Below are 72089 nucleotides of genomic sequence, written 5' to 3'. Positions count from 1 at the left end.
ACTGGGATCTGTCTTCTAAGCATAAGCAAAGTTACCTGTCAAAGACTTGCTCCGAAGTCATCCTGCTCCTACCACTCTTGGCAATCAGCTCTCTCATTACAGCAGTTCTCAGCTACCTGCAGAGGGAATGCTTCTTGCAGTTATTTCTTATATATACTTGGATCAAAAGACAGTGATTTAGCAACACCATTCTAGCAAAGGTGTCTACTATATCAGTGCAAAGCTAAACTATAGCAAATATGGCTAAGTCAAAACTTCTGTAAAAAGTCCAGGTTTTCAAATCTCTTCAGTGCTCCTGGGCAGAGGTCTTAGAACTGGTAGGGTTCAGGTAGAACAAGGGTTAGGAAAATAAAAGAGGCGATGATAGGGAAGACAGCAAGCTTCTTTCTTCTGACAGATACTTAGGGACAAAAGAAGGTTGAAAGTAAAATATTCCATACTGTACATGTCAAATACAGATCAGAGCACTGAGAGCCAGTAGTGCTTCATGTAAAATGAACGTCTCACAAAACATGCATACATTGCTGCTAGAACGCTGCTTACACTAGGATTAAGTATTTATTTCATTAGACAACATTATAAAAAAAATTACTGATTAATTTCCATTTGGCAACTTGTGCATTCATACTAAGCTCCCATCATAATCATTGGTTGCTGAGGTGTACTGAAATCCACACCTGCTTGCTGTGTCTACAGAGAGGCTCAGAATCCATATTTAGGAACATAAAATATATGTGGCCTGGTTTTTGTAGTGCTGAGCACCTCCAAATCCCTCTGAAATCAACTGAAGTTGTTCTACACCAATTAAAAGCAGGCCAATGCACCAAAATCCCAAAGATCATTTTATTTTACTGTGCATTAAATTATCACATAAAGACTGGTGGGTTTTTTACCTAGTCTAAAGTGGGGTTCCAAGTTTGGTGACTACAACACAAGGATGCTCCATGGAATTAAATAAAGTTACAAATTTCCTTGCAATTCAGCTTTTTATGGGTTATCAGCATGTGAAAAAAATCATAGAATTATAGGGTATTCAGAGTTGGAAGGGCCCCACATCGAGTCCTGGCTCCATACAGGGCCACCCAAAAATCAGACCAATGTCTGAGAGCATTGTCCAAATGCTCCTTGAGCTCCAGCAGCTGGGTGCTGTGACCACTGCCCTGGGGAGCCTGTCCCAGTGCCCGACCACCCTCTGGGTGCAGAACCTTTCCCTAACCCCCAGCCTGACCCTCCCCTGTCCCAGCTCCATGCCGTTCCCTCGGGTCCTGTCGCTGTCCCCAGAGAGCAGAGCTCAGCGCCTGCCCCTCCGCTCCCCTCGTGAGGGAGCTGCAGGCCGCCATGAGGCCTCCCCTCAGCCTGCTCTGCTCTGGGCTGAACAAACCAAGGGACCTCAGCTGCTCTTCATACGTCTTACCCTCTAGACCCCTCACTATCTTTGTAGCCCTCCTTTGGACACTCCCTAATAGTTTTATGTCCTTCTTATACTGTGGCATTTCAAACTGCACACAGTGCCTAAGGTGAGACCGCAGAGCAGGACAATCCCTTCCCTCGACTAGCTGGCAGTGCTGGGCCTGAGGCACCCCAGGGTAGGGTCGGCCCTCCTGGCTGCCAGGGCACACTGGTGACTCCAGTTCAGCTTGCTGTCAACCAGAACCCCCAGATCCCTTTCCACAGGGCTGCTCCCCAGCCTCTCATCCCCCATTCTGCACGTACAGCCAAGGTTGTCCCACCCCAGATACAGAATCTGGCAGTAGCTCTTGTTAAATTTCACATGGTTGGTGATTGTCCAGCCCTCTAATTTGTCAAGATCTCTCTGCAAGGCCTCTCTACCCTCAAGGGAGTCAACAGCTCCTCCTAATTTACTATCATCTGCAAACTCACTCAGTATGCATTCAAGTCCTGCCTCCAGATCACTTATAAAAACATTGAAGGAAACTAGACTTAAAACAAGTAAAGACAAAAGAAGCAGCTCATGTGCCGATGAACTTGGAAGCCCATATGGACACACAGGAACCCATAACTTCCTCAAATAGCATCCACTTCTGCTTGTAAAGCAGATTCTCAAACTGGTAAATAATAGAAATATCCTCAACAATTGAATTAAAGAGGAGGGAATTCCAAACCAAAGATTGACAGGAGTTCTTGTATCATTACTAAGAGGTAATACAACTAATCTCTTTTCATTAGCAACTTAAAATGCATAAATTGTTTATAAACCTCTACTATAATACAACGCCACTTTTAGAGTACTGAATTAACGTAAGTAAATGTAACAGAGATTCCAAGTAAACCAACAACTGAAATAAAAAGTGGAATTTCAAAATTTAATCAAGCAGTCAAGATGTACTTCTCAGTTGAAAACAGACAATGCATATTGCTTTGCTACAGTACGTCTGAGCTCATGGGAGTGGTAAGACCTTTGACTGACAGGTCAAGCAAAAGTCATTTTTTAAAAAGGGCACTTGCATTCCAGTTTTCCTTGTAATCCGTGAAAATTAAACTGACAGTGCAACCCCACTGACTCCTTTTGTGATCTCCCATGTACACCATCACTTTTTTCTGACTGATTCACTTACCTTCTTGCCCCTCCAACTTCATGAAATTATTAAGCTGCACAATACTTTTTTTCATATTCCCTTTTACCACCTGGCTCGTTGGCAATCTGAAGTAAGGTCAGAAATGTAACAGTCCCAAGGGAAATAAATCAGCATAATGCAGTGTGTAGAACATGGATACCATCTCCTGCCATTTTTGCTGTTTTGAATAAACCAGCTGTGATAGCTATGCTTTTTATGTCAGACTGAGAGAAGAATGCACAACATACAACTGCAGAGCATGCTTACGGGTTGAGCACCTTGTGGGATTTACTTTCTTGATCTTTCCCCCCATGTTTAACCCAAGACTTATGTTTTGTAAACTAAAAGTAACGTGCTAGTCTCCCTGCTTCAGATGATTAGGTCCTAAGGGAAAGTTGGAAAGTGTACCCACCATGCTGTTCAGATGCAACAGCAGTAACTTAAGGTCATGCAAATGTATTGCAATGTTGGAGACTGAACATGGTTATCCTGAATCTCACTCCAGTATTTTAACCATATAACAAACCCTCCTATGTTAAGACTTCAGCATACCTGTGGATGCAAGAAACCAGTGGGAATTTACTTTTATCAAGTGCCCATCTCCAGAGGATACCCTAGTATCGTAAAGAAACACTTGATCACACACCAGCTCACAAACACACCTTTGAAAAACATTTTTTGCAACTTTATTTTTAAGGTGTCAAAGCCTTATACACAATTGTGTCCCACATGAAGAGAAATGTTAAGCATCTGCAAAGAATGACAAGCGTAGAACAGTATTTCTGGGCGTAACTTCCCAGATATATGAATTACTTTTAGGGGATAGACATGGATATCACGTAAAAAATTTATCTCAGCAGCAGACCTGGCAAAACCCAAGATGCTTTGAAAACAAAGCTGTATGTTTAAGAGACATCTTCAAAGCTGCTATCATCAGCACATTTTCATTTTTTTTTATTATCTGTGGCACAGACAATATTCAGTCCCCCACAGGACCATCACGCAGGAGAAACCTGGTACATGGAAACTGTATTATCATTCCGCCAAGCCTGCACAGTTCACCCTTTCAGTAGAACATATGTTAGCTTGCTTCATCATTGCATTAAGGCAATCAAATGATCCCAAATCAGAGGCTGGTAGATGTTAACATAGCCTGAAGTATGGGTAAAGCAACAAAATAGCTATTAGCACTTGGAGGAAGGCATCTTTGAGTTGCTTCTATATTCCTGATTTTTAAAATCACTATATGTTTCATACAGCTGTGTCCATCCTTGTACATGTGGATGGCCTAGAAGTCAGGTTAAACAAAATTTAAAAAAAAAAAAAAAAAAGGCTTGGCTTTCAGGCTGTAAAGGCCAGTGCCTCTTAATTTATTTAAAGAATTCTATCAATTGTTTAAAGGGGGTGGGATAGGGTATGGGGTGCTAACATCAGGCAATCCCCTAATATGGAAAATACAGCATTTTTATAATCATCATCTTATAACTAGTTTGACCCATGTTATTTGTGATGGATGAACTGACTAGGTTCAGAAGTAATGTCATCTTACAGATTCTCCAGTACCACTGAATTCAAATGAAATCTAGGGACTGCCCTCATCTCACACAAACTAAAAATCATTTGCTATTAATATTTCATTTTCAAGAACATTACTTTATTCACACTAAAGACACAGCTACTTAAGAAGGCATTACTAGCCCTTGAATGCCATTTTTAAAGTTTGGCATAAAACAATTAACAGACTGAAAATGTCAAAAAGCCAAGACCAAGATTGTTATATATTTTAAAAATATTTTTAAGTAACCATATCAGTTACATTCCATTTCAGTGTATGTAGTACTTAGTTCTAATGACTTGAAGTTTTGTTATTTGCAGTTTTAGGGCTTATGACTGAAGTGCAAACATTAGGACTTAATTTTTTTTTTCTTCAGATTAACAATTATACTCAGGTACAATGGTTTTCAAATCCTACCGGAGCTACAATATTAAGAAATACTTGCATAGACATGAGAAACCAAAGAATCCTCTGAAATATTCTTTAAAAATGTAGATCATGGCATGGCTACAGAAGACATTAACCATAGAACAATAAAATTTTAATGAACTGTTGGTTTATGACTGATAACTCATTGGAAAAAAACAGATGGAAAAAAACAAGCTATATTCAAAACATGACAATTTCCAAATATTTTATTGAAATCAGCATACAAAAGATTTTTAAGGCTATTTCTCATTTGGTTATTTCTAAATATTCATGAAAAAGTAGTGGTTCATTTCCAGAATTCACCACCATACAGTTAGGTACATTAAGAGCCTTTTGTTTTCCTAATCATTGCTTCCATCATATCCCACTGCTCTTTGGTAACCTAAAAAAGAAAAGAACATTTTATTGGAATTCCATATAATAATTGCATATCCAAGTACATGAACATAAAATAGCAGGGAAGAAATTTAGTACCTTTTTCAACTCATTGAATTCTCCTGCCATAGAAACATATTCTCCACCATCCATTCTAATAACCTAGAGAAAACATAAACAGTATATTTAATAAGTGGTTTTCCTGTAGCATTTCCTTGTTCTGAACTGTGAAAGTCATTTTTATTGATTCAGAACAAAAACTAAAATCCATGCTCAAAATAACGTAATTCAATATTTTTTATGTTCTTCTTTAAAAGTACTAACCACCATACAATACAATTAAAAGGTTAATGATTGCAAAGCTTCAAAGTAACAGTTTTGTTTAATTTCTGAAATACTATACTGTAACCAACATTTTAAAAAACATCAGCAAAACTCATACCATCAGCATGTTGATTTTATAAACAAGATCAACTGTAACTTACTGCTCCATTAACCCAGCTTGCATAGTCACTGCAGAAATAGGCAGCAAGATTTGCTATTTCTTCTACAGTTCCCAGACGGCCACAGGGAATCCTCTCAATCATTTTCTTCTCAAATGCGCCTGTTGGGTCAAGGCGGCTAAAAGCACCCTGAGATTTAAGAGAAACATATGAAAGAAATGTTTTAACTACATTAGAAATTAAAACTAGACAGAAATCTGACTCTATGGAAAATTTAATAAGGAACTTAAAATTTGTGAGCAAAATGTCTACACCATCTACACCAGCAGGATAAAAAAGAATACAGGAAACAAAACAGAATTTATCACTGTTTTACTAATATGCGTCTACTGAGGGTGGCAAGGTGGAATTAAACATTTGGTTGGTATAGTCACCCACCATCTATCCACAAAAAAAAGGAGGGGGGTTGTTTTCAAAAACACCCTTGATATAGACTTGAGGAAATAAACAAGACTCAAAATTGCTGCATAGACAGGGGAGAGGAAGGAGGGGAAATGAGCAGCAGCAAAAGCAACAGAAATTTTATGTGGCACAGAGTATAAAAAAAAAAGATTCAGTTAAATTGTTGCAATAGCTAGAACTAAACTAATTCACTCTACATTTTAATATTTGAATAGCTTAGAACTGAATGGGAAATAGAGTGTTTTGTTCTTCCTGGCTCCTTCACAAGGAAACAAATTCCTCAGGCAAAAATCAGAAACACATTAGTAATGTTTTTCTTAAGTTACTGAAGTTATGAGAGTTAAAGCACACTGTAATTTCTGTAATCATGGCTCTACTCATGCCATTTACATTTTCTATAGACATGTTTTTAAATGCCAATTTATAAGCTGAATAGCATTCCTCTTGTATGCTTCTTCCTTTTCCTAACATGACGTCCAGAAGCATTTTCTGAAGACACAGGTGTAGCCCTTAAGGGGGAAAGCCTTGATTTTGCAATATGCTGGTTTAAGTAATCGAAATCTGCATTTTTGTTTTCAGAGGAATTTGAACTTGGAACCAGTATGACAAACGTAATACTTTACTATGAAAATATAGTGTCTCAAGTGGGAGATATGCTATTAATTTAGATTAAAAAAATAACAGGAGGTAGCATTACTGACATTTAAAGTAGTTATCTTGCCAAAAATTTTGAAATCTGAAAATTAAAGTGATCTTGCCACATGATATAGCACATGCTAAAAATTTATATAGATTCAAAAGGGAACAGGACAAACTAATGGAAGAAAAAAATCCATCAAGATGACTACCATATGAAAAGATACCAGCTGTATCAAACTCTCTGGGCCACAGACTATCAGAGGCTGGAAGCAAAGAATAAATATCATCACATGGCGGTTTGTTTGTTTGTTTGTTTTTTAATACTCTTGACTAAAAATCCACTTGGTACAAAACCTGGAGAACTTTCAGTCTGAGCTGTAATGTTGTTTTAACATTCTTACAACTCTGCTGATACTGTTACTTATCTATCTTTACAGTCAAAAAGGTAAAATTAAGTTGTACAGTGTAGCATCTAAGACTGACAAAACAAAAATGAAAGAAAAGAAACAACCCTTTGCCCCACCCCCCAAAACAACAGCAAAACCAACTGTGGAACATTTTATAGATAGCCATAATACCATTATTAGCTGTTAGAACTCATAACTGTAATATTTGGACTCTATGTGAAAGGGATTCTTCTCTCTTCTCTTGCAGCACTGCTTCCTTTTTTCTTCCTGTTCCAGCTGGTCTGGATTACCTCCTTCAAACCCTTCAATCCTCCTTTTCACTCTTACCAAAGCTTCACATTTTCTTGCTGACTTATTTTTCTCTTTCTAGTTTTGTGCTTTTCAACAAAACTAGTGAGATTCTGTTCTCATACACCTAAAAGAGACTCTGAAATTTCAGAATTGAGATGCTTTGTTTAAGAATTAGGAGTTCAGACAGAAAAAGGCAGTTGTACTCTGCCAAGTATAAGAACTCACTTGACAAATTATGCATGTACATTCTTCAAATCCATATTTAAAAAAGAACATTAAAATATGTTGGTATTTCCCTCCTTCGAAACACTAAGAAAAAGTTTGTTTTATATTAGCATAGTAGAAGGGGCAAGAACAAGTTTCGTAAGTTCAAGAAATTCACGTTACAAATGTATTATTAATAAGTAATGTGTTCAATATTCCAGCAGTCTTGGACTTCTAAGGAAATTATACCCTAACGTAACGGTTATAGAAGGGGTTAGACTATCTTAAAGGTAAGTCTCTACTACAAAGCATATTCAAGGCTGTGTTTCACTTCATGCTATGTACCTTTGTTTTTATTGGACCTGGTTGAATCACATTGAATCTCATGCCATATTTACCCCACTCAGCCGCAAGAGACCTAAAAATTCATTAACAAAACGCATCAATATTTTGAACAATTACTTTAATAATGCTACTCAGTGCATATATATATGTGTGTGTATATATATATATATATATATATTCAAAACCAAATCAAACGTGTAAATACTAAAATTTGAGTCCTGAAACAGGTATTTCCACTTAAGGATTTTTTTCTTGGTTTTGTTGTTCTTAATAAAAACATTTGTAAGTTAAAAAAAAAATAAATCACATTCACAAACAGAGGAATACTGATTTAACATATGCATCATAGATAAAGCAACAGTAAGGAGGGATTCTATCTCTCCCTCCAAGTATAGGTGACTTTGGCACCTAAATGCCTTGACAAACAGCCGTTAGACTACTGTCTTTCTCTGGTAGTTATGACCATCCAGTAAATATAAACATCTCCAGCATTTTCAATGTAGCTCTCACATGTTTTGAAATACCATGAAACAGACCTTAAATACTAAAATGGGACCAGTAGAATAAATTTGTTTTATGCATTTTCTCTGCATAAGCAGTACTTCAGATAGATCATCTACTATGGTGAATGAAGAAACTGTGTCATAACGTCTTGGAAAAATATATGCTTAAGTTCCATTCAGCTCTACGGAACAGAAATTAAAACCATCGCTTATTTCTTCATATTTTTCTTGATACGGAATTCCACTTACTAAACAGCCGCCAAACTATTAAATGCCTTCTGCTGAAATGCAGAGGAGGAACTATTTTCTATCAAAGACTGTCCTATAGCTAACAATGGCAGAAGTCTTTTTGTTTGCTGAGTAACTTGGATGTGACACATTGTTCTGAATTTTAATTGCAGACCTTGATTTAAGATGGTGATAGGAAAAAATTATTTATGAAACTAGCAAAAGTAGACTCCACCCAAACAAAGGGCAAAAGAAAGGTGAAGGTACTATAGACCTTGAACTTTTCCTCAAACAACTGCTTTTAAGTGGTGGTTTGCCTATGAGAGCCAGCAGAGAAAAAAAAAATGCAGAAGAATCTCATTATTGAAACTCTGTAATTGAAATTTTAGAATTTGTTATTGCCAAAAGATGTAGCTCCACTTCCCCACAACAACTTTGCATTTTAACTTCCTTGCATTGACTCCAACGCTCTTCTGGTTCTCTGAGAAGTTTATTCAACTTACAAACCCACAGGAAAAAAAAAAAAAAAAAAGAAAGTCACCCTTTTTATAGTTTTGCTTTCCAGCGAAGTAGCAAGCTTAATAGGCTTAATGTTCTGGTTAAGTGCCACAGCAATGCAAGGCAGAGAGCAAAAGTATGCAGCTGGGAACACCTTTCCCAAAGCACTGAAAGCAAGTTTATGTAACACAAACAACCCCAAGAAAGAAAAAACTGAACAACTAGCGGAGAGTGGCTAAAGGGGATGGGAGAGGAAACATGCTGAGAAAAACACGCACCCCAGTGTGAATGCCACTCATACAGCAGCAAGTGCCTTATGACTTTTTAAAAGGATAATTTATCTTCCAGCATCTGATGCACTTGGGAACCCAGTCTGTTCCACAATCTTTGTAAACAAAAGTACTTCAACCAAAGAAATGCTGACTCCATTGTTATTCTCCTCTTCTAACCACAGCAAATAGGTTTTGGTGAGATTATTCCATTCAAAAGTAATAAAAGTGTTTAAAGTTTACTGAAGACAGCACAGATGAAAATCCCAAGCAGGTAAATTCCTGATAATTACATTTGTTTTTAGACATGTGTGCACAGTTTTCACTTTTTTGCCCTGATAAAAAATATTACAGTAACAAGCAGTTAACATTTCTTTCTGGAAGAAGCTGTCAGCATGCTATTTTCTTGCTAGGATACTGGAGGCTGGAAGGTTCTCTGATGATATAATGGCACGGGAGGACTATATTAATTATACTAACTAGCTTAGCTCGTTTTTTGTATTTATTCTATTGCAAAGAAGTGAAAAGCAGAACAAACATTTTGCTCTATTACTCACTTGCTCATTGCTTCTACACCGGCTTTGGCAGAGGCACTCGGTAACACAAATCCTGAACCACTCTCTGCATAAATTGTTGTAATAGCCAGGAATGCTGCTCCTGGAAGTTGCAAAAACATTTAAAGAAAACAACAAAAAACAACACACACAAAGATCAAACGCTGAACATAGGGTAAAAAGCACCCTCAGCAGTACAGAATTTTGTAGCTGAAGCGTCAGGGAACCATATGGCTCTGGGCTGTAAGCAGATTTTAAGAAAATACAATCTTGGAAGTCCTTTTTATTTCAGTTCCCCCTTTTCCATGAATGTTAGAGTTCTTCCATATAAGTGGAAACAGGTGTTGATTAGGCTCTAAAGCTTAATCTAAACCTTCAGGCTTCTACTGATAATCAACGTATATACATAATATCACTGACTAGAGTGAAGGCCCAAGCTCTTACAGAGCCTTTTTAGAAGCTGCCCTAGCCTAGTAGTTACTAACGGGTATTTTGTTCTAATTTCATCAATATAGCTAGAGCTATTAGTCAAATCCTACACCTGTGAATTTTAATTATTTATATATTAACAAGTTGAGAAGGAAAACGTAAAGTGTTATGATGTTAAGATGTTCATTTAAATAAGCATCACATATTCAGTTGCTTAATGAAACCAAGATATATATAGAAGACCCAAAAGAAAGAAATAACATGCTTTAAACAAAGCCTTATTTTTTTTCCAGTTTTTACAAATTTTTACAATTAGTACAAACTCTGCAATCTACAATAAAATAATTGCTAACCAATCCTACTCTGTGATTTTTAAGTATGGCTTTACTCAAAAAGAACTTTCTAGAAAAGACGTAGTGTTAAAATTGTGGCTACGATACATAATCATATGTAGCCTTACATTGTAACACAAGGAAAGCTAGTAATAATATGTTACAAGGCTTATTTACCATTTATCTCAAATTTAAGGTACCTTTTTGGGCTTTTATGAGTTCCTTTCCAATTTCCAGCGTTACAAAAGCAGTACCATTAAGCACGATATCAGTTATAGTTTTCCATGCATTAGCAGAAAGTCGTTCAGAAGGGGAAATAAAGTTTCCTGCTGCATTGTTTATCACAACCTGAAACAGAAAGAAAAAGAGTTTACTAAAAATAGCTCTTATTGAGAAAAAAGCAGAGAATTTATAAGGAACTTCTTACTGTACCTGGGTAGAACATTAAAAATAGCCTTGGCTTTGGGACTACAGCCTTTTCAAATGGGGTACAGTGTAGGGAAGAGAGAAAATAATCCATCAGAAATTTTAACATCTGCAGCATAGATGTGAAACAGAGAATAGCTGTATTTCCAAACTGTTCTACGTTACTAGGCCGGTACTGAAGAGCTGAAAATTTAGAGGATGACTTAAGTACCTTCCCTACTGTCTCAACTGTGTCCTAACAGAAAAGTTTGTCCCAGATACCCAGACTTACAGTATTCATAGACATACCTGTTGTGCCTGTCACTAAAGAGAAGAACTAGACATTCAATACAGCCTACAATCTCTCTTAAAGGCAAAAAAAAAGTGAAATTGAAGAGACAGGAAATGCTTATAAAGAACAAGATGCGGGCAATATTTATTCAGAAAATTACTGATGTAATAAAACATTAAAAAGAGAGCAAGAAGTCTCCTCCCACTCTACACACACTTAAAACCTGGAGATGATAACATGTTTTGGCCAGAAACTGCAGTAACTAGTAGTCAAAACTACATCTAGAGTAATATGTCTACATATCAGGACAGTGAGCTGGTTTATTTTATATCACTGATACAGCATGCAGCTATGAGAAATACTTTCTCCATGTACTCATGTTTCTCAATGTACTTTCACGCATTTAGAATTCATCAGGTTCTCCTTCATTTTTATATGAAGCTATTGCTGAAAGCAAAATGTCTATAGTAAACAGATGACAGTTTTAAATCTACAGAAAACCATTCTAAATCACACTGAATATCCTTTACGTTGATGTTAACACCCTCATCACACTTTCCAATCAGCTAGCACAATCTGAGTTGCTCTGACTACAATGAAATCAGGATTTATGGCCTATCATTGCTTAGACTCCAATAGACAACAACCCTTCCCAGAGCAAAGGGCTAACATCAATGCTCTGTGTTTTGTGCCAAACTATTAAAAGATGTTTACCTTGACTGAAGATTTTTTCTTCATTTCAGCAGCAGTTAATTTTCAAGTTGGAACCTTCTTTGTGTATTTTAATAAGTCAAGCAAGGACCAAAGATGTTTAGGACTATTTCTGCTTCTAATTTAAGACATTCTATTAATAACCAACAGGTGTTATTAGATACCAGCACAGGTAAAACACCCTTTTCAGGAGGACTTTTGAGCAGTATTCTGTTCACTTAACTAAAAGAATCCCACCGAAACTATTCCACTGCTTACAAATAAACTGTTAGTCCTTAAACCAAGTACAACAACTATTTTAAGAACTATGTAAGAAGTATAGCCGGTTTAGCTGTCAATGTTAGCTTTATCTTGAAGTTCTGCCACTTTTTGTCTAGTCTCTTTAGATTTCATTGATTTTCTATCACAGTCATTTCCTTCATACATATGCAGAGTATTTTCAATAATGAAGACTGCAGATCTTTCCTTTCACTAAAATACTTACATCAGGATGCCCCGCCACTTGAATTAGTTCAGCAACAGCATTCTTAACAGAAACTGGATCTCTCACATCACATTGGATGGCATAGACCTGTGTAACAATGGAAGAAGAAGCATATAAATGCATAAAATCCCTACAACCTATTTAATGTATAACATTCACAATTCTGTAAAATTTACCTTATTCCCTGTTTTTGAAGAAATTTCCTCTGCTGTTCCTTTCAAAACATCAAGCTTCCTAGAAATAAGTATATGACAGTGAATTTCAATTAAATGCAATTGCAATTCAGATAAGAGCTGATTAATTTCTTCAGAGCAAATACAAGCTAAATTTTAAAATATTATTTAATGCATGCACACATATGCGTATTGATTTTCACAAAACGAACTTCAAAATAAAAATTATATTCAGTTACTAACTTTCTGAAAGTTAGATCTAAGTAATTTCGTCTTATTAGTACTTAGAAGTAAATCAGAAGTGTCTGAAGTAGGAGACTAACATTAAACTAGTCAAGTGTAGTACACTAGCAAAATGCTTCCATTCCGAGTACACAATCATAATAAACTTAGCTTTAGCTATTACTCTATTAGTACTTTAGAAGGGACTTATGCATTCAGATTTAAAACTAATATCTGAATCACTACTTAGAAGACCGTCACAACACTTATTTTGATTAAAAATTAGATTGTTTTTCTTGCCTTTACTCTAGTGCTTAGAGAATTATAGCAGGACTATCTTTGCTAAGAATTAAGATGAATGATTGTAATTCTTTATTGCAATTAAAATCTATACGAAGAACACCCACAGTAATACAAGATGTCCACTAATGTCATTCTACTTTGTATTCTCCTTTATGCTATAGCAGAATTTATGTCATACTCTGGGTTATTTTGCTGCCACGTTTCCCGAAGAATTTTTCTGAGTTTAGCTTATTTCTTCCTACTGCTGGTTACGGTGCAGCTCCAACTAAACAATTTCACATTGGACATTTGCACACAGATCAACTGATTTTTGGTATTTATAGTATTACATTATAATTACAAGTGTACTGAAATAAAGTAAACAGAATAAATTTTTCCAGTTGATGAAGAAGAAAACAAAACCAATCCACTCAGCATTCAACACTAAATGAAAGCTCTAAAATGTGTTCGCTAATACTTACCGGCTTGCTATAACACACTTGGCACCCAAACTGGACAAGGCTGTCGTCATGCCTTTGCCAAGCCCAGTACCTCCACCGGTTACAAAGGCTACTTTCCCTTGAAAGGTATTTGGTGGCAACATCACTTTTTGAAGAGGTGAAAAGAATGCAGCCTGCGGTGCATTGCTGTCTTGAAGTAACACATTTGGCCCACGGCTGAAAAACTGGAAGAAAAAAAAGAGTAAGGTTTTTTCTTATTTCCATATACAGGATTGTTACTCAGGATTAGATTTGCTTCTGACAGTGAAGATAACAATCATAACTACCTTCCTATCATTATAAACTGAATGTAAGAATGATTAATTGCATTTGCATCAAGGTGTTTTAGTGTAATACAAATAGTAAACCAGGAACGTACCTGAGCTGTTTTTAGATGTTCCATTCCAACTAAAGAACTATTGAAAAAATATTTTAATCGTGATTTTTATTATTCTGTATATTAGTTATTTTTATGACTGTCACTTTTACTAAGGTATGTGGAAATCCTTCACCAACAAATTATACATTTACAGCAGGATTTAGGCTTCAGATTCAGATACAAATTGTACTTTAAGTATTAGTAGTTTAGCCCTAATAAGTACATGTGATTTTGAAATTACTTATCTATACATTTACAGATTCAAAAGCTTCACTAGCAGTGCCAAGGCTTTGAACCTTTACTACAATGAAACATTACCTTTAACTGGCTTGAATTAGGTAGAATCAAACTCCAAAAGACCTGTCCCAGTAATTTCTGGAGCTGCTAAACAAACTAATGCCATTTTGCAATCTGTGAAACATTAGGTCATTCCAGCATCAGATGGAATCCAGCCCTAAAATAACTACTGAATTAAATACTTCGGCACAGCAGCATTACAGTAAAAATGCAGACTGTCCCAAATTATTTAGAATACAGAAGTTACCTCAATCTGGAGCTGGAAACATTTCTAAGAAAGACAAGACTAGACCATTTTTATAGTGCAAAAAAAAATAATAAAAATAGTAGAACGCATGCTCTGTTTATTTTCTCCAATACTAATTTGTACTTGAGTCCTTGATGTGTCTATTTCACTACAAAAAAAAAAAAGTGTAATTTTAGGAAGACTGCATGCTTACTTTTATATGTTGTTGCAAAAAAAAAGCATAAAATTGTTCAACATGTTTCCAGTTGCCACCAAGAAGAAACGCTATTTTAAAATAGTACAAATATTACAAGTTATTGTTCTAAATACTAATTCAAATTTCTAACTCTGAAGTTAACAGATTGTATTTTTAGCAGTAGTTGAATAATCTGTAGGTGCCATAGGTATGACATCCAGGGATGCAAGTTTCACAGATCTTAAAGTTGGCCTGAGAAAGCGTGCGTGCAAATCTTTTTATGTGATAATACACTTGTGTATGAGTAACACTGGTGAAAACAGACGGAAGAATCATGGAATACACTGCCGATTTAATGGACCTCATGTTCCAAACAAATGATTAAACAGAAACTAAGACTGAGGAAGAATTGGGAGCACTCTGTAGAATAAAATCAAGAAAGTAAAGGTCAAACTAAAGCTGGATTTATCGTGAAACTAAAGCAATGCAGCAAGTCCCACAGCACTTACATTAAATGCATATTTTGGTGATTATTTCTGGAACTTGGACTCCTCAGCTAATATGCAATAGCTTCTCACACACACATGCAAAAATCCATAAACTGTTTTAAGCAATACAAGCAGCTCACATAGAAAAAAAAAAAAGATATTTTTCTGAAATAAAGTTCTACTGATCAGATCTGCCACCAAATGTCTGTAATATACTGATTATTTTTAATTATCCCAACTAAAAACAAATTTGCTTATTTTCACTGAATACCACCATACGCCTAAGGCTCCAGGAAAGAGGTGGGTGAGGATTCTCTTTGAGGATTTCACAGCTCCCTGCTCCCTTTGGGTATGCAGGGACAGATGAGGGCTCTGAAAACCTTCAGTTCATGGCAGACACCCCAAACCAAGATGTCATAGGGAGTCCCCCTGCCCCCAGGATAAGATTACGCCTCCAAAGGTGCTACACGTTGGCCACAGCCCGCTCCTTTACTCACATCACTACAGAAACCGTACAAGCAGCTCTCCTTCTGCTGAAGGAGGAGGAAGCAGGCCACAGCATGGGCTTTAAGATGGCACCAAGATTAATAAATTAACAGCACTGAGTAGCCGGTGAGGTTGGTATGATTCAGCAGTCTTCTCCTGAGGCTGCTACAGTCTCATTAGCAGTTTCACAAAGGGCTTCCTTGACAGGAGTCATTCAATTTAATCTTGCCAGCATTTAAGGTCTAGGCGTTCAATTAAATCTCAGGTGTAAAGAGAAGTATAAATGAGCCAGGAAACAGGGTAAAAACAAAGACACGAAGAGGAGAACAAACAAATCCCCCTCAGCCGGGGGTTGGAAGTAAATCATGAAACTACTACAAAAAGTCCTCCCGGAGGCAGTCAGTTGTAGGAAGCGCTCTGCCTGGGCAGGGCTCGCTAGAAAAGTCCCTCAGCAACACCCACACAGGAACCAGCCGTGTCACTACTTTGACAGCAACATTCGCACTTCAGACAAATTGCACCCCGCAACTCTGCCAACGGGACCAAAGGGCGGTACTGGCACTTCCAGCCCCTGCCGTCCACCCTGAAGGAAAACAGGGGACAAAGGGGCTCTGCGAGGCACTGAGGAGAGGCGGGGGTGTCCTGACCCTTTGGGGGTCCTCCCCCAGCTACCATCAGCCCCTCGACATCGCTCCGGCACGGCGAGGCGGCTCCCCGCGGCTGCGGGCGGCTCTGACACCGCAAGGGCAGCCTGGGCAGAGCGGGTGAGAGGACTGGCGGAGCCCCTCTACGGGCCTGCCCGCACTCGGCTCCCCGGGAGCGCCTTACCCGCCTGCCGCCGGCCAAGGAGAGCGAGGCGCCGCCGCGCGCACCGCTCCGCCACAGCAGCGCCGCTGCCGCCGCCATTTCGTCGAGACTCGGGGGCGGGCGCCGGGCTGTGCGCCTGCTCCGCAGGGCCAGGCGGGGCGGCCGCACCGCGGCTCCCGGGCAGGGGGGAAGGGGGCTGCTGCTGCTCCTGGTGGGGCCGGAAGAGGCGAGTCCGTGGCTGGACAGCAAAATCGGAGCCCCGGCAGCCTCAGGAGCTCGACCCCGCCGGGCGGCGGCTCCTTGCTTGGCTACCGTCATCGCCTCAGGAGCCCGAGCTGCGCTGCAAGGAGCTGATGCGGCGCTTTTCAGTCTCTGTGTTTCATTGGGTTTTGTCTCTCAAATAATTTCTCAATGCATGCTATTTGAAGGACACTAAAATAATAAAAAGTTTAATTTTAATTCATGAAGACTGTCATAGGCTACGCTGAAAGAAGTCTACGTGCCCTCTGTACTATCAGCACGGCTCTTCTCAGGCGCTCTGGTCAGTTCTTGCCAGGTGCTTTTGGGGAAGAGGCATTCTTTATTTAAAAAATATGAAAACAGCTGTGGGGAAACAGTCTGCTAGTTGGGATTCTCAAATGGGGCTGACACCACGCAGCTTGTTTTGGGGTGGGATCGGGCTTAGCACTTTCACAAAGCACTCCCTGGCACAACAGTAGCAGCACTGATGCTCCTCCATCCCACCCAAGACCTGAAACAAGGTGCAATGGGAAGGTTGAAATCCCTCTCCTTCTCATTCCGAATTCACCACTGACAATGGAATCCAGAAAAGGCCTGAGCAGTTTACGAACATTAAGCCCATTAAATCTACAGGGGATTACGAACATTAAATCTACAGGGGATTATTCTGAGATAACAAGACATTTTATTTATTTGTGTAGAGCACATAGACTGGCCAATTGGAAAGGTAATGAATGACTGATACCAACCCTTTTGTACAGCTTGGGTAAAACAGAAAAGCCCATACAGTCATCCCTGGCATCAGAATTAAAATCATAAGACTGTCATCAGCATTCTGTACTAAAAAAAGGATTGAAACGCTTAATGTTTAACGTTCAGAGACTGTTGATGCTCTTGTTTGTCGGTACCGTACATCCTAGAGCATTTAAGATAATTATTAGACTTGTACGCAGGCATTGGGCAGCCAGTGAAGCATTAAGGCCAAGACTCGTAGGAATAGTTGCCACAATATCATTAAAGTTATTTAGTTATTTATCATTACAATATCATTATTTTTCAAGTATCTGGTAGGTGTTAAAAAGCCATTCTAAAATTTTGATAACAGTTTTTCATTCAGATCAGTTCATTCCAACACAGTGAGGCTCAAGAGGTATGTAATCACTGAACAAAGAAAGAAGCATGAAGAATGAGAGTGAAAATAGTTCAAAAGATGCTTTAATATAAACATCCTACACAATATAGAAAGCTTCACTGCAATGAAGCTAACAAGTATGCAGGAACAAACTATAAAAACAAACTTCATTTTTAGGTTATAAGAAAACAGTCTCAAAAGACTAGAAAGCAGACATTAAAAGAAAAAAAAAAACATTAGCACCTGCACGTCTCATGATCTAAAATCTAAGTGAATTTTATGAGGAAATTAAATTGGTATAATAAGTTACTATTCCATTTTATAAATCTTACTTTGGTTTGGGAGATACATCTTTATAAGCTTAGGAAGAGTTTAAGAGTAGATTATCTGAAATATTCAAGCATCCAGTCTCTGGTTTAAAGCAAATCAGGAGAAGTACAGGGCCAAAATATCTGATTTTTTATTTTTTTAATCTTGTGGGGTAACCTGAGAAACTCTAAGGCTGTAAACCTAGAGACATGTAAAGTGTATTAATCTGTGAGGAGAAAAAAGTCATTAAAGTCAGTAATACCTAGAAAAGTATGATCTGAAAGTGTCTAACTAGCACTAGCTGTGCGCAAAGATAATTGTCTCAGTAATATTTTATCTAAATGTCTCAGAGGTAATGGATAGATGTATAGCAATCATAATTTAGGCTTTCAAGGTTTTGGCGAAGTGTGAGAATGTAGTGCTCAGCAGAAACTTGAGTCCTCATTGTAAACTTCCATGTCTATGCTCTTTGTGCCACTCCAACTACCTTAAGTAAATAAATACTTAGCACCTCATGATAAAGTTTAAAAATACTGCAAGAAACTTTTGAAACCAAAAGCTATTAACAAAAAGTCGTAAGTCAGAGATAACTATCATCATGGAGAAAATTGGCATCTTTAAGACATGGGCATGGTGCAGATCTACACTTCTGTTAAGGGTAAATAATTAACGGTAGATCAACTCGGTATTTTGTTTACTGTTTCACAGGGCTTGGTAAATTGTGGCACTATTTTATGAATTATATTCAATTAAGCCTGTAGCCTATATGCATATCTGAAATACCTCCTTCTGCACTGATAGTTACTGAGGAAACTAAGTTTGGAACCCTGATGAATCATTTATTTATGATCTGAAAAAAGGAACAAGTAGAGAACCAAAAAATATTAGAGGTTACTTAGATCAATCAGGATCAGAGAGACAGCAAGAAACTCAAGAAGTCTAGAAGGTAAATATGAATAAATAGGAAAACACAATAGCAGAAAATAAAATGAAATTGGATAAAAGCAGGGAAATGGAAAGTATAAACATTATAATATGGTTTACAGGATTCAGGCAGTTTCTTATGATGACAATTTGTCACATAAGATTGTGATCACAGAAGTCAAGCCAATAGGATAAATAAGACACAGAATAATGATAATGAACTATACAGAGAACATTTAAGTAGTTATATAAAGCTGAGATATAGTACTATTTAGGATACACTATAAATTTCTGATCACCCTAGTGAAACTGAAATTGTAAAATTATGTGTGACTGAAAAAATGAGCAAAGAATATGAAGAAAACTTGCATAAAAAGAGATTAAGGAGACTGTGGTCATTTATCTCAGAAGAAATGTAGGAGGGAAAATCTGAAAACGTATCTAAGTGAACGTTTAAGGACAAAGAATGCTTAATCACATGGGAGATTGAACACACAAATAACATTCCTGACTTACATCTCATATTTATGTTTTAATCTCTTCCTATTAGAAAAACATCGTCCCAAGTTCTCCCATTTCAACTCCATCAGTTTCCTGATGCTAAAACTTGCTATCTATGTGCACCCACCAAAAGGCTTTTGCTGTTTTGCAAAGATGAATGACAATTATCAATACTCATTACCAAAGACGTGATTACCCAGTAGGAAGAAATTTTATCTTCAAATACTGGCCAATATAACCGTGGGCATTGGGGATTTGGCATCCTGCTCCTTTTGAGCTCCCCAGCACGATGAGAAACGGGTATTTTGACCGTTCACAGCTCACACCGCTTCTCTATACCTGTTGTCTGTTCCCTGTGAAAAAAAAATAAACGATTAATTATAAAAATAAAATAAAAAGTTTAAGGATGTTGCAAATCATCTGCAGTGACGACGTGCTTAATGGACTTAAAATTCCCATCCATGAGCCCGGGATTTTTTTGCTACTTAAAACTAGTAAGTTGCTTTTTTTTTTTTTTTAATGTATAAGTTGCAGAGGTTTCAGTTAAGAGCTGTATTTCTGTATGTCACCGTTTCCCTTTCAAACCCGACCCGCTGCTAGGCACACCGGCGCTTTACAGCAGAGCAGGGCAGGGGGGAGGCCGGCGGCCGTCATGGCGCCTCCCGGGCCTCACCGCCCGCACCTGGCCGCCCACCTTCACCCTGCCCCGGTCCCAGCCGCCCCGCTCCAGCCCAACAGGGGCAACCGGTCCCTGCCTCAGCTTCCTGAGCGGCAGCAGCCCGGATCCGTGAGCCGTCCGCGGCGGGGCCGGGCTGCGGAGCCTCCCCTCAGCGCCACGCCTGCGCGCCGCGCCCGGCTGCGCTGCCTGCCCACTGCCGCCGCCATCGTGCGGCGCCCTCCCCGCCCGCGGCGCGGCCAGGCGGGGCACACGGGCGGCCGGCGGTGGCGGTCCCGGCCCTTTCCCGGCCCTGCCGCCCGGCGAACCGCAGCCCCTCACCGAGGAGGAGCCCCCCGCCGGGATGTGGAAGCTGGTGCCCGCCGCGGGACCAGGTGAGGGCACGGCGGCTGCAGCCCCCCCCTTCCTCCCCGCAGCCCGAGGGGTCCCGGGCGGGCCTCGACCCGGGCGTTCCCTTTAGGAGTCTGGGAGCTGCTCCTTCGGCCTCCGCTGCGGTACCCAGCAGGGCTTCCTTCTGCACGTGAGCCCTGCAGGCCCGCTGCGGTTCCTTTGGATAGGGCCGGCGCTTTGGTGGCGGTGGGGCAGCTGCTTTGTGCCTCCGGGATGGCCCCGGGTGCGCTCCTGCCCCTGAAGCAAGGCAGCTCTGTGACACCCGGAGAGCCGAGCGGAGGGGCAGAAGGCAACCTCGGAGGCTCTGCCTGAACGGTGCCCGATTGCTGTGTTGTTTCAAGGACCAAGTCTCGTGTTATTTCTTGCATGCGGGGTTTTGAAACTGTCTTGTCACTCCACCTCTCTTCCAGTTATCTGCAGCTTTGATGTATTGATCAACTCTGATAGGTAGCGTATAATATAAAAGCTTTTCCTTGACTGAAATGCTTTCTCTTTTTTTCATAAAGAGCACTCGTGTCACCGCTGCATCTGCTCTTTATTTCCTGATTCTTTAGGAGTGACTTCAGGATGTTTGCTTTACTTCTTGGTGGCAGCAGCATGTAATCCCATTGAGCAGGGTTTGATCTCTTACTGGGTTTGTAATCAGGATGATCAGTTCTGCACTGTTTGTATTTGAAAAGTATTTGTCCACAGTTGATAACTAACATTTAGTCTCTAATTCATTCATTTTCATGAATAAAAATTGCTGGTTCACCACTGACTAGCAGGTGACCTACACCTTTTGGACACAGTCAAGCCATGCACTGTTAAGCTGCAGTGTGATCTAGCTCACAAATACCAAGAATGAGCTAAGCATAGGTCAGAGACAGAACATGCTAAGTATCAGTTTGGTTTACATTGCAAATCTTCCAGCATCTGTTAGGGAGGCATTTTATTCTGATAATAAGTTAGTAAATAAGTTATGTACCTGTAGAATTTGTTTACTGTGTACTTCTTTTATGAAGAAGTAAACAGAAAATAATTAACATACTAGTAAAAACATATTGTCCTTGAAAAAAGTGTACCACCACTTCTGTAACTGCTTTGTGTACCATGAAATGCATCCTTTTATAATGGACATAGCAAGGGGGAGAGGAAGAAACAGATGCTGTCCATAAAGTGAATGTGTGATTCTCATCAGCCTATTAAATGATGTATGACAAGTTTAAGGGTTAGAAATTTCTGAATTACTCTGAAGTACTTTGGGTGCTTTGGAGTTTTTTGTAAATTTATATTTTTCTGTCTCCTTTTTTATTTTCAGGGGAGCCATATCGGCTTTTAGTTGGTACAGATTATGTTGTTGGACGCAGAAACTGTGCAATTTTAATTCAGGATGATCAATCCATCAGTCGAAGTCATGCGGTTCTGACAGTAAGTCATCCTGAAACGACCCAGGTAAGTTGCCAGCATTTTACTGTGTTAAAAATACACTGTGTTGACAGCTCAGTTTGCCATGGCAATACAGCTGGAGTAGAACCACTGGCCACCTTCTTTCCTTAATCTTGAATTTTTATTTATTTATATTTTTTTCTGGGGTGCTTGTCTGTTTTGAGAAATTCAGTGGCATAAATCGTCTGTTCCAGGCTCCTGTCTGGGCATTCCTTTTATCCCACAGTGAAAATAGATTAGGAATTTTTATTAAAATATTCACAGCAGGAAAATTATGTTATTACATTTCATTGCATAGACAAGTTTTAGACAAAGAAGTCATGGGTCTGGAAAGTGCTGCAGTTTTATCATTGCAGGCTAGGTTCTGGAGTTCACGTTTCATTCCACATCATTAATTTTGCATTTGCTTAGGGGACTGCGGAAAATTAAAAATGTCCCAAGGAGAATTAGCAAGCAGCATTTTACTGTCATTTACATGTTGCAGTTTCTGTGGACAGAAATTTGAAGACAAATCAGATGGAATTTCTTTCATGTAACCTGTTTCTGATAAACGGTCAAGGCTTATTTATGTTTGTTTTCAGAGCCAGTCTGTTCCAGTCCCTACATTAACAATAAGAGATACCTCCAAGTATGGTACATTTGTTAATGGATCAAAAATGAATGGATCTTCAAGGCCTTTGCAGTCTGGTGACAGAGTCAATTTTGGAGTCTTTAACAGCAAGTTTAGGTAAGAAGAAGTACTTAGGCTGATTATAAAATACTAAGGAAAAAAAAAATGCAGCTTTTAAAAAGAGTATTTTATTTTAGCACATCACAGAACGTGGCAAGCAATAGTACAATAAAGAAATGTAAATGATGTTAAATGCTTAAAAAGTTTTTAGAAAGCAAAAGAGATGAACAATATTTGTCTGTGTTCCACAGCCTGTTACTGAAACCCTAACTGAATACGTATTTTTATAATAACGATTCATTATTATAAATTAAGGAATTAAAACTATTTATAGTTTAACATTGGCATTTAGAAGATGTGTCATGTACCATAAGTGCTTTCAGGCTTTCTTAAGTAAAGAACAAAATCTTAGTTGAGAAAATGCTAAAAGCTAAATGGTTCTAAAGGAGGAAGGAAAGTTTAAAGTAGGTATACAGTTCAGCTGAGCCCTTGTTAGCTATTGATAATGTAATGAGAAAAGAACTGAGATGGTTGGATAGTGCGTTGCGCAGCACTAACCATTGAATGCTTGTTGCTGTAATATATGCTTCTCTTAAGGGAGTACAACTTGCTCATTTTTTCAAATTTAATGTCGTAGCCAGTGCTATCCATGCAAGCATATAAAGTGCTCCTGCAGGTACAGAGACGGGTAGATAAAACCAATTCTAATGACCTTCAGAACCAATATTAAATTAACCAGAAGTTGTCTTTGTTCCTTAAATTTTACTCTTAATTTTGTCACTGTTATTGATATTATTTGGCAGTAAAAACAGCATTCTCCATGCCTTGTTACAATAAATTATTCTGGGTATTTTAGATAGCTCCTGTACCACTTGTCAGGTATGTTTATGTCATAGGCCCAGTTGCATCGTGAATTTTGTACCAGAAAGGTTCTGTAAATTTCTTTCTCCTTTATAGACTAAACCAAGTCAAATCATATGATTTGGTATACTGTAATGCACTGTGGGCAATCCACAGATTTAACTAGGTGTATGGTCAAGTGTAAGGGCAGTCTTAGAAAAAAAGTTACCTGAGCTTGCATTCTGCAAAACTCATGTCTTTTAAATACCAATCTGTTCACGGACTGTTCTGTTGAGCATACCTTTTGCATTTGAAAGCCCATGCTGAATTTCTTCTAGTATTTCCTAATTTTAAACCTTCTTGAAGCAGATTCTAATCGGTGTCTCTGCTCATTCTTGAGACCAAATAGTCCTTAGAAACGTTTCAAACATGAAATCAAAATGTTAATTTTTCTGAGTGAAAGATAGTATATATATATATTTTCAGGAAATTTTAAAGCAGTCTTTATAAAACTAACAGGGTCATTTTTTTTTTTTTTTAGGTTTTCAGAATTCTCTGTGAGATTAACATGATTGTTAAGACAGCTTTGTTCATTATAGTGCTTCACCAAAGTTACCAAAGCAATTCTCTTTCATTTGTTCTTTGCAGAGTGGAGTATGAGTCTTTGGTTGTCTGCTCCTCGTGTTTAGATGCTGCTCAGAAAACAGAGTTAAATCAAGCCATCCAGCTCCTGGGAGGTCTTGTAGTGAATGAATGGACGAAAGAGTGTACTTACCTTGTAATGGCATCAGTGAAAGTTACTGTTAAGGTATGTTGAGCGTTTGCATATTGATGGAACTGCTCTGCAATTTTTCTATGAATGTGAATTAAATTCTAGATGTGGTCAAGATTGTGGCAGAGCTTTGTTTGGCTTTACCTAGACAAATTCTTTCTCTGTAAAGTCTTCCTTCTCTTCTTTTTAAACTCCTCCTTTTCCAAACTTTGAAAGGTATATGTTGGAGGGAGAGAAAATGAAAAAAGTTGAAAAAGTTGTTTAGATAAAGGAGGGAGTGGGAAAAGGATGGATAGAGAAGCTATGGTAGCCTTGGTGAAAGCTTTGATAGAGAAGCTTTTATTCTCAGCTTAAAAGCCAAAATACCATATTAAAATGAAATAAAAATGGAAAGGGGAAAAAGTTGTATTTGAAAACTAAGAGAAATAAAGAAAAATGTTTTTTTTTGTTTGTTTGCTTGTTTGTTTTTTCCCTCTTAGTGTTGCCATAATGTTTGTGGAAAAGTCAATCCATTGTTAAAAAAGATGGCTTTTTTGTTTGGTAGGTCGTTTCTTTTGTATGCATGGTTGCTTGTTTTGTGGTTTTGAGTTCTTGTTGTTGTTTTTGCTAGTTCTCTCTTGTACTACTTAGTTAAGTTTCTCTATCCTTCAGTTCCACGATCCCTGAGTAAGATGTTAGTGTTGAGTCTCCTCCCACTATCCTCCAGCTCCCTCTCCTGTTCTAGCTTTCCTGTTCTGCCTTTCATGCATCCACACAGTAATTTGGATCAGAACTAAACTAAACTAGCATCAGTCTAGTTGAGGCTGCTGAGAAGTACTGGGATGGTTAAAAAAAAAATCACTTTGTTTTGGTGAGAACCCACACAACTGTTTACTTTTCGACTATGGAACTTCATATCCAAGTTAACAGAAGCACTAAAGGTAACACGGTTCTACTTGTGTAAAATAAATGTCTAGTCAGACAGTATTTGCTTAGATTTTACTCTTCTTTTAATTACCATTCTAAGTATTTGCCTAGTGTAGAGTTTTGATGTATGCTGTTCTTTCATTTCTGCTGGTGTTTTCCATTTTTAAATGAAGGACGGAATTTTATTTGCTTTCATCATCCTTGTCAGTGTCTTCCTTTTCATTTTTTATGTTAACTTTCAGATAGTTTAGTGGAAATGTACTTTATTTAGGAAGAATTTGTAGCCTTTTTAACTTCCACTTGACTATATTCAATATAATTGTACAAACCGAATGCTTATTTAGCCACTCTGTGATTTTTAAATGTTATTTTTCAAGGCTTGCACAAGCCTTTTCAGTGGCAAAAAAACCAACCGACCACTCAAAAAATAATACCACACCTCATAGTGTCATTGCTTTGTGTATTGGAGCTTTAGTTCTTCTTTTGAAGACTGTCATTGATTTTCATCGGCTACCTTACACATTTTCATAACTTTGGTCAGGATAGCAACTAAAAACTGTGCTGTTAGAAGTAAAACTATCCATTTTTTTCCATAGTAAAATCAAGTACAGTTGTATTTGTGCGATGTTTTCCACATCTAAGATATTACAGAGCTCAAGTCAGTTGGACCATATTCTAGCTGTATTTTTTCTGTATGTTAAATACTTATTTTCCTTCTTTTCAGACTATATGTGCCTTGATTTGTGGACGACCAATTATAAAACCAGAGTTTTTTGAAGAATTAATCAAAGCTGTTCAGTCCAGGCAACAGTTGCCAACTCCTGAAAGGTAAGTATCATGTTTTAAATGTCACAGAATTAAATTTATGGAAGCTAGATTATCAAATAACTGCACATTCATCTGTTCAGACTTGACAGAATACGTGAATTACATTAACTTTATTTGTGGAAGAATGCCTAACATGAAACACATTTTAATCTTAAGGCAATTTTCTTACTCTCATCCCTAGAGCTATAAAATGAGCTCTTGAAATTGATAATACATCTAGAGATGTTACTAGCTCTGGATAGGAACTTGTTTTCAGAGGTTGGTATAGCAATCCTTATGATGATATGTTTGATGCAACGTCAAAACTCTTTTGGGAGTTGATATATTAAAATGAAGAAAATTAGATTTGTATAAACTATATCAACCTCACTTCATTATGAAAATGTATTTTCCCAGTGCATGGTTAGTTTTTGAGTTTATTCATAGAATCATAGAAACATTTAGGTTGGAAAAGACCTTGAAGAGCATCAAATCCAACCATCAACCTGACCTGCCAAGTCTTATCACTAAACCATGTCCCTCAGTGCCACGTCCACTTGTCTCTTAAATACCTCTAGGGATGGGGACCCTGCTACCTCTCTGGGCAGCCCGTTGGAATGCTTGACCACTTCCTCTATGAAGAAATTTTTCCTAATGTTCAATCTAAATCTTCCTGGTGCAACTTGAGACCATTTGCTTGCTTCCTATCACTTGTCATGTGGAAAAAAGCACTTGCAAGCTTTGTTTAAAACAAAGTTAGCCTGACCGTTAAATTTCCTGAAATAACAGATTTTTTTTTGTTTTCTCTTGAGAGATGAAGTGAAAGTAACACAAACAGGTCTTCACTATAGGAGAAGAAAATATTGTTAAAGTAATAGGAAAAGAGTATTTTTAATTTGGAATAAATAAGTATGGTAGAATAGCCCTTTTGGTCATTTTTGCCACATAGAAAAGCATAAAATAATCCCATTATTATATGGGAAAATTTCACCTGTGCCTGTATTGCTATTATTTTGACCTTGAAAAAGGAGAGTTTTTTTTTTTAAAGTATGAACACATGATTTACGCAGGACAGCAATTTGCATTGTGTGTATTTTCAAAAGGTAAATTCTATGGGTACTGTTTCTTTGTCACTTACACTTTTCAGACTGTCTTCCAAAGCATACAAAATAAAATACGTAATGAACAGAAATGGTAAGAATACTTGGTATTTGAAAAAAAAAAACATCAAAACTTGTAGAACTTTACTGTCAGTTACCAGGGTGAACAATTTGTGAAGTTAAGTTACTTTAAAGACGTTCAAGTCATGATTTTTCTGAATGTATTGTTTTAATCTGGTGTGGATACTGGAAACCAGACGTTGCAGTTGGGGGAAATAAGCGGTGGAAAAAAAATAGGAGTCACGTTGTTGCTTTGGGGCGTTGGTTGACAAGAAGCTCAACATGAGCTGGCAACGTGCACTTGCAGCCCAGAAAGCCAACCGTGTCCTGGGCTGCACCAAAAGCAGCGTGGCCAGCAGGGCAAGGGAAGTGATTGTCCCCCTCTGCTCTGCTCTTGTGAGACCCCACCTGGAGCCTGCATTCAGCTCCGGGACCCCCAGCACAAGAAAGACATGGGTCTGCTGGAGAGAGTCCAGAGGAAGCCACGAAGATGCTCAGAGGGCTGGAGCACCTCTCCTGTGAAGCCAGGCTGAGGGAGCTGAGGTTGTTCAGCCTGGAGAAGAGAAGGCCCTGGGCAGACTTCACAGTGGCCTTCCAGTGCCTAAAAGGGGCTTACGGGAAAGCTGGGGAGGGACTCTTTGTCAGGGGGTGTAGGGATAGGACAAGGGGAATGGCTTTAAATGAAAAAAGGGAAGATTTAGATTAGATATTTGGAAGAAATTCTTTACGTAGAGGGCAGTAAGGCACCGTCATAGGCTGCCCGGAGAAGCTGTGGATGCCCTGTCCTAGGAAGTGTCCAAGGCCAGGCTGGATGGGGCTTTGGGCAACCTGGTGTGGTGGGAGGTGTCCCTGCAGAGGGGTTGAAACTAGATGATCTTTAAGGTCCCTTCATCCCAAAGCATTCTGTGATTCTACATATGTACTGATATACATGCATACATCTATGTCATGACATAGGGATTTCATTTATTTTCGTCAGTGGGTCTGATAGTCATTGGTAGAAGACTTTAAATGACGGGGGGAAAAAGGAAACTAAATAAACAGACAGCACCTTAGCAATGTGCAGATGGTAATGGAAGCAGGGCTGCAGATATTTGCAATAACCTGCATGTTATGTGGTAAATACGTGTCACAGATCATGGCAGTGCCATGTTAGAACAATGCAGGTGCTGACCTGGAGCAATGGGTAACAAATACTCCTCAGTTTCAAGATACTGTTTTACATTTGCAGAGGTTTATGGAATAGATCAAGTAGGTCATCTTAAGAGTGGTGTAAAGTGGTCTGCAGCTACAAAAGAAAGGGGGAAACTTCATGAATTATAACTTTTCCGTCTGTTTATACTTTTACATCGTTCTACAATCATGTGAGAAAGCTAAACAGAAATTGTTGAGAATCCTCTCTGGAATACTGAGCAAGATTTTCTGGCAGATCTAAAAAGTAGAGGTAGTGCAGGCCATAGAAAGGAAGCAGTTGGATGTGCAATCTGAAATATGCTTGATCTAATGTTACCATGCTGTAAGGCTGCTGTTACTGTCCGTTAGAGTAACAAACAAATAGTGGTTGGGGCTCTTGGCACCAGGGTGCATGTTGTCCATTCTTTTAATAGGGAAATGACAGCATAATTGAGCTGTTAAATGCTCTGTAAAATAGAATCTAATGGATATGTTTCCCTTTTTTTAACTTTTTTGTTAACTGTTAAGACCCCCAGAGGAGTTGAGCTCACTAAATGGGATTGACACTAGCAATGTATCCATTATTTAGCTTTCAAAGAGAGAGTTCTGTGTCAAGCTAAACGAGACAGCTGGTGAGATCTATCTTTAAAATAATTGCAGTATTTTAAATAGGTGATCTTTTAAGATGTAGCTTGTGAGAAGATATTCAAAATTTACGTAGCAGCTGTTTGTATTCAGTTTTCTAAAAATGCTTTTAACCTTCATCGAGAATATCTGCATTGTGCAGCGTAGCAAGAGCTGGTACATCCACGTGACACTAAACAACTTGGTGCAGTAATAGTTTGGATCTGAAAGGAGAAAGGCTTGTTAGTGTGGTGATGCAGAGTGACAATTAAGCGTTGATTAGTACTGTAGAGTTGATTCCCCCTCCAAATCCTAGTGTTGGGGAAATTGTAAAGTTCAAAAGCGTTAAAGCTCTTTGGTTTATATCAAGACTTCACAGAATTGCAAACCTGCAGTTCACATTATCAGTGTGGCTTCTTACTTGAGGCTTTTTATTGTTTTATTATTATGACACTACATTACACCAGTCTTCTGGTAATCTCTGATAACCTGTGGAAGGAAAAAAAATGCCTGAAGAGTTCACTAATGACTGCGTAAGTACAGCCCTATATGAAATAATATGAAGTAATGGAACTGCTTTTTCTCCCTTTTTACTCATTCTTTGATTTTTAAAGATGACTTTCGCCTGTAATATCTTTTTGCCTGTAATAACCTTTTCCCAGGTTAACAACTATCATTACGGGACTCAGTATCTGAAGCCCTCTGGCCTGGTAACTAGAATCTGAGGTGCCCTATTTCTTCAAATCAGTGGAATTTATCTATTTCACCTTCAAATGAAGTAGTTGAACAATATTTCTGTAAACAAACCTTGAACAGTCACTGACATTTGTCAAAAGCTTTTTTGAAACCTGAATTTCATGTTAGTCAGTTGTGTCCATCAAGCTTTAGGAATTGATTGAGAAGAATGCAAAAGAACAAAGATGATTTAGAATTGACTGTAATTATTTTAGTACGCTCTAGCCTATCATCGTTGAATTACATATTTGAACATGGGCTTATTCTCGTGTTCAGCTTTACTTACGTGAATATTATCAGTATCCGAGGAGACTGTTTTTATGTTTACAGATAGTGAAATTACTTATATAATAAATGCATAATTTTTTTCAGGAACTTTAGTATTTCAGCATTTTGTGGAGTTTATTTCCTGCTTAGAACCTGCTAATCTTTGCATTAATAAGAAAAAAAAATCAACATATATCTGTATGTATGAATACATGTACATATGTAATTTCTTGGGTTGTTAAACCAGTTTTTGGCATTTCAGCATCTTTTTTTTTTCTCACCTCCTTTCCAGCACATGCCTTCACCTTGATCTCTCGGGTCTGCTGCAGGAGTGAATGTGTGGCTCCAAGAGTCAATAAATACTGTTGTGACATTATCAGTAAAATGGTTGCCTTAGAGGCTTTTTCTGATGTGTGTATGCTGCTGTTAACTGAAGCAGAGATCACAGGACACAAAAATTTGAATTTAAGATTAGGGTTTCACTTCTATATAATCTGTTCCCCAACAACCCTTCTGGTTATTTTCAGACAAAAAGTTTGAGAAGCTGCAGACTGAATCAGTTCAGTTCTCAGTGCCACCACCAAGAAAAGCGTACTTACTTTCTTTCAGATTAGTAGGCTGTCATCTAGTGTGGCAGAGTGCAATTGATCCAATACAAGGGAACTGGGGTGGCTGTCCAAACATGAAGGCTAGAGCAAGCAAGACATCTGTTTTTGTGTGAAGTCCCCTGCTAAGGTAATGAGATTGCAGTCTTGTTTGTCAGTGTAGTTAGTGGAGAGTGTGGATGTCTGGAGGGTGGATGTTTAAAATCGGAAGGTTGAGTACACTCCTAAAAGCATTGTTCTTTTAGTTAACTGAGTTAGAAAGTCGTGGTCTAAGCTTAGATACTGAGAAGTGAGAGATTCTGTTTCCTCTTAATCTCTTGAAGAAATATTTATGTAAATAGTTTAAACAGAAACAAAGCAGTGCAGTGTTTTAACTCAGAGCTTCTCCCTACAGTAGAAAGGACTATCAATCAGTACTGATACGTAACTCAATTTTGTAACTTTAATCTTCTGTTCTTGCAGTTTTTATCCTCCAGTTGATGAGCCTTCCATTGGTACTGAAAACCTGGATTTATCAGAGCACCAAGAAAGGAAAAGAATATTCTTTGGAAAAACTTTTGTATTTCTAACTGCCAAGCAGGTAATTGAGCTTTACACTGCAAAGGTGTTGCAGGGACAGCTAAGCACGTATTGTGTTCTCTCTGAATTCAGACTCATTCTCGGTTCATCAGGAGAGAAAGATTTCATTATATTTATCTTTTCACAAGACAGTGGCCTAAGCAAGGTGAAATACAGGGGTAGAAGCAGAACCCATCACTTCTGCATTAATCTATGAATGATAAGTATTGTGCTAGTAGGTTAGCATATTTCTAAATAAATATTTTCAGATATTTTTATTTGCATTTTTTCTTAGTACAAGAAACTGGGTCCGGCTGTTGTTCTTGGAGGAGGCGAAGCAAAGTTGATGACGGAGGGAAGAAAAGAAACTTCTTCACTGGTTTCTCCTGAAGTTTGTGTTGTCGATGTTGGGTTGACAAACTCCCAGATCCTAGGATCCGAGTCCATGAGAAACTGGACTGATTCCGTTCTGAATGTTTTGCAAAGGTGAATCATTGTTCTCTTGTACAGTGGTAGGGTAATTGCAGAATTTCTGCACTGATTTAGTCATATTTGCATACATATTGAAGCAGTAGGGTGTTTAGAAGGGGGACATTTTCTTAATTGTTTTAAGTACGTAGCACAGTAAGTAAAATTTCTTGAAATAGGAAAGAAAGGACTTGGCGGTTCTTTGAGGATGAGGTTTTTGGAGGGGTTCTTTCTTTAACTCACTGTTACTGAATTGATTTGAAATTACAGAAAGCAAGAGCTCTTTCTTCTATTTAAAATGAGTTAAAAATATTCTAAAAATGGGGGATAGATAATCTTTGATTTTTTTTAAATCATATTTATTTCATGGAAAACATGAAATAGCACTTTGAGGACATACAGCTCATTGCTGTCTAACTACTTGAATATCAAGTTTGTGAAAAGCAGTTTGTGTTCCGTATAACACTGGTCATTATAACATTGTAAAAAACACAATCCCAACCCTTAACAGGGTAGTTAAGCCTAGTCCCCATGAATTTCGTTGCTAAACAGAGAAAACAATTGTATTCCCGTTATTTTCATGGCTGCAGTACAGCCATGTACTGCGTGTGTGTGTGTGTGTGCTGGTAACTCCTGTAAAAGGAGTGACTCAAGTCTTTGAAGTCACTTTTCCATTCACATACATCAGAGGTACACCACAGTCAAGTTAAATTCCCAGAGATCGGGTGGGGAGATGCCTTAGCCATGTTCCTGGAACTAGACTGGGGCTACGGGAGCAGGAAACATGGAGGTCTGTATGTACTGGACGTGGATATGATAATGGATAGTTATGCTGACTTGCCATATTGTGGAAAATAATAACGTGGACTGAAATTTTTTGTACCTTGACATATCTGTGCTCTTCATCTTTGAAACTGTACTGAAAGACTTTTTTTTTTTTTTTTTAACTATTTGTGTTGGTTTCATTTTTGTGTTAACAGTAATGATCTCAGGGCTATTCCCGAAGCAGAAATCGGATTGGCGGTAATCTTCAGGTCTACAGAAACATACTGCAACCCTAAAAAGCAGCCTGGTAACAAAGGTAATTGGAAGAAGGATAATAATAATTTAACAGCAATAAAGAGGCTGTTTTTTTTTTTGGTTGGTTTGGTTTTTTTTTGTACACGGCATCAGCTAATAATGCTAAGGTTCTTCTGTTTTGTAAGACCACTAAAATAGAATGACACTGAAAATTATATGCAGGTTTGAAAAGGTATTTTTTTAAATAGTTTCCAGTAAACTACATTGAAAACTGACATATAAATGTAAATAAAAAAGTAACAGATCTAAAATTAGTGTAAAAACCAGACTCAGTTTAAAGGAAACGTGTTTATAAACAGTCTTGAAGTTCGCGGTTTTAGTGGCTGCTAAACCAATATGTATATAGTAGTTGTGAATTCCAACCTATTCTATCTTGTATGAAAAGACTGGGGTAACAAGATAATAGATCTACATTAAAAATTGGAGAGAATAAGAACCAACTTGATTTGTAAAGACTTGCTTTCATTGCACACAAAAGAATTTGCCTTGGGGAAACTCTCCCCACACGCTCCCACTTCAAAATCAAACCTAATCATAAAGTAACCAACGAGACAGCATTGCCACATTTGCTAAGTAATAGTTTGGGGTTGGACATACCATGTTTTGTCTTGAAACATAACTTGTATTTGCTAATACAACAGCAGTAAAAATAGGTTCTCAGGTTAATTTTAAAGATATTAACCCTGTAGACAGCTGAATAAGTTAGGAATGCTGACTGTTGTTTTCCTGTCTCAATAATTCCATTAGATAAAAATTAAATTGCCTGATTAATTTACGTTGAAAGATAGAACATCAGTCTTTTAAGATAGCTATGTTTGCAGTTTATTTGTCAAGAGGGAATCAGTTCTGGTGTTCGGAGATTATCAAAAACTTCCATGTATGTGTTGCAAATCAAAGGGATTGTAAGCAAGACTTCTTCCTCCAATCTTGTCTCAACAATAAATAGTGAGATACTGTTACCTTGGACATACAAGTTGTAGTAATCATGTAAGATCATGTCAGATGTGGTAGCTCAAGGAGACCTGGGTGACTCTGTAGGTTGGTTATTCCTCTATAGGTTACAGTGGTGTGAAAAAAAAATATGAATGTATAAAGAATGGGTTATCTGAAAGGATATGCTGTCATAGATTTTATGAGACTTATATGTTAAAATAGCCTTAGTATCCTTTGACTTAGAGAAGACAATCTGTAAGACAAAGAGAAGTGAAAAGGCAAACAATATAGAATTGTGTATGTTCTTTCTGTTCTGTAGAGCATTAATGCAAGTGACTAGACTAAGCAGCAAACAGTGTTTAAGGCAGTCCCCTCACTATAAGGACTATGAGAATTTGGCCGTAGAAGGCATTTATTCTAAGATTTTTTTTATAATGGTGGTTTTGTATTATTAGGGGTAATCTGTAGTATAATGACCCCAGGTTAACAGATGATGATAAAACACTAAACGTAAAACAGATCGTGGATTTTGTGCTCTGACAGTTTTGCATATGTATTACATGATCTATAAATTACATTATGACCATATTAATAAGTAACTTCCCATGGTGCTTCATTTTTATTTAAGCAAAATTCCGTAACTTAATTCAGCAGGATGTTTAACTAAAACAACCCCAGAATTTGGTCATTTAGAACCTGGTTCCTTCAGGTTGTTTTTTGTTTGGTGGTTGTGTTTTGTTTTGTTTTTAAATTACTAAATCCATGTAATTTTTTGATGAAAACTGCATTAACACAATTTTACAAAAAATCTCACCCGATCAGTTACCAGTGGTGGTAGTGTGATAATACATGCATAGGAAAGCAGACTGGTTATTAACCTTTTAATTCTTCTCTTGTGTTGATCTTGCAGCTGTAACTAGAAGTACTTCTGCATCAGGAATAGGGCCAGCCATTTCTCAGAGTTTGGCTGTGGATGAAACCATAATGCCAACTGCTGCAGATACCAGTACACTATATGTAGCTGATACAGAAATAGAAGAGCAGACACGGTAAAGTATGCATGGAAATAGTTTCTAAGCTACTAGTTACAAATAAAGTACTCTTGTGGCAGAGGAACTGCATCATTGCAGTGGACAAAGAAATACAGCATTTGAAACTGCACTTAACAAATTGCTGTCGGTTGTCTGCAGTAACCTAATTTCTGCTTAGTGGTAGATAGCAATACGTCACAGGACCTCTGACTCTTTTTAGATACAAATGTAGTTACTGCATATCTGACGACTATCTTGACTGTATTCAAATTTTGAAGCCATTTCATGGTTATGAAAATGTATTTATTGTGGCAGATTTTACAATTTCTGTTGTTAGCACATGTACATTGCTTGTAAGTACATTCGAGTACAGCTCAGCTTTTTAAAAGTGATATTCTACAACAGTGTATCTCCTTAGTAACTTCTTGTGTGTTCACCTACTATTTTTTTCCTCTCTGCTGTAGTATGGAGATAGAGAAGACTTCCAAGACGAACAGAAGAGAAAAAGTAGCTTTCCAGGATGTACCCCCTGTGAAGGAGAACCCTAGCACAAGTGGCAATGTGAATGCAGGAACACTGATATCCAGAGTGAATAGAACATCTACACTTAGTCAAAAAAGTCATCCTCCCTCTCCATCTAAAATTTCAGAAGTCAGTAAACCTAGAGAGTCCACTCCACGTCAGCAGTCTAACTCGATTACAAATTACTTCCAAGTAGCTAGGAAAAGGTAAGTTGAAATGTTCTTGACATTATGTCCCTTATTTTTAAGATAATGCTGTTTCTGGAAAATTATTTTAGCTCCATCGATGTACATGTTATTCAAAACGAAGCTAATAAAAAGGTAATTTTTAGATCAGCTTCTGAAAAGGAAAAGCCGTTTTTCAAGGGTATTTACGTACAAATTTCACAATGCCGTCATTGAAACCCCAGGAAGCTGTTGTATTGCTGATGCAGCTAATCATATTCAAAGACGTTTTTGTAATTTCTTCATTTCGTAATTACTTTATGGTTAAGAGAAAGAGATGAAGAAGGAGGAGAAACATCTGTCCCCAAACTAGCAAAACTGGAGGAAAGGTCATCGCCTGTTTCCAAGCACGTTGAATCCACAGCTTCGTCAGTGTGGAAAAATGAAGAACAGCATCAAAAGGAAAATAACATCCAGCTGACAAGGGAAAGTAATGAACTAGCAAGTGATAAAACTGACACTAAAATTACTTCTAGTGAAAATCCTGCACCAAAGAAAAGAAAGGAGTTAGATGATTTATCTGAAAGTATAGAGACACTAGAAATCGTATTTGAAAGCAGAGACCTAGACTGGAAAAAGCAAACGGCAAATCAAGACCAGGAATCTCAAGGCAATATACGAAAAAAAAGATGTCTGGAAGCCAAAGGAAGCAGAATTGAAGAAGTAAATGCAAAGCAAAAAGAGGAGAATGAAACGTTGGTGAGTTATGTTCTTCTCATGTGTCTGGTCTCAAAGTTTACAAATGTATTCGAGGGATGCAATAGCTTTTTTAAGGATGAAGAAAGTTCCTCATACATTGCAGTGTTACACCCGTTTAAATGTTTTTGTTTGTTTGTTTTTCTTTCACAGCATTGTTTCTTTGTGAATTAAAAACTGCCTCTATTCTGACATTTTTCCTCTCTTTTTCTTTGAAATAGTGCAAGTAGGACAGCAGAATTTCTCCATGGTCCAGGAATAACTTCTAATATTGTACATTGTTGTGTCATTATAATGCTAATATATATGCTAAAATAATACTCAATTACATTTATGTAATGAATTTCCTGAAGAAACCTTAACGTGACCTCTTCCATTGAATACCCAGAGTAGTTTCCAACATCTTTCAAGTTAGAATCTCTAGATGTATTATATGGAAGATCTTCAAAATTCGTGTATGAGGCAATTCAAATCACTAATGTTCATTTAAAGATAAATAAATAGTACCACTAAACTGCATAGACAGAACCTCTGGTCAGCTATGGATGGGCTGAATTTCACTTGGCATTTGAAAAGGACAGAACTTAGGTGAAAAATTAAATTCCTAATATTAAACAAAAACAAAATCTTTCTTGTCAGGCCAACATGGATGAAAATCATCAGGATGTAAAACACTGTTGTACCTATTGTGGAAGAAGGCTTTTTTTTTTTAATGGTTTCTATTTTATTTTAGTTTTTAGAAACCTACAAAATCAGTGAAGAACTTTTATTTTTGAGCAATCATAGCCTTTATTTCAGCGCATTGGTTTATTTGAATAGAGCTAACACAGGGGTAAATTGATAATTCTTGCTCAAACATACATGCGTATAGTGGTAGGGGGACGGTTGGACCAGATGATCTTGGAGGTCTTTTCCAACCTTAATGATTCTTTGATATTAAAAGTTTTGTTTTCATTTTCCTCTTTGCAAATAGGTCTTGTTGATGAAGGAATTCTTTCTTAGTAAAATAATATTTTAGAGAGGATTTTTTTTTGAATATATTCTTTTATATGCCATCTCTGTAAGTTTGACTTTGTTGGGCAGACACTGTAACTTTATTAGCTAACATTGCTATCTAATGAAGCATTCACTTTAGAGAGTTACTCAGAACTCTTGAAAACATACCACTTGAAAAAAAGCGAAGAGCCAGGAAGCAAAATTTGGCTTATACTAGTATGCTGTAACCAGATGCCAAACTTCAATTCCTGAAGCTCCAAAGTTTTTGGCTTCAGATTTATACAGCTTTATCATAGCTTAAATATTCTGATTTCATATTCATTCACCAGTTTGTAAATTGATGTACCCTGCAGACTGTAACTTTAATCTAAAAAACATGTTAATTTTAAAAGTATGTTGCAGATCATTTTCTGTCTAAATATTTATATTGATTTTGAAAATGCTTATTCCACTGTAAAGAGCAGAAACCAGTTAGACTAGACAGAGACTAAAGAGGAAGGGAGCAGATGCATACTTTAGTCATAGAGTAGCTTGTAATTAGTTTTCTTGATTATTTCTCTGTTTGAGACTAAGGCAATTTTTAAGAGAAACGAAGAAAACAATGGATTTTGAGTTAACAGTAGCCACTTTATTGGAAAAAAAAAAGAACAACAACAACAAAAAAAACATACAGATTTGTAGAGGACAACAATGTTGAGAACCCTAGCAAAGTAACAAGTAAAAAAAAAATCAACAACACAAAAGGGAATAAGAGAGAAGAGACTCATTTTTCTTCTATTTAAAAATACTTCTATTAAAGCTTACTGTCCAGCCAATTTATATACAGTATAGGCAGTGTTTACATGCTGTAAGAGTAAAATGCATAATTGAGTAACTAGAGTTTGCAAGACAGTATTTTTAATTTTTATATATAGTGTAGTCAGTTAATTTTCTGTCTCTGTATTTGTATTGATCTGAAAATGCTTGTTCCACAGGAAAGAGCAGAAAGTGATTTTATGTAATTGCCATCATAATTTTCATTTAATCTCAATCGTTAATCAACAGAGAGAAGATGAAGTTGGATCAGTTCTAACTCTAGAAAAGAAAAGTGAGATCAAGCAAGAATCTCCTCCAGTCTTGGTAAGAAACCAATTGTAAGTTTGAACAGCAAACCTTGAGAATCATTAAGAAAGTGCACCAAAACTTTGCTTTTAAGGACATAATATTTGCAAATCATATTTTGGGGTAAAGAAGGTGTAAAAATAGATCCCCTTAAAATAATCGTGTAAATTTGAATAGTGCAGTTTAGCTTCTTGATTGTATAAAGACAGAACTGTAGTTTATCTACGTGTTTGTGTAAAGCTATTTTTTATGGACACTTAAGATGATTGAGACTGCAGAAACTAATGCAGTTGTATTAACTCTGCAATGTGGCTAATGCCAGTGCTGATGTTTTTGTTAGGTAAGTACTTAAAGACCGGATAAGAATGCGATCTCTTTGGCTGCTCTAAGGAGATTACACCTAGAGCAGAAGAGATGGACTATGGGGAAAATAGATGTAACATACACTGATCAATAGTAAATAGCATACTAACTTCGTGTTACAGGTGAGATGACTAAGGGATGATGAATTAAGGAAGGAGGAGAGAATAGCTGGGAATGGCAGTGAGGCAGGGAGGAGACAAGGCTAAATGAAACTGAAATGGGATGCTTCTGAATAGAGGAAGGAGAGTGTAGCCAGTTCACAAGGAACAGGATAAATGTTTTTTGCGTGAACAAACATTGCGTAAAAAATACAAACCAAGAAGAGGGAATGCTGTGCAGGTGTACCAGAGTGCAGCGTCAGCTCAGATTAAGGGACTTCTAGTTTGCACTTTAATATAAAATACTGGTACTTTGTCAGGGCTGGAGCTGTCCTTGAAGATAGTTTAAATCTGTGTGCTTGTCCTCCATATTTTCCTTTTTAATTCACATTTTAATTCACATAGATCTAACCCCCAAGCTGCAAAGTATGCATGCAGATTTGCATGCAGACGTGTACAGTGTTCCCGTGTACAAGTTAAAGTTGCTTCATTTCTCAGATCTAGTTTATAGCTACAAAGTTGGTCTAAACGATGAATCTGTAGGCTAGAATGGAGCTGAAGATGTTCAGCTTAGTCTTTGAGTTTCTATTAGAATAAGCAATGCTGGTTAAATTAATCCAAATAAAAGGCAGAGTGACAGGGAGGTGAGAAGTAATTCTTAGATAATACCTTCATTGCAAAAAAAGAATATATATATATATATGTTTTTTTTTTTACATGAAGCTTTATCATGAAGTAAAATTCTAGTGTAATGAGGTACACCGTCCTCATGATTATTACTGCAGTTTTTAATAATCCTGTACTTTCAATGGATATAAATATGAAAGAAAAAAAAATAGTGAGCACCCAGCTCTAATGATAATGTATAAGGAGGCTGAGAAGTACATCCATCTTGTCTTGTAGCACTGCTGCTGCTTCTCCTGGCCCTCAGCTGCACTCACTACTGTTTCTTTCTCTGAAGCTTACACTACTAGGTGTGCTCTATGTCTGTTCATATACTTGAAGTGCTCCATCCTTTTTCTTCCCTCAGAAGGACCACAACAAAATTGAAGATGACTCCAGCAGTCTTCCTAGCAGACTTCTCTTGACTGAGTTTAGATCCTTGGTTGTCAGCCATCCAAGACAGAACAGTCAGCTTATTGGCAATACGAGCTGCGGGGGACAGAAAAATTTCAAAAAGTTCAAAAAGGTATGTATTTCAAATGGTCACAAGATGGCACTGTTTAAAATATTTCAAAGTATTTCCTTAGTATTTTTTTAATATATTTCATAATATATTTCTACATTAATAGTAGCTAGAGAAAGAAACGATTCCAATATTTTACTATATTGTTTACAAATATTTTTCTAACTGACCAAAGAGTACCAGGCTGACAAAGGCTTACCTCATACCAGATTCTTTAGATACTTGTAGTCTCTTATTCCAAGCTGCTAGTTGGAATATGTCATTAAGTGATGCCTATCATAATCTCGTTAAAAGTGTGACTTCACTTCATGCTTCCAAAAACTTGCATTTCAACGTCTCCAAAGATCTATAAAGAGCATATGCTGATTCTGGATCTTGAATTTTATGTAATAAAATTTGGATTTCAAAATTAAACTAAAAATAATATCTTAAAAAACTGAGATTATTGCTTGCTTGGGTCCTGAGGATAACTTAAGAAAATCCACAGTGTTCAGTGTAGAAGTACCACTTCAGCTCATATTAAAAAAAACAACCAACCAAACAAAAAAACATATATATGGTATAAGATTATTAGAAGTGCATTTCACTATAATATAGAGAACATTATTCATATAATGCAACTTCCAGTTTTCTAGGAGTGTGCAGTCATTTTAGATAGAATACTATCCCAAATTTAAAATGTTTTTTTCAACTTTTTGTAATAGATGTTTATGCATTTTGATGTAAAATAGAATCTATCAGTAAAGATCAGTTTGTAATGTTTTCAAACTTCATTTAATACTGTCGCATTTATTTAGCATATAGAACTCATCACCTTTTTTTGTTTCTCTGGTAAAAGGAGGGACTTAATAGCTTTTTATAAATACTTTTTTCACTTCAGTCTCATTTAAATATCATCTGATAATTGTTATTCAAAGAAAGACTGACTTTCACCGCTGATATATGAATTTTTAAAACAGACCTTTTTCTTGTATTGTGCTTGCCTTGTATCTTAACTGTAAGAATGTATTGTCTAATAGGTCAGTTATCCAGGGGCAGGACAACTTCCGTACATTATTGGAGGATCAGATTTGGTTGCTCACCATGCTAGAAAGAGTTCAGAGCTAGAAGACTGGTTAAGAGAAGAATTGGAGGTAAGGAATTTTTTTCAAAGAAGAACAATACCAAAACTTGATTCCTTTAAGTGGTCATGACAACCTGTGGTCATTTCTGAAATAATTCAGAATTTTAGTTTTGAAATAAAACCTCTTCCAATTAGCTATTACACGTGCTTATAGGAACATATGCATTAGAAAAGTTACTGAAAGCCAGAGGTCGGTGGTAAGGCTCTTTTTTTTTTTTCCTGATCATTTGAATTCAGTTTACATTTCGAAATTCAAGTAATCAGTAATAATGATTTAAAGCAAAATCAGTAACCTTAAAGAGAGTGATCTTCTTTTGTTTTTAATAAGCAAAATAAGCATTATGGAAACTTGTGACTTTTACAAATGTGACACACGTAGGAAGAACTTTTATATAACCCATTTTCAAATTGTTACACAGTGCAATTGACATTCTGTTCTCTTGGTAAGAACAGAAAATACTTGAGTAAAATTCTCTTGTGGTATACTGGGAAAGATACTGAGAAGTTCTATGCCTTTTTCTATTACGAAAATCTTCCCCTTCTTATGTAAAAGTTTTATATTTTATTGTAGCGGTTCTGTTGCACTTTGATCTTCCAGTATTTTCATTAAAAATATTTGCTGATGAACTGTATTTTGTTTCCACAGCCTGATGCCCTCAACACTTTTTAATTATCTCCTTTTTCGTCCCTGAGTGTAGAGAATGCCAATTAAAATCTTTTTTATACACCAATAATCATACAAAATTTTCACTATTTCTATAATACTTACAAACAAAACTTCTGACAAAAACTTAAAACTTGCACAAACTAATCATAGAATGGCTCACCACCCTCTGAGTGAAGAATGTCCTCCTAACCTCTAATCTAAATCCCCCCTCTTTTAGTTTAAAACCATCCCCCCCTTGTCCTGTCATTATCAGACTGTGCAAAAAGTTGCTCTCCATCTTTTTAATAAGCCCCCTTTAATTACTGAAATGCTGCAATAAGGTCATCCTAGAGTGTTCTCTTCTTTAGGCTGAACAGCCCCAGCTCTCTCAGCCTTTCTTCATAGGAGAATAATAATATAGGAGAATACTAATCCGTTAGTAGCAGTAGCCAGGTTTGACTAACGAAATACATCATCCATTAGGAATGTACATCGATTGTGAGTACTTGGAGAAAATTTATGTTTTCAGGGAAAAATTTTATTAGTGAAGGAATATGTTGTTCTTCCATATTGTTCATTACTTTCATCCCTAACATCAATTATTGAAAAAATCTTATCTTGTCAGGAACAGAATCGACGTGCAAGAGAAGAATCACTTGCTGATGATCTCTTTAGGTAAGAGTTTTATGTTCATATTTACAAAAGGTGTTTATTTTGCATCACATCTTTTTTGCACAAATGCCGATTTTGCAAAAGACTACTTCTTAGACTATTATTATTAAAGATTTCATGTATTCCCGTGTCTGGAATGTACCCAGTGTGACTTTCATAAGGATTTTTTTTATGCCTTAAGCTTCCAATTTCATTCAGACCTGCTGTAAGTTTTTTAATAAGAACATTCTCAAGCAGAAGTGTTGCTCTTTCCTGTCTCACGCGTAAGCCAGTTTGTTCACAAAGGCTGGAAGAGATTTCCAGGGTCAGGCTCTGTGCCATTAGGGTTTGCTAGCACGAGGGAGTGGTTTGATGTTACACTTAAGTCAGTCATCTGAATTCCTAAGAAAAAGCTCTGGAGTTTGTAACTTCTTTCATACTGGCCATGTTCCTTGCATGTCCTTGTGTTGAGGGAGCTAAAGCAACAGAATGCTAGTTCTGTGAAAAAAAGTGATTGGCAGGACTTTCTTTTTTGATCTTTGAGATTATGACTCACGCAATTTAAAAATTTAAAAAAAAGGCTATGTTTTCTATGATTTTTGTCATATTTCATTACATTTATCTCCAAAGTGTAATTTTATTAACCCTCATTTCAGTTGTCTTACCACTTTCTCTCATCTCTCTTTTGAAAGAGCAGGGAAAATCATCTTACTCAGTTGATTTTTTGTCCAGTTACTTCCAACCATAATCCTGTTTCAATGATTTTTAACTACTTTCCAATAAAAAAAAAAGAAATTCTAGGCCAAGTTTGCCGCTTTATCCGGATTTACGTCTGCAATGCAGCTTTTAAATGCATAACAATTATGAAGATATTTATAAAAAGTTACGGTGCAGCTTGATTGCTCTGCTAGAAGATTAAGTGGTCCAAAATATCTTGATTAATTCCAGCTTTTCAAAACACAGCAGCGGAAACTTAAATAATTCACATGCATTTATGCGTAGAAAAATTTTGACCTCAGCTCCGATTTATTTAGGGTATTTGTAAGTACAGAAGTTTCCATAGTCAAAAATATTAAAACACATAGTTTAACGTTCAGCAGATCATAACCTACTTCTAATTTTGTCCTTAATCCTGACTAAAACTACTTGATGTGATGCTAATGTTAGCAGCTGCAATTTCCCATGAAAACTGCATTTGAAGATGAAATTAGAAACAGTCATGCTCCAAGGTAAAGATGTGTTGGAAAGAAAAGCTGTACCTTCAAGTACTGCTAATTCAGTACGTTCAGAGATAGAGGAGGAAGGGAAGGAACTACCATACTCTCTATTAAGACTGGAAATAAATGGATAATGCTTGCTAACAGCCCTTCATTCCCTATTCCCAGCAAGGTATTTCATTTCTTTGTACATTCACTTACAGTAGTGGACTCCTTGTAGATCTCTTTACGTTTCAGGCCACAGGCACTGTATGGTTTTTTTACTTTCTCAGATAATACTGGTTGATTTCTTTCTGTCTGTAAAACATCATCCAGGTTTCATTTAACATGAGAAATGGCTGGAGGTGAGCTGGGGGATTAAATAGAAAGATGTTCATGACCATCAGTGTCAGCTTCTCTGTAGACAGTCAGACAGGGTTGAAGCTGTTGGTGGTGTCCCGATGGTAGAGTTCCGTGCATCATCCCCCATCTCTCCTCAGCTTGTGTGTTCTACCCCCTCGCTGCCCTCCCCCCTCCAATAGTGTTTGGTGTCCAGGACATCCGTAAATGTTAGAATTGATTTGTAACAATGCTATAGCAATAAAATCAAAGAAATGCTACGAGACCGAGCATAAGGACTGCATTTTGGTTAGCAAAGGTTTCATTATTTTCTTTGTTTTTATGTAAAGAAACTAGCAACTACTATGTGACTTCTGACCTGCCATGAATTTGACAAACACTAAAAATTGTGTATTACAGTAGAAAAATGTATATGGATGGTAAAGAAGCATGTATTTGTCCAAATCAAAGAGATATCATATTGCGTGTCATATCAACGTGTACAAACCACTCAGAGAACCTTACTGCTTTAACAGCTTGTGCTGTTAACAAACAGTTAATAAATAATAAAGCATTGCTTTCAAAAATCACACACTTCGTTTTTGCCAGAAGTCTGAGCTGCATGGCAGCAACTTCTAATACCTTTGTAGTTATGTGGTGATGTAACTTGGCTCACAAGTTGGGACATTTTCCTGTCTAAGCAAAAAAAAAAAGCGATGAATGAGATCAGAATTAGTGGAAGTAAAACTGCCTGATCATTCAGTTGTGTCCGTAAGTTATTCATGCATGAATACAAAGCACATCAGAATTTCAAAGAAGTGACACAGGATTTAGGGAAGGTGAAGCACAAATGGAGAGAGAGAAAGCCAAAGGACGACAGTATGAAGCAGCGGCAAACTGTAGGCATATTGCTGTAACTTAGATATCTACTTTCTGGATTTAAAAATAGTTATTAATAACTAAAAAACAATCCAAATCTGTATGAAAGGTAAGACAAAGCAAGGGATTGTTTTGTAGGAGCAGAAGGCAACAGAAAGGTTTTCTGTGAATGAGTTGTGGCCAAATGTTACACATATACAGTACCCCTTGCCCCTGTGCCCCCGTTTTTTTGGGTGGAGGAGGCAGGGTGACGAGTGGAACTTATATTGAGACATACAGGCTTGAAGAAGCTTTCTTATGCATGAAGTAGGTTTAAAGTAGCTAGGAAGACGGTGAAAGCTTATTTTGGTAAAGGTGTTATCTTTAGTTCATGCACAAGTACTGACTTCTGCATCATTCAGTCAAATTTTATCAACTGTAGTTGTCAGAAGTGCAGTCTGGGAAAGGACTGATGAACACTGCCCAGTCCCTTGTTATAAATATATAATAAAATCATTTGCATAGCATTCTTAAGTTTGAATATCATGGAGCCATAGTAATTTGTGACAAATTTTCTTTTCTGTTGCAGATACGATCCTAATGTGAAAAGGAGAAGATAAATTGTCACTTGAAGTTACAGGGATTCTCTAGCAAAATTTGCTGTCCTATTCTATAAATGTTTGCTGATTACAGCATGTAATATATAGTTGTGTATGACGATTTGTGTTACCTGTTACTATAAGACTTGTTTGTATATCTTGCTTTTATTAAAGAAGAAGAGAAGATTCTTTCATTGCTTGGTGGTTATGGATAGCACGTGTTAAGGTCTTGAAAATTCTTGCCTTAGAGCAACGCCCAGTAAAATATCTTATGTATTCAGGATTTCATTTCAGGCTGTTTCTTTCTAATGTTTGCTTGTCAGTACTTACGGGGAGAAGAAAAAGGAAGTCAGCACCAGGCTTTTTTCTTTTTAGAAAGGCATTGATAAATAGATTTTTGTACGTAGTGACTGTTTTCTTGAGGACTTCATGAAGTTTTTGAAGGCTTCATAAACAACACATTAATAAATTACACTGAGCTTTGAATTTGTGCCTGAATAGACAACAAATATTTAATGTTAATAAGCTCCAACTTCTTCCTGTTTTTGAAGTTGGTAACATAAATTTATTTCTAGCTAACCACCAATTCTATGTGATGGCAGATATTGGAACAAATACTTGTTTTTAAAATTCAGTGGGTTTTGCCCTATTATCAATCATCGATATTTGTTTGAACAGCCTACAGCTAGACTAGAAACGGTCTTAAAAACACAGAAAGATTCTGCAATAGCAACAAGCAGTTTATTTCCTTTAGATAAAAGAGAGAGGTGAGGTAAGTATAGTTTCTGCTTATTTCCTTTCCTTTGCAAATAAGGACAGAGCTGTGTTTGAAAATGGCTGTTTAAGAACAATTTGTGTAAAGAAAGTCTAAAAGCTACATGATGACAATTATCAGCTTATGAGAGTTTGTGTACTTTTCCTTTAGTATTACTTGAAAAACAGCCTTCTGTGCTCCTGAAGAGTATAAATTTGGACATAGTCATCTCATAGTATAACTTGTTTTCATTTGCAATGAGACTCAAGTCAGAGGGGTAGAAGACTGGATTTGGTGGATTCCAGGAGTCCAAAGAGAAAAACAGAATAAAACTTTTTAGTTCAGGCAATCGGTTGTCTGTCCAGTGCTAACTGATAAATGCAAGGTGCTGTTCGTTTACATCCAATGGCCATGGCCACCATTGCCATGAACTTGGTCATAGCTCCTCAGTTGTTTTACTTTCTTAACTAATTAAGACCTTTTTTTTCAAGACTCTACCGTTTGTAGAGACTTGTCCCTGATCTTTAGGATTGGATGAGCTCTTCTCCCCCTCTTTAAACTGGCTCTCTGGGAGGGGGAGAAGTTTACTCTGAAAATAAAAGAATAAAAACTTGGAAAATCCAGATCAAGGAGTGGCAGAGAAGCTAATTGAATGGTGTTGCTATTGGAAATGATGTTAATGATTCAGTCTTGAAGATTCAGGCCAAGACAAACCAAAGGATCTTGTCTCATAGAAGGAGAACTGAGGAAGTTAAGGGAGTTTCTTCATCACAGTTTTGGGGGCTTTGTCTTAAGAGTTAGGAGTCCACTGAGAGACTTAAATGCAGCTGATAACTAATGTTAGCCTTCTCTTTGGTTCACTAAATAGAGCAATTATTATTGATTCTGTTGTAGATGTTGGAGCTGGAAGTAAACCAGCTTTTTTCCCTCATTTTTAAGTGCAGTGAGAAAAGCCTTCAAGACTTCTTGCTCAGTTGTGTAAAACCATCACATACAGATGAAGATGGACAGTAGCTCCATTACATCCTGGTTCAAGAGGCAGAAAGGTATGATCCCTTCTTTGCAGGGGGAGAAAGCTGGTTGATGTTATTAAGTATGAGTACTCATTAACAAAGGTACTTTCTTTGGCCAGAGCTCAGAATGTGCAAGCAAGGTAAGCTGGGCTATTTGAAACCACTATGTCATGTTTCAGATTTGAGGAACAGAATCTTGAAATCTCTCCGTGTCAACAGCAGTTATCGTGAAGTCAACCCGCTTACATGGTCTCAGACAAGAAATACTTTGTCCTCAGGAATACTTTGTCCTCAGGCTTTTCTTTACAGAGTCTTGCTGCTTAGTCAGGGATGTCCAAAATGGTACACAAATCATTCTGAATTCAGCAATGAGGGTGTTTTGGTATTGTGACATGCATCACCACAGGGTCAACTCCTGTCCACCCACCAGCTTTATAAAGACTGTTCTTCAGCTGTTGAGGTAGTTGCTGGAGGAGATGTACTTACTGTTGTTTGCTGCACGTTCAGGGTGAGTTTTTGTACCACCAGAACCTCTTTTCCTGTGAAAACCCACTACTCTGACAGCCAGTGCAGACTGCTGAGGATAACGTTTTTGATAGTTGTTACACAACTCGAGCAAAGAGCTCAGCAGAATATCAAAGGAGAAGATCCTTCAGAATGGTTATTTACTATTTAAAAAAAAAATCTGAGAAATTCTCAAAACATGATGTCCGTGACCCTGTAAAAGAAAGTAAAAGCTAAATCCTTTGCTACTCACACTGTATTCTGCTAGAGTTCAAGCCACGCCGGGGCCACACCTGTGACCACTCTTACATTCACATTATACCACTTAGGACTCTTCAAATCCAATTCCCCAGAGAGATGAATCAGCAGTTTTGATATTAATTTTCCATTATTTAGTGACATAAGACTGCTGGACCCAGCCATCATCTGGTGATCTAGTGGGTGGCATCCCTGCCCATGGCAGGGAGGGAGGAACTAGATGGTCTTTAAGCTCCCTTCCGACCCCAGCCATTCTGTGACGTGAGCACTTGGAGGGTCTTCATAAATCTTGAGATGTGTCCTTTGTGCCAACATTTGTAACAGCCAGTTTCTTTGCAGTCTTTCACAGGCAGCTGTGAGACTGCTTTTTTACTGGGAAGACAGTTACGGACTTTTTACGGACAGTTACTTTCCTCATTTCTTCCCTTGTATTAGAAGCTACTGCTCCCTTATAGCTGCTGGTCTGTCCTTGGAGAGGTCCTTCACTTGCACACATTCCATTTCCTTTATTTCTCTGCATGACATATATATACAGAGTGACTTTTCCTGAACACTACACCTTTACTGAGTAGTCTGCAGTTCAGAATTGCTGCTGCCTGTTTTGTTTGTGTGTGCTCTGTGGTTTCAACATTCACCTCACCGGGTTGCTTAAGGAAGTTGTACGGTGTTGACTTTCTTTAGAAGATGTTAAAAAAAAAAGTTCAGTAGCTCAGACATCTGTTTCGCTCATCTACTTCAAACCACAGTGTACAAGCACACCCACATTTTTTGACAAAAGGCTGCTCTTTATCCAAAAATAAATCTAAGCAGAAGCTTTATCTGCAGATCTTGTTTCTTATATTTCTGTGTAACAAACATTGAGGCTGTGTGGGGAGTGCTTCTTTTTTTTTTTTAGTACCACATATTATTTTTGTTCATGCTGCTCACAGGAAGGAGATGCACACAATATACAAACTAAATATACTTTTTATTAGCAAGGCTTTTAAGGTACAGTCTTGCATCCATCATCTTAGCTGAACAGAGTTTCAAGCAGGTTGAATTATTTCATGCACCACTGGAAGAGAGGACAGATGCTGTTTCCGTGTAGAAACACCATCCTCAGCTCTAGCTTGCATCAGTTTCAGCTGACTGCCTATCTTTCCATCAGCTGGGGAAGCTACAGCCTTTTTTTTTTTTTTTGACAGGACTACCAACGTGTTTTCCTTCTCACTGTTGAAGATTAGGCTCTGTTTTTGACCTCTCACACCTGTGAGAATCCACCCCCCTTTCATCATACGCTTACTACCAATCTCTTCCACTTACTACCAGTCTTCTCTCAGGGCTGGTGCAGCAGGGTGGGTGGCAGGGCTGGCCTCTCCTGTGTCATTACACTAATTCCTATAACCTAGAAATGTGGTTGTCATCAGCTTCAGTATCCTGTCTGCTGACCTCCAGTCCTTTGCCACGGTACACATCAAGCCTCTACACCGACTTCACCTGGTACGTCAGTTATAAGACCTGCCTCCACCCCCGCCCAGCTCGCCTAACATCAGTCCATTTTGTACAGAAAGTTCTTTGTCCTTGATTCTTATGCTGCCTTTTCCCCATCACTTTCCCTCCCATACAACTTGCCCTTCTCTTGCTCCATTCAAGTTCCTGAATCTGCCCACAGCCACATTTGGCCACCCCAGTGTTTGGCTACTTCTGACTGCACCCTGGTTGTGCTGGTATCTTCAAATCTAATCCAAACGTGGCAAAACCTGCATCAGCTGCCCTACCACTGTATTCCTCACTCTTCTTCTTACAAGTTTTTCATGACCACCACATTCTAGTGAGGTAAATCTGATTTTTGCCAACCATTTTCCTATCTCCCCAACCAGCCACTTGCCCTGCCACTTGCTTTAGCACTCTGCTCGCATCCTTCTGCCCCAGCTTTGACCATTGAAATCTCTCTCAAGCATCAGCTACAGCACCAGATCCATACAAAAACTTCTCTTCCCCCTTTCTGAACACTACAGCACTTTGAAGACCTTTGCCTCCCCATAGCTTTTCTCCCCCTCTCCTCCAAGTTACGGAGTTCCCCACTTCTCTGGACCAGTAATTGACTTCTTTCAGCTGAAACTCTTCCCGTATTATTCCTTGAGCCTTTCATCTGTCATCAGTTTTCACACATGAATATAAAACAAGCTTTACATGCATGCCTCAGGTAGGTTTTATCATCTAATCAAGGCTGAGGTTTTGCTCACAGTTCAAAAGGAGAATATATTTAAGCTGACAGCAGATACTCTCTACAAGTTGTTTACACTGAACATCTGAAAAAGGGGATGACCCAAACATACTTCAGCAAAAGCAGAAATAGTGAGGCATGACACATGGAAATGTTTGCTCAGTACCTCAAGTTCCAGATGCACCATGTGTGAGCAAAAAATAGGGGTGGGTGAGCATAGGTTAGCTCATTTAGAACTGGAATTCGACAACCAGAATACCAGAACCAACAGCAATGGGCAAGGCTGGAGTATTGACTTTCCAAATTTTGCCAAGCAGATATAAGGTAACAGGATCAGTTCTTGAAAAAGAGCATCTCAGTGTTCACAGAGAAGCTGGTCTTAGAATTAAAAGTGAATCACTTCCCTCTGCTCAGAGCAACCCTCAGAAGTCTACCAAATCTATCATCTCCTTGCCTCCTGCTTTAGATTGTGGGCAACTTTATGTATCTGGTTAAAAAAGAACCTAAAATGCTGGGATTCTATAATAATTTGTGAACAACTAGGTTTGTTATGTGTTTTGTCTTTATGCTGGTGTAGAGGTCTGCAGAGGGTGTCCAGGAACCAAGCTAAAGTTCAGTTTGGAGCATCCACTGTAGACAATGCAGGCACATTGCTAGTGATCTCACAATGATGAAAATGCAAATTTGATGAAATTAATCTCCAGAACAAGTTGTTTCAAAAGGATAGGTCAGCTAAAAATATGAAGTTGGTTTTTTTCCTTCTTCTCTCCTGGTATTGATGACTACTGTGGTCACCAGTGTGTAAAAGCTGGGCTTAGTATGCCCTGCGAGTACAAAATCTTTGTTAGAAAGCCACTCAACATGTAGACGGGTGTAACGTGAAGTCAAGTTCAGGGTAATAAGCCTGCTTGAGCTGAAACATTCCATAGTGCCTGCAAAGACAAAGCCAGCTTCAGAGGAGTGCTTAGACTCACCCTAATTACTAAATTACACTGCAGCCCCTCCCAATCCTTGTTCCTTACACCAAGTCTGTGGTCCCACACTTTCTAGTGCAGTTCAAGCTTTGAGAATCAGCTGAACGCAACCAGCCCAGAAGTGCACCATATTCCCCAAAAGACGGTATTGTCTTTCAGAAAAACAGGCATTCATAACGCAGCATCTAACTTCAAATTCGTCACCCCAATTGTCACCAAAGCCTTTCCTTCTGTCCAAAAAAATAAAATAAAAATTTCATTGTTTCTGCTAAACAGAACATGTATTATGGTCATTTCAAACAAAGCATGTATTTTCTTTCGGGTCAGGCAAGGAGGAAAGGGAGAAGTGGATATCCAAAAGGCTCTTTATCAGTTGAGCTACTGTGCTCCCATCTTGCTCTCACCCAAAAACAATCAAAAAAAACCCACTGATAAAAACATCATAGCCAGAATGTTCTATAATATGACCTAAAATAAAACCTAACGGTATAAACCTTTCAGCATTTTCTGTTCCATAACTTCTTCAAAATGAAATCATCGTTGGGTTTTATTATCCATATGTAATCAGCTGCCCTTAAGGTACGCGTGTGCTACCTCATGCAGTTTAGAAGTAGCTGTGATCTAGCAGCTTTAAAGCAAAGATTCCACTATTGCATGAAAATATCAGCTTTGTTTCTCACAAGTGGAAAATATGGCATTGTATCAGAGCAACCACGACTCATCTCTTCGCACATCACCTTACTGATCAAGGCTTAGGGCTTCACACGTTGCACTTCACCACAACCTCCCTTAACGGCCCATTAAAAACATATGGCAACAGGCTAGACTAAGGCCAGCACAACTCCAGCTTAACGTCACAGCTTGCATATCTTGACAGAAGAGGATGGGAGGAGACTAAGAGCCTATGAGTACTACAGGGGCTTGCTTTGGCACCTATAGTTTTTCAGTTAATATTGATCGGGTACTGTACTGCTTTCCTGCCATCGTTCCTCACTGGTCATTACTTGTTATTAGTGAGGACTCATCCGAAGTTCGCAGATTTTACACCCTTTTTTTCCTCTCTCAAGAGCACCATGCCTAAAAGAGGTTTTCATAAGGTAAATTCCTTTCCTCCCTTTCCACTGGCGGTGCAAGCCAGGCCTGCCTCAAAGTCTGGGCTTTATCCAAAGCTGGAAGAAATGAAAGACTCCAGTTTCCTGGCTCTTACCCTTTTTTCCCCATTCTCAAGCTGCAAGAAAACTTACAGCCACCTCCTTCTATGGAATTAATGTTCTTCCTTAGGCAGCCATCACACAGAGATTAATCATTGAAGAGGTGCCTACACAACAGGCCAGAAGGAAAGCACGGCGCACCCTGACAGCTCCTGCAGGGTTGGGGACCCATGGCTGTGGGATGCTCTTTGGTGCCCCTTACTCAATGTATCGGCCCCTGTTCCTGGAGCCTGTACCCCTGGGTCCTATGTTTTCTCCTGGCAAGCCAAGGTTGTGAGCTCCAGGCAATGCATTTACTTCAGAGCCAGAACAGGCTGGCGTTACTGTCACTACTCTGTGGACTGCTTGCAGAAAGGGCTCCTGCACTGATTCAGCAGGGCAAAATGAAGCCACGCTTCTGTGGAAAATGCTTTAAGCCCAAGTCAATCAGCTACCAGAAGCCAAAAGCTGTGCCATTTCTTACCACGGTTAGGTGCCTCCATTAGGAGCTGCCTATTTTTAAGCAATTACATCTTAGATGTATTGTTAGGGAAATTGTCTGTGACAGGCCTTAGCCCCAGTCCAACACAGCTGGATACTAATTAAAATAATCTTAATAATTTAGTTAGGAGATGTGTTCAGCATTAAGGACCAAAATCAACTACAAAAGATATTTTCCCACTAGCCTATTACAAAATACACAGTATGGTTAACGTACCTTTATAAATACTGTAAATCCAAATAAAATTCTTTTAGTTATATTCTTCCTGTGTATCAGTAATAAAGCTGAAGTAATAAGCATCCTTCCTATTTGCACAGTATTTGAAAGCTTATCTTTCTCACTGAAAGAAGAGCTGAAGGAAGCACACAGTTTCCCTTCGGAGAACTATTATAGCATAAAGGAAATTCAAATATATATATATATATATATATTGAAATCTGAGAAACAACACGTTTCTCCAAAAGAGCTATCCAGTGCCAACACCTAATCCATAATAAATACAGTAATTATCATAATGCTTTAGGTAAAACTATCTTAAGGTAAAGCTATCCTAACCAAGTTAATTTTTACATGTCTTATTCTTACAGCCATACCTAAGTGGAGAGAAATGGAAACATCTCCCAGATAGTCAGAAACCCAGATGTCAGAAAGCCCAGCTGCAACTTTAAAACTAGCAATTCTTAGAAGAAACAGGATGACTTTTTAGTACAGCTTCAGTCAAAAATGTTTTTATACTGGCAGTCTAATAAACATGACCACTGAGAAGACTGCTCTGCCCAGCTAACATGTCTTATCTCAGAGATACTGAGAAGACTGACAAGAGGAAAGCAGTTAAAGCTCAAGGGGTTGTAATAGTGCTGTGAAAGTTACCTGTATAATGGGCAGGACAAAAATCGCTCACCATGTTTGTCTCTGCCATGAGCACAGCCCATGAACAGCTGTAGCAGCTGAGGCTAGAGATTCGGCTGTTTGGACCTCTTCCTTCCTTGCTTCCCTTGTTTTGTTGGCATTTTGATTCACGTGACAAAGGGACACGCTCTAACATGCTGCAATATGCCTTATTTAGAAATGTATATTTATACAAAAACTGAAGGAATTTAATCACAGTGCAGATGTATTCCCAATATATTAACTGCAATAAAGTTCTATAATCAAGTATTTATCACTTGAAACACCAATTCTCAGTTAAAATGATTAGGTATCACAGGTTTAGGATAGATTGATACGTACATACAGTTTCTGCTAAAGAAGGCTAATTATAGAATTTCAATTCATTTATAAATAAGCCTAGGATTTAGCATAATTAAAGCCAGCTCAAATCAGTATAAAAAAATCTTAACTACTGAAAATGTATGGTTAAATTCAACCTTGTAAGCAATGCAGAAAATAAAGTCTGCCTTCCTTATGTTTGCATTTATGCAATTCGGTTGGCTCTAAACTAAAATCTATCAGTAGCAGCATCATTTCATAAATGACTTTTGCCTTCCATTAAAAAAAAAAGTCATTTTAATCCTTGTGTACTTAGCCTCGTCAACTCAAGTCTGTGCAAGTCTGATTACCTTACTCAGACACATAAAAGCCAGCAGTAGTCACAGAACCCAGTAACTCGGTTGGCACAGAACGCAGGCATTTGTTGCATACAGATATCTATAACTTGGGAAAATAAGCTGGGATACCAGCAAACACTAGTAGTTTCACAAAGTCTAAGCCTAAGACTTATTTCCTTTTAAAATCTGCTCAAGTGCTAACATGGAGATTTTATCATGCAAATACAGTATCTTAAACTAATGTGATATTCTTCAACACAGAATGAAAATGAAAACCAAATGAAAAACTAAATGTAGTACCATCTATTCTATCACATTGGACCTGAATTAAAGTGTGTGGTAATAAATCAAAACCAAGCACTTAATCTACTGAGAGTTCTGGATGATAATTCTCTAACTGGCTGTTGCTTACCTTGCTGCAGCCGGTAACCCTAGAGCGTGTTTAGATAAACAAAAATCTAGGCCTTACATTACGGAGCAGAAACGCAAAACTTCAGAGGTAGGTACCTGTTAAACCTTTGTATTTTATAGCAAACTAGTATTTTATATGAACTATGTTTGTTTTCTTTAAGCTGGCTGTGAGTATAATCCTTTTCCATGACATTTCAAAATAAACGCAGACCAAAATAGTTTGCGTTACGTGCTGATCTAGGAGGAAAAAACAACCAGTACTTGGCCAAATGGGAGATGCTAATAACTACCACCCACCTTCATCACTCAAGTGATCCCATTCAGTCTTCCTGAGCTAAAAGGCAAAAAATGGAAAAGCTTTCTCATGTACTTAGATTTCTTTTTCAGTAGTACACTATTCATTATATTGACACTGTAATAAGAGCACTTACATCAGTACTTTATTGTTTATGTTGATGAGTATTCTCAGAACGTACACGTCACTGAAGGGGAACATCTCATGTCATAGTCTTTCTGCACTCACCAAAATCTAGGCATAGCGTGAAAAAATATGAATGAATTGTCAAATCATGCACTGAAGATTAAACGGGAATGCCTGTTCTTTTATTCCAATTTCCAAGTCGAATAATTTGGAACTGTTGACCAGTACTTCTCAGCTTACAGAAATCCTTCGCATAGTAAAGACCATTTTACTAAGTGCTCATTCCTCCTGTGTTACTATGGCAAATAAATAAAATCCTCACTTCAAGCAGAAGGCTCCAAATTTGCTTTGGGACCAAGAATCACTTTGTACTAGGAGTCTTCTGCTTTTAAAAATTATCTTAATTTCAGGATAAGAATATTTTATCAGGTTTGACACTACAAGATAAACCCACTCTGGCATGCATTGCTTTTCCCAGAGGAAGTCTGCTCTTTCAAGCTGAGCAAGAGATGACAGGCAGGTCAATAGCAGTTAGTCTCATTTTTTGTTTCTCTGGAAGTAATTCCAGTGGAGTAGAGATCAGTTGTAACAGCAGATCAAATTTTTGTATTTTGAAAAGGAAGTATAGTGGTATTAGCATCCTTTACCAAACAATACAAGTACAGGTTACTTGTATACAGAAATATGACTGCTAACAACTTTTGCTGTCAGTATTTTGTTAGACTACGTCTAATTTCGTATGTGAAAGTTTCTAATGCCTTATTTAAGGTACCCCATCGCCTCCTCCATCCCCACTTTCAATCAATTCATGTTTCTTCTTTTGTCTTATTGCCAAGCATCGTGCAATGCCCAATGCACCTCCTTTTAAAAACCGTACAAAGTTGTCTCCAACCAGAGGACCTAAAGCAAAGAGGTTTGCTTCTTTAGTGCATTCATAAGTATATGGATCGATCTCTATAGGATTCCCCTTGCATGTGATGGGCTGATTTGAGTGGTGACCTATGCTATGTCCTTGGTCCTTTAGAAAGAAAAGGTTTGGGTGAGAACCTATCAGAACTAAGGCTACAGAGAACTTCAGAATTTTCTTCAGTCCAGAGGCACTCTGAAGAACACATTTCATTTCAGGCTTGAAGGAAAGTACATTGTGTTCAGGGAAACTAGTGTAAGCAGAATGCAGATTAGAGTCCACAGTGTGTGACTGAGTACACATCATATGATAGACTTTATGGTACTCAGGGTAAAGCTTTTTAGGTAACTGTTTGAAAATCAGGCTTGTATCAGTAACTCTTCTACGAAACACATGAATTACTGGGATGTTGTTGTTGTAGGCACACAGTACTGCATCAGCCGCTGTAAGTCCGGCACCCACAATTAGTACAGGGTCTGCTTTCCCACGTAGCTTTCCTTTGCTGATAGCAGCCCCAAAGTCAGACATGGAATGAAGCACAAAAGGAAAGTCTTCTCCTTCAACTTGTAGTCGGCCAGGAGAATCAAAGCTTCCAGTGGCAAGAGCCACATTCTCAGCAAAGAGGCAGAAGGGCACATGAGAACCATCCGTCGCTCGCTGGTAACCTCTGACTTCCCAGTTTCGCTTGATCAGTGATTTCTGTCCATCTTCCATTTCCAAATGCTGCGTTGAAATATCTTCACTTAGTTTACTTCTATCTTCATCATCCTCTCCTCGATAAAGTCTGGATACTGATGTTATATAAACATTGTCTCTGAAATTCTTCTGGAGGCCCATGACTTTAACATAGTGTTTATAATAGCAAGCAATTTCTTCTGGCATTACTCGGTCACTCTTTATGTTTCTGAAACAGAATTGAATGGTTCCAGTTAATATTAACACCTTAACAGTAGTTTCAACATCATATACAATATACCCCATGACACTCAGATATAAGAGGATTGAATCTGTTCAGTTTAACTACAGTTCAATATATTTGAACTTAGTTTTATTCGCTGTCTTGATTCCTGATATACAAGACAAGCTATCTTTTTTTGTTTGTTTTTAAATAACCAACTCTTTACATTGTAAAGTGCTAAGGTGATAAGCAAATTAAGCATAAATACCCTGCAGTATCACAGTAGGTCTACGTGGAAGCGTTTTACAAAGCCAGTTTAACATCATGACCACCAACAATATAATACTGGCTAAACAATACTCAATGCCAACATACAAACTATTTAGTTACTTAAAGTAAGTGCCAACTTTGAAGTATATTGAAGAATACTCAACTCGAAAGACCTCTCCTTTTAGTACAGGCAAGTTCAGTTAAGGATCAAAATAAGTAGTTCCATATCACAGAATTAAGTCCCACAGGAATGAAAAAAGCAAGCATCACGCAGAACCTTAATACACATGTGAATAGGATTACAATAGTCAAATGCCCAATAAAAACATTCTTGCACTGGAATCCTGGTATTACATCTACGCTTTTCATGTTTATTGCTGTATTTACAAAAAATTTAAGCTGAAAGTATAATTATTTTGAACAGTTGCATGAATTTTGCTGCTTCTTTAGAAGTAAGCTCTAAGAAGCCAAAAGGAACAGTAGTGAATATTGGATAGCCACAGAATTACACTTTGAAGAATGTTTGCAAGAGATTGGGTTACTTACCCTAACAGATTAACAAAACAGTAACCTGAACATTTAAAAGTACATACACTGCTCTGAAAACTTGGTATTTATTAGAGAGGTTGGATGCAAGTATGACACCTGTTTTAAGGAAACCATTTCACATGACTACAAGTTTTAATTATAAGTATTTTTAATATGCTTGTTTAATTGTAGTAAAACTGGTCAGCATTTCTTTTTTTCTAGTATTGTTGAAAATTATAATATCAACAAATTAGCTTCAGATAATAAGCAGCTTATGGGATTTCAGTTCATATGGACGCAAGACTATCTCGCTAAGAAAGCGACTAACGAACAAAGTTTCTCCACTATACTTTCCTGAAATGAGTAACAGGCTGCTCAAAGACACATGCCCAATTCGAAACAACAGCTTCCTTTAATTAGAATAAAGTCAGGAAAATTGAAATTTTAGAAAAAGCCTATGTAAAGTTCATCTATTGACACAGGTATTTGTGAACTAGTTGTATCCTTGAAGCAAAGGCCATGAAATCATACAAGACAGTTTTTGTTTAAAATGTTTTCCAAGAAATTTACAAGAAAATAACATTGGGAAGTAATGAATTATTCTCAACAGTACAAGTGATAGACTGCAACATCTTAGATGCTGCAGCTTTGTCTGTAAAGTGAAAGCTGAAAAATAGTGACTTCCTGAATTACAAGAAAGCTACCGTGCACAGCAACTTAAGTGACATCCACAGTGAAAGAGGAACTTGTGATACTTCCGTAGGTTTTAAATGACTAAAACTACTTACAGTAACAGCACTTATTTGAGAAATGTTGTTAAAACACACCACTGCTAGTATGCATGCTTTTCATGCACTCAAAGCCATTATGCTGTCCAACCACTGTCAATTTTCTTTCAGAGTACACACAGCAGTATTGTTTCTAGTGCCATCAGGCAATTTAATAAACTAAAAAAGAAGCATTCCTGTAAACAGTGAAGCTTGAATGTTTTCCAGTTCTTAAAATAGTGTCATCTATCTTACAGCAACTGCATGTTTCCAAAATACATTATGCAGCATCTCTACCTGCGCTTGCTAGCTGCCCACTCCTTAAAGGTGAGTCCAGGTAGTTCCATCCAGTCTCCAAAACTGATTGTTAGCATAGAGCCTTCCATGGACTATGGATGAAAAACAAGAGGCATGACCAGATAAATTTCAAATGGATACTTTTACATAAAAGTAGAACAAGTGAAAGGGAAAATAAAAGCAAGTTATTTATAAAAACACAAAACGAGAAAAGCATAAAAGCAACAGGATACGAACACATTAAGATTTAAGATTTTGTGTAACAGCAGCTGGAAACAGTATGAAAAAAGTCAGAGAATACTCTTTAGTATAATCAAACTAATAAAAAACATAAGACAGCAGTCATGGTGACGATTCCCAAAATTAAGGGTAATGTTTCATCTCTAACATACTTGACCTTTGGTAAATGAAACTGCCATTACCATCTAAAACAACCTTAGCAAGAAAATTCCTAGACCACAAAATTATCAAGTTACCATACGGTAATATAAAATATTTACTCACATGCCAAGCCCCACCAGGTGGTCCTTTACCAAGCACTATATGGGGAATATAATTATGCTGCTCTAGCTTCCAGTGCAAAACTGGTGGGTAGTCATACCCAAAGTCAGCATCAGGATGAAGCAGTGTATCAAAAAGCACAGCAACTGGGTTTGAAGAGCGTCCTTCGAGGCCTTCAGACAGGTACTCTAGATCCTGAAGTACGAGAGTTACAGTTTTTACTATTTACCATGCTCATCTGATGTACAGAAATTGAATTTGATATACAGTAAACACGATTAGCTCAAGTTGCATTTTAAGTAGAGATATGTAGCGTAGAAATTAAATCAAGATAGTTTTTAGAAATAACTGCCAAATTCAGTTCTTCTCTAACTTTTTATATAATAGATTTTTGCCATTTGATAATTACGTGCTAGTGCAGTAATACCATGGCAGGTCATTATTTGAAAAACTGGGACAAACATTTAGAGAACAGAGTAACTTAATAGCGTTTATAGATAACAGACTGCTTTTAACAGAGAATTGCTAGTATTTCTAGGAGTCTCATTTTGATAAAGCAAAATGGAAACCTAAAGACATCATTTTAAAGATCAAGCAGAAAAGGGTCGTCTGACTGCTCGTGTGTAGTTCTACCAGCAAGTTTATTTTATTTTGAAATAAATCACAGTATTGGAAGCACTGATTTTAAAAATTAATCAGAATTACACTTCACAAAGCAGTTCATCTTGAGAACTATTTCTAGAACATTCTAAAATGTTTTCATATTTCAGCATCTATTAGCCAGCAACATTCTCCTATCTAGAAACACTGCAATGCAATGGCAAATGTTTGAAAAAGAGAATAAAAATCTAGAGAGAAAAATGGCCACAAAGCCAACTTTTTGCTGACAAAGACAAGTTTAGCTTCCTAAACTGGGAGAAAATGTAGGGGAGAGAGGGAGGATGAAGTATATGAAACACCTATAGCCAAAAGCTAAGTCAACCTACTTTCCAGCCAAAAAACAAACCTTGAAACTTAAGGTCAACATTACACGCAGATGGCAGAGTACTAAAACCAAAAAGCCCCAAACCAAAGTTAAACAATACCTACTTCTCCACGACACACGTGCGTGGTTGTATTTCAAAAAATTTATAGTCAAATGGGCAATACACTCGCTGATTGCATAGGGAGTAATCAATCAGCAGTACAGTGAAATGAGTAGAAAATGATAATACAGCAAACAAATGGACAAATGGGGAGAAAAATAAAGGAGAAGATTTAACTGTTCAAATGGAATAGGAAAACCAGATGTATACAAGTATAACAGATACCAAACAGCAGCAGTTGTGAACACAAACACTTAAGGATGCATACTGTTCAGAAAAGAAAAATGGGTTTGGTCTACATGTCCCTAATGCTACAAAAAAATGAAGTCTTAATGAGAACTGTATTATTTAGGAATATTTTAAATTGAAGTAAGTTAGCAGCATGTATTCTTCGATCTTTAACAATAGTGCCCAATTGTTCTAGGACATGAAAGCTAGAATTCCTGAGTCAGCTATTCACTGACCAAGTAATGCTTTAGACACTTTTGGCAAGTAATAAAAACACAACAAAAGGCACACTGTAAAACCAAAAACCACCACAAACAAGGAAAAATCTCTAAAGAACCATAAAAACACCACAAACACACACCAGCCTTGGATAAAGTGATTACGAATTGATTTCGTTTAAATCAACAGAGGAACAAAGTAACTCATTAACGCATTAGAAACATGATAAGCTAACTGGGCTGGTTATGCTTTTTTTTTTTTTTTGCAATCTGCATTTTTTTGGGATACCCACTTCTTAAAATGTACTGTTTTTCATCTAAAGTGTCCTATACATAATTTGTTATGAGCCACTGAAGAAGGTATATACTGCTCTTTATTTTACAGGTAAGAAAAGCAGAGGCCAAGGAGTGAAGCTAGTTGTTTGAGGCCACAGCGAGCTTCATTGTTGTCTAATTCTTTGTGGGGTGAGAGTTTAGGTCTTTTTCATCCACAGCACTACTTGTGTAAGCTACAAAAGCATTTTAAATAGGATCATTAAAGAAAGACTACTGATTCATAATCTAGCTTGTAGAAAGAAAAGATCTGGACAAGATGGCAAGAAAAGCTTACCTGATCAACAATGGAAAGATGTCGAGCTTCTTCTAGTTTTGTATGTAGAATGGGGTTTGGATGTACAGCTTCAGGAGACAAATATGGCCTGTATCCAGACAGCAGGTATGAAAGACAAATTCCTGAAGGTCCATTTCCTATTAAAGAAAGAAGTAACTGTTTTAGAAACTTCAGGTTACTGACAGTTTTACTAAGTCATCCAATAAGCAGCAACAACATTTCAGTAAAGTAGTATAATGCAATACGATTTGATTGAAAGCAGCTTACAATCTTCACAGGAAAATAAAGCCTGCCACAGCAATTTCTTCCAAATAAGCCAAGCACAATCTTTTTCAGGTAAGAAATATATGTATGACTATTTTACACTATCAAAAAAATGCACATAAAGTGATTTAATAATTCAGTATGTCAGATTCACTGTTCCTGTGTGAAAATGATCTGGAAGATGGAAGAGATCTGCTCTACATGTCAATCACAGTAATATCCGAGTATTGCTACCACCTTACAACTTTGTGTTCCCACTTACACTACATACTGTAAGACACAAAACAAAGACAACCTGGAGTATGTGCTCTTTAGGTCTACCCATAAAATAAAAGGAAGAAAAAAGCAGAAAGCTGAAGACAGTGCAAGTCAGCATGAGAAACTATATATACAACATAATAAGGTAAAAACATAGTAGATGTGGTAAAGTACAAGAAATGTTTAAAACCACATTCAGCCATATGTTTAACAGCAACAATATAAATTCAAACTTTCTATATCCACTTTGTTTTATAGCTTTTTACAATTCATTTATGTGAATTATTGTAATTTTAATAGACTAACCTACTTTCAAATGGTTATTAAAAGATGTGAAATGGATGGAACCAACATGTTACCGTAAGTATTTCTATTTGTTTGACTAGTATTAGACAAAGCAGGGGATCATATTTTAACGTGCAAATATAGAAGTAATGTTCATGTTGCAAGGTCAAATATCCAAATCCAGGGAAAGCTACCATCAGAAAAGGATGTTTAAGTTCTGTAGAATAGCACAAGTGACTCTGTACTGCTTTTTCTATCGCTCCTCTTCCTCATTAACTGAATGAAAAGCACAGTGTTCTCCTAATGAGGCGCTATTCAGTATTTTGCATTTGTTTTCCATCTAGAGTGGCATGCATGGTATTTACTACACACTATTCAAATTCTAGGCTAAAGTTAGCAATTTATTCATGCTTTTATATAGCACTCATTGTTAGGATGCTAGTTTTTATTTCCTGTCATTCCAACTCTTGATCTCCAGAGTTCACCCTTTGCCTCCTGTTCCCCATTATCTCTGGGCACGTTGTTTCCACCTTCTGTTCCCAGTCCCACTTCTCCAATGCCTGTCTCCTCACTTTGTCTGATTTTTCAGACCTCAAATTCCCCAACGGTTTGCACAAACCATGTTTTTTTACCTGTTCATTCCCAGTCTTCGTACATCAGATCTTTTTCCCTTCTTCACCAAGCTACACTCATCACCCTGGTCCCGAGTAGCAAGACATCCCATACTCGATTGCAACGCTGTGTAAGTACTGTCACAGCTATTGTCCATGAGAAGGCGGCTTACTAACAGGTGAAGTCAAAGGCTGATTCTTGTAATCAGCCTTCGGTGAAGATGTTTTTTCCATGGGCCTAGAACCTGCACAACTATGGGAGGCTGCAGGGTGCCCTAAAGGCTCTTACACCAATCTATTTTATGCACCAGTATATTGATGCAAAAATGCCTGTGCACTGTAAGAGCCGTAAGGCAAAGAAGGAAAGCTGTGGTTTTCCATCACAGGGATCTTCAAGCTGCAGTTTATTGTTATACACCTAAATTAAAAGCACACAATCAACTTCAAACTAATTGCATAGCCAGACTAATTGCTATTCAGATGAAAAATTAAGACTATATCATGTTTACACAATAATGATCAAAACCAGTGCAGAAGATGACAAAGTTTAGCACAGAATATACTCTAGATTTAGCGCTCTAGCATCAAATTCTAGAATTTCAGTCATTCAAATACAATTTACCAGTTTCTTCCCAATTTCTAGAACAAAAGAGATACAAGCCAGAAGCTATTTAAAATTATCAGAGTAGCTTAGTACTCTTTACAGAACTACAATACACTACACAGCACAAGTTTAAGAATCATATCTTAAACTGGTCATCATACAGGGGAGAAATGGGATGGTAAAGTTAAAGAGGGCAATAGAAGTCTTGTTCCACGATGAGGTTAATTTATTACACGTGCCATCTTTTTTCCTTCTAATGACTGAAATAGCACAACACAGAGATAGCACTAGGAAGCTCAAATAAGAACCATTTAACTCCAGCTCCACAGGAATAGCACGGAGAAGATTAAACCAGTAGAGACTGTTTGTGTGTATGGGGGACACATACACAACTCTGTGTTGTTCTACTACAATACTAAGACCCATTTAGATCCCTTCTAAGGCTTCTTCAGGCAACCAACTAACTTGAGATAGTAGGCTGCCATGGAGAAGATCAACCTGAGAAATTTCTCAAATGCATCTGTGAAAAAGCATTTGGGTAATGTATTTGTGTTTTTTTACACACACGCACTCACACCCCAAGCAGAAATAGTCAAGGCAGCTGTGTTTGGTACCAGCACATAGGAAAGCGTTCTAGACAAAATAAGTATTGAGCACAGGTATTTGCATAACTCGTATTTGCAAAACTAAACAGTGAAAACTGAGTCATTAGCCATATGGCAAACCTGTACTAAGGTTGATGAAATGCCAGGAAACTGTTGCTCTTCAACTATGATGCAGAACTCAGCAAGTGATTCACGTCTGTCACATCCACGTAAATGCGTTACATGAGCACTATTTTAAGCTGTCACAGAGAGCTCTGAGAACAGGCACTGTACAAACACCAGCCTTTCAAAGTTGAAGAGATTTACTGTGAACACATTATGTCGAAACATTATTCTCTGGAATCTCTGCTTGTTTGCAGGTACAATTCAAGCTGTTGGTTTGCTTCAGTCCCAACAGCTTTGAACTAGATTATTGAAAACCTCTTTTACTTCAGATCTTTTCTTTATCCTTTCATTGAGTCGTGGCAGTAAGGAGCTGGTGAACAGCTGTTGCTGAAAAACCTTGGCCCAATACAAGTCACCCTGGCAGTCTCAGTTATGCTGCGTACCTAGGGAGCCTGCTCCACTCTGCTCTGCTGTCATTCAGCAAGATTTTACAAGTACAAGCCTTTAGCTATTTAATCAAGACCATGTGCATTGCTCTCAGCTGATTGAATTGACACAGATTCCATTTGGAAAAGATGGGACAATATTCAGATGTCAGTGATGGCTGCAACAGCAAAATGCAACTAACGAGCAAGGTTAGCATTTAACCAATACACAGCATACATATCACATCATGCTTTTGACTGTTTGTGTGACTCCAGAAGTTTCTATCATTGCAACATCAACAGTCTCCATGCAACCCGATGTAGACATGGTATCATGTTAATCAAGCCCTGCATTATCAATGCTAGAATCAAAACAGTTCTTCTGTTAAGACTCATGTATCTGCTGCCAAATAACACAGCTCATTTTGCCAAGTCACCATCTGAATTAAAATACACTCCGGTAGCAAGACTTTTAATATAATTTGATGTCACCGTTAATCATAACAACTTTATTTCTCTAATGAACTTCTTCACTGTAAGTACGTTAAGCATTATTTATTTAATGATAAATGACTTCATGCAGCAGGTTTATAAAGGCAATGGCAGCGACACAATTTCAGGAGTTAAAAAAAACACTCACCTATTATTACTACAGGCAGAGTAAGGAGAGAGTCCCCAGGCAGAACAGTTTCTTCTATTAAAGGCATTCTTTTAATCTTCCTCCCAAGGCTGTCACCAAAATACTGGACGAAGGAATTCAAAAGCTGTCCTTCGGTTTCAGGGCCACTGTAATTTCTAATTAACAAGGACAGATGGAAGAAAACTAAAAATGAAACAGTTATACTCAGAACAATTTCTACAAAAATAAAGTTGCTTTTGACACTTTATTTGAAGAGCTATAGAGTTAATGAAAACAAGACTAAAACAGATATGTTTCATCCAATCTAAAAAATTTTACTCTTCAGCACAGCTTTTCTAACAGCAGATTTAAAATAAAAGTTTACTTTCTCCCAGAAAGTCTACGGCAGGATAACAAAAGGGACAGATGGCTCCACTGAGACACAGATTTCCAATTCGGTTTACACAAAGCCAAAGTATAACCAACAAGCATTATTTTGATCCACCACGCAGAAAACCTCATTTCTCATTATCCTTATCAAAAGGGGAGGCATACGCTGCCTCGCCAATTAACAACAGCAAGGCCAGCCAAAGACTGAAGGAGCAGCTGAGATACAACAGCAGCCATTCACACACCTTCCTACCTGCTGAGCAACATAGAAGACTTCACATCAACAAATCTGTGGAAAGGTAGAAGTGAGGCTACTTAGAGTCAGTAGTGATTCAAAAATGGAGAGAATTGAAATTCCTACAAACCCCAAATGCAGCCTATGGTGTTTTAAGCACTCTAAGAAAATCCTTTAACAAAAGGAATTATCTAACCATGAAGTTAACAAAAGGAATTACTATGCACCATTCAGGTCAGCTATTGTAGGACAGACTGTTTTCACCACTCGCCATTTCCTTAAGATTTGTCAGCTCTATGCAACATGGACTTGGGTTCCTCTCATAGTTCTTCACTCTAAACATGCTTCTATACTATGAAGACTTGTTTTAGATCATCTGCTGCTTATTTAGTAGCTCTTTCTCAATTCTTTCCAGGTCATTGAAGAAGCACACACTTCATCTGCTTAACTATAAAAGCAATGACAAATTAAAAATAATCTGTTATCGGCAGTTATTTTATTAAATCTTCAAAACACAGACTTAACTCCTTGGCTAAAAATACTGCAATCTACCAGCCTAAACAGTTTTAATAACAAATGTAAAGAAATTAACTTGAGTAAGAGTACTCTTACTTATTTCCTAAGAATCTACATATATTAAAGCTATTCTAGGATTTCAGGAATTATTTTCTACATGGGACCAAAAAGCAGAAGACATCAATCCAACTCCCACAGCCATGTAAATGACGTACTGCCTCAGCTCCCACAGCACTGAAAGTTCTCTTATGTATTTCAAAAAGACCTTCCTCAAATGGAAAAATGGAACTAAAGCTACAGAAAGCTGTACAGCAATAGCAGCACCGGCACACTGTTAATACAGCTCTGTGACGGTTACATTTGTTATAAATTGAGGAAGCTATTCTGAAGTTGTATTTATTTCTGAAGGCAGGTACTCTTTATCTGTATTTCCTGCACTACAGGAAAAAAAGTTTGCAAATTAGTGATTTGACTGAATTACCATCACACATTAGCTTGTCACGATAATAGAAATGCATAAAACACAAACTCCAAGTTAGATTAAAGTGAGAAGAAAGCAAAGAGAAGACATTTAATTATCATACTGCTTTTTTTCATCTTTTTTTACACATAGGTACAGGCAGACTGTATTATCTTCCTGCCTTTGCTCAAAGTTATCTGAGGTAACAGCATTCTGTGCTTTCCAAAAGAGAGGCTTACAGAGAGTAGGCATGCTTTAGTGCCATTTTAATATACCTTCCCTGCTAGATGGAAGCTAGAAACAAAAACATTTCAAAACCTCTCTTACAGGATGCATGTGCAGCTTTATAGGCTACCAAAGAATCTTTAACAATAAAAACACTGCTGCTTTGAAAGCTGGCCGCAAACTACCTGACAGGTTTAGTGAGGCTAACCTTGCTCAGAAATGCCTGCATACAACACGCAGTTCCTCAGCTATTGTGCCTACGAAGCAGCAGATGAAGCACTGCTGTCAGGCGTGTGTCCTTCCTTTGTAAGGACACCATACCCAAACCCGGTCAGATCCTGAGTTAGGAAGTTGCGAGTTATCGGTCCCTAAGCCTTGAACAGTGCAAGCCAGCAAGTACCAGAAGTTTTCGTATTTATAAAAATTCCTGGTAGGCAGCTTTGCAGTGGCGGGGATTTGGTGAAGATACCACTGCCTCTGGTCCTGCAGAGATGCAAGAGGGCACGGGGGTGAGTCAGTGCCAACGCCGGAGCTCGCTTCACCTTCTGGTAGCCTCACCACGTAACTGCAACAACTGCGTTACCGGGATTCTGCACCTCGTCGTCATTTTTGCTCTTTAGCGCTTTTCGGTTAATTACTTTTAATTGATAAGGGGAAAGAAACACATCAGGAAAAAATACATAGTATACATGTAAACACTCTTCTTCCTTTGAAATTAAAACGAATAAGCCTTTCAGCTGCCACACTTTACTGCAAGGTACAGCGCCAGAGGAGCCCTTTTCAGGGGGCACTCGTGCCGGACCCCAGCCGCCTGCGTACTTGTAGCAATACACGCACAAACCGAGCACCCTGCGGCGGGCGGCTCACCGAAAACCCGTTACGAAAAAAAAATAAAAATAAAAATAACCACCGTTCGGTCCCAAGCTCACGCTCCGCGGGGCCAATTTAACACCTCTAGGGTTATTATTTAATTTTTTTAATCAAACGACTGAAGAGAGCGCTGCCCACCGGCGGCAGGAGCTCCGAGGCGGCAGCACCGGAGCGAAGCAGGAGCCGAGCCCCGGCCCCGGCCGAGCCCCAGAAGCCGCCCGGGGAGCGGGCAGCCCCCAGCCCCTCACCCCACGAACCCCCCTCGGAGGCCGCCGCCCGCCCCCCGGCGCCCCTCACCTGACGGGACCGGCCAAGGAGCAGCGGCAGCACCACACGGGCATGGGGGGCGCCGGCGGGGCCCAGCGGCGGGGCTGCGGGGAGGCGCCGGTCCGCGGCTCCCGCTCCTCCTCCTCTTCCTCCTCCTCCTCCTGCCGCCACCACCTCCACCACCGCAGCGGGCCCCGCTCGGCGCCGCGCCGCCTCTCCGCCCCGCTCGCAGGCGGCTGCGGCTCGCACGCCGAGGGAGGAGCCGCCGCCAGCACCGGGAGGGACGAAGGGGAAGGGATGGAGCGAGGGAGGGCGCAGCTTCCTCCTGCCAGCCCCGCCGCGCCTCCCCGGAGGGGGAGGAGGCGGCGCTCAGCGCCTCAGCGGCGGGCAGAGACCGCAGGGAGGGCCGCCCGAGCCCGTGGCGGTTCCCTCGGTACCAGAGCAAGGCGAGGGCCGCTGCCTGCCCCAGCCCATATCGCCGCCCGACGCCCCTCCTACACCGACGCCTTGCCCGCCCTCCCCGCAGGCCGCCGCGGGTGGCTCGGGCACGGCCCGGTGGCAGGGGCACACCTGCGGGCGGCCTCGGCCCGGAGCCCCCCGGGCGCCCGCCCGCGGGGCCGTGCCGTGAAATGGCGGCCGCGGGGCTCCGGGCTGGGGGACGCGTGAGGGGTGGAAAGGAGCGCCCGGTGTCTCGGCGTTTGGGCCCGCGGGCCTGTGCCTGCTGGCAGCCAAGTGCGTAGGGGGAGCTGCTGCCGTGGTTCTGCTCGGAAGCTTGAAAAAAAAAATAATAATAAATTGTGCTCTTCCCACAGATTTTGAATCGGTGGCAGGTGGGGCATGTAGTGAGGAAGGGCTGTGCTGTTAGTGAGTTACCCAACGCTGCAATGCCAACAGTGGTCACTCAGCCTCTCACCCCATCTTGCCTTTCTTTGTGTGGCACAATCGGGTTTCACGTGTAAAACGCACATGGGGAAGTTAACAGCAGAAAGCCAACCAGATTACAAACTTTTCCAGCCACCAATTGACTAATACCCACCCATGTACAAGTACTTCATATACTTTATATTATCTACTTAAAAATTTATCATAAATATTTTGCAGCTGGGTACGCTTGCGTAGTCTTTGCCTAGTCACAGAGTTGCTGCGGTCGGTGGGACCTCTGGAGGTCACCCAGTCCAAGCCCTTCTCAAACCCCTGCACCACGTCCAGGTGGGTTTTGAGTATATCTGCAAGGACGGAGGCTCCACAGCCTTTCTGGGCAACCTGCTGGGGTGTTGAGCACTGCCACCATGAGAAAGTGCTTCCTTACGTGCAAGTTGAATTTCCTGTGTTTTGATTTGAGCCCATTGCCACTTGTTCCGTCCTTGAGCACCACTTGAGAAGAGCCTGGCTCTGTCTTCATTCCCTCCCATCTAGTATTTATACAGGTTGGTAAGATCTCCTGAACGGTATCTTACGCAGGCCCAGGTCTCTCAGCCTCTGCTCATTGCAGTCAGCCTGCTGTTTGAGACTCCCGTGCCTTCCATTGTTTTTCTTAAAATATTAAGAAGTGAGAAAGAATGCTCATAACATCTCTGTTTATTTACAAAACAATCACAACCTTTTGCAGGGTTAAACTTGACAATTTGAAATGTTATTTTATGTGAACCTGTCTCATAAATCCATAATATCAAGACCTTAAAAGGCTGTAGAGTTAGCATGCCTGAAGTGGCTGTTGGTAGCTGACAGGCCAGTTCATCTCTAGGTTGTTTGTTCAACAGAGTGCCATACCTGTAGTGAGCAAATAATTACTGTTTAATGGCATCAGTCCAGTTTACACTAGAAAGGATGGCTTTAGATTTGGTAGATATATGCACTATAAAAACCTGAGGCAAAAGAACACAGTATCTGGGTTGTCCTACTGAGGAAATAGAGAATCTTGACATAAAATCTCTATTTACAAAGCACGAAACACATCCAGTTAAACACATTGTTCTTCACATTTACCCAAGGGTGGCTGTCATGCGTCTTTAGACCAGAAATATGAACCTGAAGCTGCTCTTAACTTCTCTTTTTTTTTTTCTTCCTTTTTTTTTTTTTCTTTTTGTCTCAAAAGATTTTAAATCGGGACTTCCATAAAAATATTGCCTTCAGTTCAGGAAATTACACTTTTTTTTTTTTTTGGTGTGTGTGTGTGTGTTAACTAGATAACTCTACTTGAATATTCATAAGGTTTTATGAAAATTGTGTCCTCTTTTGCAACAAGTTACAGAAAATATGCAAAAGAAACCTCATGCATCCAGGAAACTAGCTATGGCCAAGAGAAAGTTTTTCAGGTGTTGCTAGCAGAGTCAGATAACATTGACTTCAAAATCACCACATTAAGGACGTGTTCAGCTTTAGGTACCACACAGCCTTTGGTTACAGTCTCTTTGATTTCTGCCCATCAGGAGATCTGGTTCCCTAGAATATAACACAGAACCTCACCTATTATTAGTGCTATTGATAGTATTAGTACTATTACTAGTTTGTGCTTTTCTCTTTGTGGACATAACCTTGAGTAAAAGAGAAGAACAACCACACCTGTGTCCACACCTACGCACAGGAGCGGTCTTTCCCCAGCATCCTTTTACATTTAAAATTGAAAATATTATGCTGGAACTTCAGTTTTTAATACAAATGAGGTAGATTGGAAAAATTGTATTTTAAGAATCCAACAAACACTCATGGAGTTTCTCTGGAAATAGTATTCTGCATAGGCTGTTGGAGTTATAATTGATTAGATACTTCTCCCAGAAATAAAATGTTATGTTCCCTTGAAATTCTACATGTTAGTCTGGCTTTCTCAAATGTCTTAGTTAGATTGTTTGCTTATGTTTGTTTGTTTTATGGGGATTTATTTTGAGTCCATGATTGCATCAGGATAAATTATGTTTTCTTCAGATGTAACTTTGTCAGTAAAAAGGGATTTAATGCTAAGGAAACAACTAGAGAGAGGGGAATAAAACATACCAATCCATAGCAAACATTTCCTCCCATATAGAATCAGTAAGCATATTTTAAAGGGATTTATTTACATTTCCTGTTCTGTTCACTTCTGTTACAGATTCAGGCAGTTATTGGGTGCTAGGTATATTCCAGTTCTTTACCTTTTAAATCATACTAACCAATTAGCCAGTTTAAAGTTCCTGTATTTCACTAAAATCCATTATTCTACAATTGGTAATAAAATTACACATTTGTGCATAATTTTTAAAGTCAATTGAATTTAAAATATCTTTTCCCAAGTATTAAGGGATACTGGAAAATATGTGGAACACCACTTTTTTGTTAATCACAAAGTTATTTTTAACAACATTTTTACCATCATTTTCCTCGTGATCAACGCGAGTGATAATTTAGTATGTTTAGTACCAGCTTGACACTGCAGAATTCCTGAAAATCCTGTGGGCATATAAGATAGAAGCATCAGAGCAGGGGACTGGTGTCTCAAGCCATAATACGTGACATGGAACGAAAGGTCTTTGTCCTCTTCAGCAGATGCAGAATGATCAGTGAGTAACTGAAGAAGGCAACAAATGCACAGAACGCAACGTGCAACCTGCACATTGTAATGTGGCATGAGAAACAAGGAAAATGCCTGCAACATGGTGGTAAGATTCCTGTGCTTCCACCCACTGCAATATGAGATTAAAGTTCAACCTGGGTAGCAAATAGAGCTGGAAAGCTTCTGATGTCACTACAGGAGTATGATCAACTCTCTGTCCTGATAAATATTGCAGTATCTCGGTGCTGGAGCTCACCCAGTCCAGTTGTCTCATCGATAACAAACTTGCTCCTTGTAACATTAAATGGCTGAAAACTGTATGAACTGCAAGGCCCGGTAAGCTACAGTGTAGTGAAACTACAAGATGAGCAAAGTTTGCTGCAACCCTGTGGCACTCTGCCTAACGTACTGAAGAAAGACA

At 38.4% G+C, this 72089-nt stretch overlaps 3 protein-coding genes across 3 annotated transcripts; 1 reads left to right on the top strand and 2 right to left on the bottom strand.

Annotated features, from left to right (window-relative positions):
* Positions 1–4751: 4751 nt before the first annotated feature.
* DECR1 (2,4-dienoyl-CoA reductase 1) lies at positions 4752–16967 on the bottom strand. Its single transcript, XM_080580744.1, has 10 exons — positions 16509–16967; positions 13591–13793; positions 12608–12665; positions 12432–12518; positions 10740–10887; positions 9782–9881; positions 7727–7799; positions 5421–5567; positions 5035–5097; positions 4752–4942 (listed from the first exon to the last, which is right to left on the bottom strand). Exons 1-10 carry the CDS (start codon positions 16803–16805, stop codon positions 4883–4885), a joined length of 1236 nt encoding a protein of 411 aa, XP_080436870.1. The 5' UTR covers positions 16806–16967; the 3' UTR covers positions 4752–4882.
* A 3043-nt stretch (positions 16968–20010) lies between these two features.
* On the top strand, positions 20011–45504 carry NBN (nibrin). Its single transcript, XM_080580742.1, has 16 exons — positions 20011–20643; positions 21960–22093; positions 22669–22814; positions 24246–24405; positions 26000–26103; positions 31109–31226; positions 31500–31690; positions 32653–32753; positions 34596–34734; positions 35181–35444; positions 35732–36161; positions 38199–38273; positions 39747–39905; positions 40922–41035; positions 42297–42346; positions 45305–45504. The coding sequence occupies exons 1-16, from the start codon at positions 20613–20615 to the stop codon at positions 45333–45335; spliced, it is 2247 nt and encodes a 748-aa protein (XP_080436868.1). The 5' UTR covers positions 20011–20612; the 3' UTR covers positions 45336–45504.
* Positions 45505–48791: 3287 nt separating this feature from the next.
* OSGIN2 (oxidative stress induced growth inhibitor family member 2) lies at positions 48792–69177 on the bottom strand. Its single transcript, XM_080580743.1, has 6 exons — positions 68173–69177; positions 65201–65355; positions 61404–61540; positions 59266–59457; positions 58762–58853; positions 48792–56905 (listed from the first exon to the last, which is right to left on the bottom strand). Exons 1-6 carry the CDS (start codon positions 68214–68216, stop codon positions 55858–55860), a joined length of 1668 nt encoding a protein of 555 aa, XP_080436869.1. The 5' UTR covers positions 68217–69177; the 3' UTR covers positions 48792–55857.
* Positions 69178–72089: the final 2912 nt, after the last annotated feature.

The sequence above is a fragment of the Anser brachyrhynchus genome (genome assembly GCF_964034855.1).
Source record: "Anser brachyrhynchus genome assembly, chromosome: 2".
In the NCBI taxonomy this organism is placed as follows: domain Eukaryota; kingdom Metazoa; phylum Chordata; class Aves; order Anseriformes; family Anatidae; genus Anser; species Anser brachyrhynchus.
The sequence above is the reverse complement of the archived record's forward strand: the minus strand, read 5'-3'. Positions and strand labels throughout refer to the sequence as shown.

Bases quoted from the DNA above. Each gene is read 5' to 3' on its own strand.
- DECR1 (XM_080580744.1), bottom strand. From the start codon at position 16,805: ATGACGGTAGCCAAGCAAGGAGCCGCCGCCCGGCGGGGTCGAGCTCCT. The intron at 12,519-12,607 runs GTAAATTTTACA...ATTGTTACACAG, and splicing joins CTTCAAAAACAGGGAATAAG to GTCTATGCCATCCAATGTGA. The intron at 5,098-5,420 runs GTAAGTTACAGT...TGTTTTCTCTAG, and splicing joins CAAGCTGGGTTAATGGAGCA to GTTATTAGAATGGATGGTGG.
- NBN (XM_080580742.1), top strand. From the start codon at position 20,613: ATGTGGAAGCTGGTGCCCGCCGCGGGACCAG. The intron at 34,735-35,180 runs GTAAAGTATGCA...TCTCTGCTGTAG, and splicing joins GAAATAGAAGAGCAGACACG to TATGGAGATAGAGAAGACTT. The intron at 35,445-35,731 runs GTAAGTTGAAAT...TTTATGGTTAAG, and splicing joins TTCCAAGTAGCTAGGAAAAG to AGAAAGAGATGAAGAAGGAG.
- OSGIN2 (XM_080580743.1), bottom strand. From the start codon at position 68,216: ATGCCCGTGTGGTGCTGCCGCTGCTCCTTGGCCGGTCCCGTCAG. The intron at 65,356-68,172 runs GTGAGGGGCGCC...CTTGTTAATTAG, and splicing joins TCCTTGGCCGGTCCCGTCAG to AAATTACAGTGGCCCTGAAA. The intron at 61,541-65,200 runs GTGAGTGTTTTT...TTTCTTTAATAG, and splicing joins TCTGCCTGTAGTAATAATAG to GAAATGGACCTTCAGGAATT.